Raw genomic sequence first — 72,089 nt, 5'->3', positions numbered from 1 at the left:
GATATGGCTTTGAAAATGTATTCACCACAAAAATGAAATGCCCCAGGAAATCATTCATGCATGAAGCACATACTTATTCTTATTGTAAACAGATATGGATATCATAAGCATGTTTTAGGCTAAATTGAAAGCATGAAAACAAACCAAATGTTGATGTGAACCATTTGGAGTTATTCAAAGTATGTCTACCAAATCACTTATAGAAATGCAGGTTTTTAAATTAAATCCTATTTTTTTGTTACATGGTGCATATTTAGATAATCACATTCTGAATCTATCATTGTTGGTTGAATTTAGTCTCTTAGTTCTAAAAGGTCATCCAAAAGTCAACAAATCCAAACAACTAAAGGCCTATGATAATGGAATGAAAATTTAGGAGAAAGAAAATTCGAAAAATTACTCAAAGGTGAAAGTCATTACCAACTGAAAGTAAATTTTAGTTAAGTCAAGCATACCTTTACTATTTCCTAGCCCAAGATGTTTTTGGCTTCAAAGTTCTCATTCTAGATGAAATTTGCAAATACTGCACCAACTGATTGTTAAATCTTAAAGTAAATAACAATTTGAGCTATTCTCTTAATCCTACTCCTGAATGAAAAATAATTTCTATCATTCTAAATTTATGGATTTATATAGTGACACACTAAATCTATCAAAACATCCATCAGACCTCCAACAACAACACCAGCAATTTTACAGCTACTTAAGCCTCCAGTAGCAGCACCAACATCAGTTATGCAGCAACTTAAGTTGAAAATTATTGTGGGTCTAGCCATCATAAATTTTGAAAATCAGTCTCATTCTTTAAAAAAAAAAAACCAAAACACAAAAGATCATTGCATCAAATCAAATATTTGTCAAAGTCAAGGAGAATATTATGCAATAATAAATCATGATAGATCATAGTTAACCTCTGCATCAAAACTTTCCTTGTAGCTTGCATAATCCTACTTGTACAGCTATAAGTAAACATCAATGATAGTCATTCCAGTGTGGAGAATTATTTCCAAAAACCTTGTACTTTGATTTTTTATGTTATACATAGTTGAGAATCATTTAAAACTCTAGAACTTTATTTCAACTTATTTTTCTTCATTTTCTCAGTAACCAAACAAAAGGTAAAAAAAAAAAAAAAAAAAAAAGAGGAGTAATGCATTATTTTAAAAATTAAAAACATAATAAGCTATTATATTAGTTAACAATATAGAATATGTTAAGAGTCATCAAGCAATGCCAATGATGTTGCTACTGTAGTTGACTTGATGTCATATCTGTTATTGTTGATGTTGCTTAACATAAACTTGTCCTAAGATGCTGCATTAGAGTTAGGGAATTGTTAGTCTTTTACCATAGAAGCTGTTAATATCTGTTAGTTAGTTTCTCTCCTAATCTTCTATTCTCTCTAAATTTTACTTCTCATTCTTGGAGGTTAGTTTCCTCAAATTAGGTATTTTTTTTAGAACCTATTCACTCTTGGGTGGATTCTTATCAAAATAGCTTCTATTTTGACCATGTTGTGTGTTTGAAGTTAATGGAATTCTTAAAATAATCAAATATGAATTACATATTATTTTAGAACTTTAATCATAAAAGTTTGTGAGAAGTAAAACAATGTAAAACAATGCATGAACATCATGAAATCCACCCTTAATATATGATCTTTTTACCACAAGGGACCAACATCCAAATCAAATCATCAAAAGAAACCAATCCCATACCAAAATTTGACAAAAAATAAGTCTCTCCAACCCCTTTGATGAAAATCTCAACCAAGAGCACAAAAACTCTCCAAAACATAATCTAAAGATCAAAATCAAATAAAAGAGTTTAGAATTACCTTAGAGATGTTAATGGAATGAAAAACCATCCAAATTGATTGGGTTTTGATGTGAAAGTATTGAAAGAGGGGTTTAAGAGAGGATGGGAGAGGTTTAAAACAAGTTTCGCACAAAAAGCCCTTTAAAAAACTGTTTTTAGGCGTTTTGCAATTGGTGAGTTGCGAGATGAGTTGCAAGTGAGTCACGAAACCATTTTGTGTAAACTCACTACTGGGTCTCGCGATTGGGCAAGTCGCCAAAACGAGTAGCCAAAACTCGCTACTCATGAGAGTAGCTAGAATAAGTAGCCAAAAATTATGACACCTGTTTTTCAATACAAAACATGCTCAAACAATGAAAAACAAAGTAAGCACTAAACATGAACACAAAGAGTAATAAAAATCACTTCAAAAAACATATAAAATGATAAAAAAAATAAAAATAAAAATAAAAACTTTTTGGATTGATCCATATAAAATTGAGCACACACACATCACATTTAAACAAGTATAATCGAACAAATGAATAAAGCATTCATTGAACATTAGACATGTGTGTTTTGTGTGTGTATCAAGTGTGGAATAGTCCTTAGTCTAGAATGAAACTTCAATGATCAATTCAATCAAGTCATACACAGCTAGTACTAAGTCAAGTGGTCTATCTCAATTATAGAAATGAACATATATGACCTCCCACAAGAAAATGATTACATATCTTTGAAGCTTTTCGTTTGACTTCTTTACAATTCATAACATTTAATCATTTTGAATCAATACATCTCATTTTGAGATTGATGCCTGAAATTTTTGATATTTCAATTTGATAAACAAGTCTTTGGCTTTTGGGCATCATACATTTTCAATACAAGTCGCTTTCCCTTTTTCCTAGTCAAATACTAGTATGTGCGATGGCTTTTGCAGGTCATTATCTCTTTTCATTTTGAGATTTACATTTGTTGAGCCCTTTAAGCAAAAATATAAAAGAGTGGAAAGATATATAGGTACAAGTCTACGCATGTATCAAAACCAACATGAAGATTGATTTACAACAATCACACATAGATGTCAAGATTTTTCCCATAGAGATATAAGTGCATAAAGAACAAGCTAAGCTCGTAAATGCACAAAACCATTTATATAGAGGTACAAAGCAAAACTCACATGTGATATGTGCTCAAACATATATGATCAAATTTTTTGAAATTTTCACTTTTTATGTGGTTTTGGATTTTTACTCACATAAAACTAAAATATAAAAGGAAGATCAAAAAAGAAACAATGCAAAAAAAGAAATGTGAGATGCACAAAATGCATGAAGATATGACATTTAATGCATGAAGAGTCCTACAAAGATTGAAAGAATTAGATCAAGGTCCAAAAAAGCAAAAGCTCAACCATAGGAACTCTTCCTCATGCAAACGGAACGATTGTCTGGAATGAGTGTCTTATGAAAAGTGAGACAAGGGTTGGAAGAATGAGAACCGGAGATGCACATAGACAAGGAGTTAAAAGCATTAAACACTTTCTTTAACAACATGCTATTTTCACTCAAATCCGGTTTACCCTTTTTAGCACAACTTCCATGAAGCTTAAGTTTCTCTTTTCTTTTGATTCTTTTAAGAGCATGAAACTTAGAGCAGTGAAATCTTAGATGACCAGAAGCACCACAATGGTGACACATAATGTGTTTAGGGCCACTAGGCTTTTTGGGAAAGGATATAGCAATATGGTTTTGTTCCCTCTTTAACTTATGACATTGAAGTCTTATATGACCAATCATACCATAATTGTGACAAGTTGGAACAAACTTAGATCCATCCAAAGCCTTATGTTGAGACCTAAACGGAGGCTTTGACTTAAGAGCCTTTCTTTCCACCTTTTGATTTCTTTTGTGTGAAGGAATGTACACCGATTTGCCCTTACAGGTAGAACACACATTAGGCACAAAATCGAGTACCACAACATGATTGCAACATATATTATCATCATTTTTATCAATAGGTTCAACAATCAAACACTTGGTATGCATCTTAATAGATTCATTTTCACATTTGAGCTCATCAACAAGTTTGTTAAACAAAAAAAGTTGAGCATCCAAGTCCATATTTAAACAGTCAAACTTTTTTAGCTTTTCAAGAGAATTTTCGGCAAGTTTCTTATATTTCTCAACCAATTTGTTGGATTCATTGAGCTTAGCAATCAAATCATCCTTTTCACAAAATAACTTGCTCAAATTCTTTTGAAACTTCTTAGCCTTTTTTTGCAAGAGTTTGTCATTTGGAATATCAACAACAACAAATAATTCAAGTAACATAGCATCACAATCATGAGAATTATCACTCATATAGGCATTTTCACAAACACGTTGCATGTTACATTTATCAACATCCAAAACATGCATAGAGGCATACAAAGCATTATCCATGGCAATTAAACACAAGGGATCAAGGATCACATTTAGGTATTTAAACCATAACAAGTGTATCCGCTTTGATACTAATTGAATGTTCAAATAGTGTGTAAAACACCTTCAACGTTTAGACCCCCAAATTACAAATTACCAATTCAAGCTTAGTATCAAACAATGTATGTGCAGAATACGAAAATAAGCTAAACCAGAATTGATAAAACAATCTAAACCAAATAAAATCACAACCGTAGCAGAAATTAAATAGCAAAGATTAAGAGAAGAGAGATGCAAACACAAAGACAACACAGCGATGTGTTATCGAAGAGGAAATCGAAATCCTTAGCGTAAAACATCTTCGCCGCCCTTTAAGCGGTCAATAATCTACTAGAGAATGAAGTTGGGATACATGAACAGTAGAAGACCCTCCAAGCCTAATCTACCCAGTGTACCTAAACCCTCCAAGCTTCTTGCTCCAACGAGGTTATGCCGAACCTTTGTCTTCTCTAACTTACTGGATCCTGTTATAGCCCATAGTATCAACCAATATCAATTGGCACCTTCCTAATTGCTTTCCAAGCACCAAATAGCCTACTCACAAATATGGGTATGGTGAGAAAAGGTTTTGGCTAATGTACCTTTCAAGGATGTATCAATAGAAAGGGTGGGAGTAGAGGAATTTGGAGAATCAAAGGATGAAGATTGTGGATGAGTCAATCTTGTTTTCCTTTAGGGTTTCTCTATTAAAATTCTCTCTGGAAGCTCTCTACAATACGTGGATATAAGGGGTATTTATACTGGTGTGTGTTTGGAATACGAAAGGTTAGTTTTTCTCAAACAGAGTGGTCTGGCGACTTAACCTCGCGACTTGACTGAGTCGTGAGTCTAAGTCGCGAGCTAACTGCCTGGCCAGACTGGAAGTTTTGTCCTGTAGTGCTCCAGCTGGTGTGACTCTTCAGCTTCTTTGCATGCTACACACGTGTGCCAGCTTTGGCGACTTGCCAACCGCGAGCCAGTCGCGAGATCCAGTCGTGAGGCCCTGCTGAGTGCACACTCTTGAGCTTTTCTTCACACTTTCTCACACACTACCCTTACATGAATCCTACCTAAATACAGGATTTCTAAATGCTAAATTATAAGCAAATTTGGCACGGAATAAGGCCAACAAGATGGTTGATTAAATTCAACCTTACAGTAGCAAATATTTATTTGCACATAGGCTACTATCAGACATTACAATAAACATTTGGCATTCAAATATGCTTCAAAATACAATTCTTATACATGGACAGGAGATGTTAGTAAAGAACTCAACCATGGATACCATTATTTGATTTTTTGTGAACACGTGGAAGAAGAACAATTGAATGTGTGAGGAGGGGACTCCATTTTTCGTGATACTGACTTATATGTATATATAATAAGTGGTTGGGATTTACTATAATGCTCTATGCTCACTGTAAAACAGGTTACTCATTACAAATCTGATGAGCCAGGAGAGAGGTACCAGTCTCCAAAGTTGTGAGAATGTCCCTGCAATATCAAACCAGATTATTTTAAATATGTTAATAGTACTATAGAACGTGAAATATATTATTAAAAAAAAAAAAAACAGCGATTATTGCAAAAAAAAACACAAATTTTCCAATTCCTACGTCTAAAGGCAACCAAAGGAAAAATACACACAAATACAAATCCACCAAAATTTAAACACTTAAAAGCATATCAAGTAGAAAGACCTATGTGAGATAATGTGTGGAGCTAAAGTGTGTCTAATCAATTATTGGGCAACCATTGCAGGAGTGAAAGAGAAAGGGTTTAAAGGAGGGGTAGAGGGAGGAGTTCAAGAGATTCAAGTATAAGGAAAATAGAATTTATTATTATTATTTTTTAAATGAAAGGAACAGAGTTGTAAATAAAAAGGAAAGAACCCAAATTGATTGAAACAATACAAGTTTGGCCTTTGTGGCATGTGCAGCTGAGAAAGACCAATAGAGAAAACCTACCCTTTCAATTCTTTTCATATAATTCTCCTCCTTTTTCACATCTTCTCCAACTAGAATTCAATCATGACCTTCTTTTCTTCATCTCTCTCCCTCTCTCTCTCTCTCTCAAGACTTAGCGGTGGAGAAGACACGAAATAGTGTCATATATGAGGATGAAGAATTGAAGAATCTGTGAGTTAACAAATTCCATAGTAGATAACTCAACAGACTCCATAGTAGATAAACACAATCACCTTGAGAAAAAAAAATTATACATTAATCATTAGCAATTATGGGCTACTTTAAATAAATAAATAAAAGGTTACATATCAAAATCCAAACTAAGTATTAAAACAATAAAACCCTCCAATTCAACTAATTTGAACATTTTCCTCTGTAGATAGATACCCAAAGAACCAATCCGTAAACAGGAACCCACCTTGTAACAGCTCTGGCAGAGCGATGGAAGAGGAAATAAAGTTTTCCTATGGTTGGAAACTAATGGTAATGTCGGCCCTAAGATGTCTCTCTTTTTCCCTTGTGCCTTATCAATCTCAAACAGTTTGTGTTTCTTAATAGTGATACATTATTTAACGTTCCACACCAAACGGTACTCACAAATTGATGTTTATTCACAGCCCCTAATAATACTATTTTCTCAATCTGATTGCAAGCATACAAACTTGATTTTCATATTCAATTTTTCAAAGTTAGGTATTTTAAAATCAGTTTTAATTTCTTTGCTTAAACAAATGAGGTTTTTTTTTTTTTTTTTCCTCTCTTTTGGGTAGCTTTTTTGTTTTTCTTGGGTTTCTTTTTATCTTTTGTTGTGAATATGTTGGCTTAACCACCTAAATGTTATAAAGGCCAAACTGCATACATTGAGTACTTTTTTTGAAAGAAAAAAGAAAAGAAGAGGAAAATTGCATTAGAAAATAAAATCAAGAAAAAGTAAAACAATTAGGCTATGCAAACCTTTCAACTTGTTTGGGTAGTTGTTCTAGTGCAAAACAATGTCAAAACAGGGCTCTTAAAATTGAATTATAATGTAATATTAGACACACTTGTCAATATATATTAAAAAGGGAATTGATGATACAAACCTTGAAACTTTTTTTAGTCATTCAAAGCAACAAACATACTGCCAACAGAAGCCAATAATTGGTTGGAATTTTCAAAACCCACTACGTCTCCAACCCCATCAATCTATGAATTCAATTTCTAATTCAGCCATCATCCAAGTCTATGCATAATGAATTAAAATTAACAATAGCCAATACAATAGAATTAGAAGAAGACAAAAATTATTAAATGATCACCAACAACGTTGTCGAGACATTGAAAAAAAAATTGGAACCTTAACTATTTTAATTAATATCTATTATTTGTTAATCATGCTAAAAAATAACTTATACAAACCTACACCTCAATCATAAGCAAATTCATAATAGAAAACTTTACTGGAATACTTAAAATGAATTTAACCCAAATATCCAAAAGAAACACAGATAACTGATATTAAAAACCATTCTAAACCAAATTTCTTACTCAAAACCGATCAAAGCCAAAACATGAATGCAATCCAATCCTATTTAATCAAAATACCCAGACCTAAATCATATTTAAACCAAATTTAAAGAACCTAAACCAAAACACAATACAATTTCACAATAGTACACTCACCAATTAGCACCATTTTTGGTAGGGATAGAACCCAAAACTATGTCGTATTTCATTCCCAGATCTAAGAAGAAAAAAAATTAAAATAAAAAAAACCTACTTTACTAGTGGTAGTTTCAACAGTTTGATGGTAAGTGCTTGTATATCTATGTGCCTGCAGTTTCGATGGTCGGAGTATGGCAAGGGAACAAGTGGTGGTAAGAAAACTGATGGTGATGGTTGGCCTTTAGTTATTTCTATCTTGATGTGGCTTACGATTATAATATCTTTTCTCTCGATCTATCTTTCTCCTTTGATCTCTCTTTCTCCTTCTCCATATAGCAATCCTTTTGATTGTAATTTATTGATTTAAGCAATTAGTTTTCTTTTTATACTGAGATGCTCTCAAACAGTTTTTTTAATTGTAGTGAAACACTATAATTTATCACTTTTTAATTGTGAATGTGGCAGAATTTAAAGTAGGCATTTTTTCCTATATGACAGCATCTCCTTAATTGCAAGAAAAACCTTCTGCTTTTATATATAGTATTTGATAAAACTAAGTCTAGTATAACTTATGCTTTTGGTTTGTAACTTATTACTACTTCTAATATAATGATTGACATGATTTATAATACAGTGTATTTTCTACTAATACCTCATTTGTCATGATGTCACTTTCATTACTTTCTTCTCTTCACATGATAATGCTTACATTACAAAATATTGGATTACTTGCTTGTGACACGATATCCCTTACAAGGGCAATCAATTGGAGGAAATACAAAGAAAGGTAAAATTACATACTACTACTTAAGCATAATACTGTTTGAGCCATTTGCCATTGATGGGATACATCAAGTCATTCCCATTCACCCATTTGCATTGGCCTCCCTTATCATAAAGGATCCTTCCCATTTGGGCACAAACTTGGATGGTCTCGCCAATCTTCTTTTGACATGTTTTGCCATTCTCAACATTAGTTGTCTTTCTGCAAACAACCTCTCTTTCATGGCCTTTCCATAGGCTTCCACCATCCTCTGCCTGTGCCTGTGGCTATGCTCCTAAGCTTCTTCCCTCTTCTCATCTAATCCTTCCAAGTTTTTGCATCCTTTGGCCAGGAACACATCTTTCTCATTTCCCTTCTTTTGTGCATGGAGGACTCTCAAAGAAGATATCATCAATTCTCTAGGGCTGACAACTTCTATTCCATATTCTTGTGAGAAAGGGGAGAAACTGCAGTAAGCCCATAACGTGTTTGCCAGGTGTGACACCCATCCTCCACTATATTCTTAACTCATTTTGCTAATGATCTTGATGAGGGTTTTTTTTGTTGCCTCAGCTTACCCATTCCCCTATGGGTAGTATGGTAAAGATTGATGGTGCTTCACTTGATAGTGTTCTAACATTCTCCTAACTTCCCTATTTACAAAGGGTGTGCCATTGTCGCTTATAATCCTGTGGGGTATCCTAAATCTTGCAATTATATTTTCTTCAATGAAGTTTGCCACGACTCCTCATGTGGCTTTGCAAAGTGGGATAACTTCTACTCATTTAGTGAAATACTTCATGGCCACCAAGATCCAAATGTTTCCGTTTGAGGGAGGATTAACTGCTCCCACCAAATCCAGCCCCCAAGTGTGGAACGGCCACGACGTTACCATACTCCATAGGCTTTGGGGATGGGTGTTCATAAGATTTGCCTGCACCTGACACCCATGGCGCTTCTTTACAAATTCTACTGTATCCCTCTTCATACATGGGTAGTAATACCCCATCTATAGAATGTACCTATACAACTTCTTCCTTCCTTGGTGTTCTTTGCACTCGCCAGAGTGCACTTCCTTCAACATCTCCTTGGCTTCCTTTCGACCCCAGCATCGTAATGGGTCTCCACCAAATCCTTTCCTGAATGGTATCCCCTCATGTAGGAAATAATGGGTCACCAATCTTTTAAGCTTGTACTTGCCTTCATGTTTCCGCGGTAAGATGCCACCGGCCAAATATTCAACAAAAGGGTTTCTCCAATCTTCTTCAGTAAACACAGCATAAGTTTCCTTCCGATCTATGGCCATATGGTAGGCTTCACATTGACTTTGAGTCTGATCTGCCTCTTTTCTCATATTAGGCCAATAGAAACCTACTCTCTGCAACCTGTGATATAAGCTAACTTCCCTGCAAAATCCACAAGTTCTATTGTGTACTTTTTTCCAGTTTCTTTTGGGCCTCTCTATGCCCAGCACACCTCGCCAGAATTCCACCAGGCATTCTCCGGTAGAGCTACCCTTTCACAAGGGCATAATCCTTCACGCTCTTCAATCATTCAATAGTCCTTTCACTTAACAAAGCTTCTTTTATGGGAATCCTCCAGTCTTCCCCACATTCCTCTTCTTTAGCAAACTTTTCCTTGAGTGTTTCGATAATGGGCTCCTTTCTCTTCCTAATCTCTGTCGTGGTGCTATTCCCTTCTATTAATACCGTATTTTGTCTAGCCCCAATTCACGTGATGAAACAAAGACCATAAAAACCAAAAAAATTAGAAAATGTGCAAAATAATGGATTTCAAAGGAAAAGAGGGAAAAAATAAATACAACATGTTTGAAGGGTAAATCGAAAGGTCACAACATTTGAAAAACCCGTTTTTACAGAAAATCTTACTAAAACCTTAACTTAGTATGGTCAAAAAGTTGAGTTTTTGATCCGACCATTGGATCATTTTTAATTTTGGACCATCTCGTAGGGAATATTTTCCCTTCAAAACGATAGTTTACTGACCAAAATCAGAGTTAAAACAGATGAGATATCACAAAAATACCAAAATACTAATAAAGTCTTCACTAAATTTTTTAGGAAAACTGGTAGTTTTTTACCTGGCTTCGTGCAATAAACTGTATCGATTGGGCAAGAACTGAAATGAACGGGCTGGACCATCTTGAATAACAAGGTCTTAGCTAATTTTCACCAAAAGGGCTCAACGATATCAGATCCAGATTAAAAGATATGAATTTTTCAAGGAAAGACGTTCAAAATTTTTCAACTTTGCATCACCTCCCTTCTGAGCGTAATATCTCGACGACTGTAGCTCTAAATCAAACAAAGCTAAAACCATTGGAAGCTAGATAGCTAGAGCTTTCCATGCATATAAAATTCAAAGAAACCAGAGCTTGAAAAGGTCTCTAAACAGACATGCGAATTTCAGACTAGAAATAAGGAAAAAGATGAAAAATGCTGACGAGGCGATGACGTGGCAAATAAGGATGGAGTTGGCATTGGTGTACCAAGTGTCATGCTTCAAACCCAAAAGAATCCAAAGCACGAGAAAAACATCTAAAAGGTACTTGTAAATTTTTCCTTTTTGACAATTCAATTCAAATAATTCATATCAAGTACCAATATCAAGAATTATCATAATAATTCTATTAAAGATACTCCCAAAGTAAGTTGAAGCTCTATACAAAAATTACAAGGACCATTGGCCACAAAAGTGTGGAGGTTTAAATATTACATATCATTAACTTGTCCCATCGGTAGAAATAAAGTCATAACCACTATTAGATACAAAAGAATGATCGTCAAGCCTACTCTAGGATGTACATCATCTAAATATCTCCATCACAAAAGTCCAACCCCCATTAGTAGTTAGTCTAACTATTGCTAGCTACAAAAACCTGTCTCAAAATGATTGTTGCCTACTCTGAAAAGGTTTGTAAAAGAATGGGATGAGATAGAGCCCTCTAAGTAGCATAATCAATGAGGGGTGGGGGAAATGCAAGTTTCATGATGATAAACAATTTACAAAGCATGTTTTAATTAGGGAAATTTCTAACTGAATAATGCAAGATCATTTTCAATAATAATATGACAAAAATGATCAAATAATGAAAGACAGCTTCTCAAAGTAAATACCATGAAACTATATACTATAATCTATGAGCACTAACAACATAATTCTCAAGCCATGAAATCTAATATAAGGTAAATTATCACAAAGATAACACACTACCACATAGACCGGTCAGGGGATTCACTCATTCACAATTGGCATGATATTGTCCTCTGTGGTATGCAGTCTCTTGGCCCCATAGGCAGCAGCCTCTCCCATACTCTCAAAGTTTTGTCTCTCCCATGGGCAGCAGGGAGAACACGTTAAATAGGACTTCTTTTGCATGTGGTCTTTTGGCCTCATGGTAGCAACCTCACCTACACACAATCAAGGGACCTCTTCCCCCCATGGGCAGCAAGGAAGAATGCGTTATCCAAAGTGAAAGGGCACTAATCTAGATCTGATTCCATTGTGTAAGGTTGAATTTATTCAACCATCTAATTGGCTTTATTCCGTGCCAAATTTGCTTGTAATTCAGCATTTAGTAACCCTGTATTTAGGTGGGATTGTTGTAAGGGTAGTGAGTGAGATAGAGTGAAGATTGCTCAAGAGTGTGCAAGAAAACAGAGTGTCGCGGCTGGGACTCGCGGGTGGACTCGCGGCTGCAAGCCGCCAGAAGATGCACACGTGCCAAGCATGCTGGAAGATGAACAGTCATGCTAGCTGGAGCACTACAGGACAAAACAGGACAACTGGCCATACGGTTAACTCGCGACTGGATCTCGCGACTTAGTCAAGCCGCGAGCCACCCCTGTTTTGGAAAAACCTGACGTTTCACATTCCTCTTCACTCCAGTATAAATACCCTTTTAACCCACGATTGAAAGAGAGCTTCCAGAGAGAATTTTGAGAGAGAAATCCTAAAGAAAAACAAGATTGTTTCACACACAATCCCTACCTTAGAGTCTCATCAAAATCCCTCACTCTCTTCCTCTCCATTGTCAAAACCTTGAGAGGCATTATACCAACCTGGTTCTCACCATTATCATCTCTGTGAGACAGTTGTTTGGAGTTCTGGGAAGCAGTTAGGAAGGAGCCAATCTTCATTGGTTGATGCTACGGTGTAGTAGCGGAATCCGGAAAGCTAGAAAAGAAAAAGGTTCGGCGCAACCTCGTTGGAGCAAGAAGCTTGGAGGGCTTAGGTGCACTGGGTAGATTAGGCTTGGAGGGTCTATTGCTGTCCTTGTATCCCAACTGTATTTTCTAGTGGATTGATTACCGCTTGGAGGGCGGCGGAGAGGTTTTTCGCCGAGGTCTTCGGTTTCCTCTTCGATAACACATCGGGTGTTATCTCTGTGTTTGCATCTTCCTTCCTCTCTATCTCTGCCTTTACATTATCTGCTGTGGTTTATTTTGTTATGGCTTAGATAGTTGTTTAACCAATTTCATATTATAACATATGTTAAGTTTCCGCACACTTGTTGTTTGACATATTGCTTGTGTTGGTTAAGTTGGTTTTTGGGGGTCTAAACGGTCAAAAGTGTTTTTGTACACGTTTTTGAACTTTGACATTGTCACAAACACTACGAAAACCAAATCAGGTGATTACTGGGAAATCACACATGGCATAGAGTTAAAACACCATAAAGCTCACACGTTACATTTCCTTTCAAATACATAGCTTATATCCAGGTGGTTTTAGATACATAACAATCAAAACTTCCATAAAATTTGTAAGGTTTTCAATTCATTCTTTGTCCAAAAAGGTTTTCTATCTATTTCCCAAATAATACAAGACAAGATAAATAACCACCTTTAAATTTTCCAATATACCATAATATCCATGAAAGTCATCATCAAAGGTTAAATCAAAGATGCTTATATTTTCCATGCCAACAATTCATGCATTTCCCCATATGCAATAACAAATATGATGCACTTTTCATGTATAATCATATATAATAGGGTCACAACACAACACTTTTTAAGAAAACATAATCCACAAATAATTTTCCAAAATGTGTTTGACCCAAAAATAATTTTCCCATTAAAAAGCTACTTACCTTGCAATCCGCAAAAAACCTAATTATCCGAGCTCCAAAGGAGATTAACTAAAGCCTAAACAATATCAAGCAAACCTATTACAATAAGCATAAATTTTAAAATTGTATCTAGATACAAATTAGGAATTGTCAAATCAGCAATTAATTAGGTAAGCCTAGTATTTAACCTCACTAATAATATATTCCACTTCCAAGGTTTCTCAAAAAATTAATTTACAAGGCATAGACTCCCATTATTCTCATAAATCATTCAAGGTATTATCTCTAACATCAAAACCTCCACACTTAATAAGTAGTTCCCACAAGATTTATATAATATCATCAAGAGACCTATGATACCAAAATCATAATATTCTCCAAGACAAACAATTTAGAACTTCAACTAACTCCAAATAATCAATAAAAATTATATTCACCATTGATTTCACATTAAAAAGCCAAAACCCCCAAATCTTCCCCGCTTAGATAGTCACCATTGTAAAAACTATAAACCACTCATCAAATAAATCCACTAAGACAAAATCAATACATGTAAACACATCTATATCTATATATCTAAAAGCTGAAGCGTAACATTTATTATTGCTATGCTCTTATTGAGCCACATCAATGGCAACATCATCTACCTATTTCTCATTTCTCTCCACTACATCCAATCGTAATATCTCTTTTACATTTTCATCTCTCCACTGCTCTTAACCTTAATGTCACTCTTGATTTATCTCTTCCTTTTCCTTTTATTTTGACTCTTCTTATCCCTCTTATATTACTATAAATATGACATTCTTTATCTCATTCTATACATATTTTCTCACATGAAAAAGGTTATTACTCTCTCTCTCTCTCACTCATGTTTTATTTTTGTGTGAATTTTTTATTTTTTGTATCTCTACTTTAGATTGATGTACTTATACGTTCTTTAGAATTTTACTTTGGGTTGCAATTTGGTTTTGTGTTTTTAAGTTATTATCTTTTTTTATTTTCTATAATTGTTAAATGTTATTTTATTGCATATAAATATAGTTTGCAAGAATATAATGTTATTCTATTATATATCATGGCTTGGACAATTTGGTGTTTGACTTATGACTATATTTTTTATTTGATACTTCATTTTCTCATTTTATTTTCTATTTTTCTCTCAAAAAATGTGATTACTCTCTCTCTCTCTCTCTCTCTCTCTCTCTCTCTCTCTCTCTCTATATATATATATATATATATTCTTTTTTGCAACTTTACTTTAGGTTGCTGAATCATTGTATTTTTTATATAATACTATTTTTGGTTAATAGGATTTGATAGTGTGTTTGATTTTTTAAGTTTTCTGTCACAAGTCTTCTCTCTCCCTCTTTTAGCTTTTGTTTGATTTTTTTTATTTTTTATTTATTGACATAATAATTAGTTATTTTGGAAATGAGATTTTGAATTTATATCAAAATAAAATGTTGGCTATGTATTTGACTGTGTCTATCAACTATTAAAATTAAACAGCCCAAGATGAATATGTATAGACAATATTTTTATTTTTTTTCATTGATTTATTATTTATTTATATATCAAAATTAAAGTAAATGAATATGTAAAATTAAAATGGCCTAAGATGAATTTCTGAAGCCAATATATTTATATATTTAATATTTTCAAAAAATTAAAAGTAAAAAATAAATACTAAAAGGAATAATGATGTGACCAATAATGTGACAAATGAGAAGGCTCAACAGTAGCGTAGTAACAAAAATGCGATATGAAGATCTAGTCAAAGGCAATAAAATCTTAATAAATAAAAGTGTATGTAATAAAAAAAAATTAGATCATGTTCTCTTAATGTTATACTGATTATTTTCTTTCATTTCGATAGTTGAAGTGTCCAATTTTAGACATAAAGTCTTTTTTTTTCCTACATATTATTTTAAATATTAAATTTATGGATTCAGATCCTCTAGATTTCCTAGGGTACTCTACCAGATAGATTTTTTTAAATCTTAATCATTCCTTAATGATTTAATGGTCTAGATTCTGCCATGTCAGCATTCCACTAACAATAATCTTAATTGTTTTGTTTGCAACATTATTTTATTATTTTAAGAATATTGTTAGTGGAATGCTGACATGACAGAATCTAGACCATTAAATCATTAAAAAGTGGTTAGGATTTAAGGAAATCTACCGGTAGAGTTTCCTAGGAAATCTAGAGGATCTGAATCCAATATGGACCGTCTAAAAAATAAATAATATCAATCAAATAAATCCAAATAATAAAATGATGATATATTTTTTGGGATAAATAAATGAAAAATAATTTTAGAAAGTGTTTAAGTTTTTGGGAGAACAAATTATTTTCCACAAAATTTAGAAAACAAATTTTATTCTCACGCATCGCATGGGTATGTGACTAGTGAATATAACTTCCAAAGCTCATAAATCATGTAAAGTTGTGATTTACAACTATGTTTTATGTTGGCTTTATTCCATGACAAAAAGTGTTGTAATTGATTTAATTTTGTTCCTTGTATTTTATGGGATTTTATTGTATTGTGTTTAGTATTAAATTGGTGAAGAATCGAGCATGTATTGGATGAACAAGTGGATTTCATGAGTGTCTCGCGAGAAACTACTCGCGAAAAAGCCACGTGAGAAGCATATGCTAGAAGCTGAAGAGTCGTGTCAAGCTGTCAATTTCGCGAGTGACTCGCGAGAAGGGCCAACCCACGAGATATCCGCGAAATTTTCTGCCTGGAGGATTTTAAGTGTGACTTTCTTACCCTTCACCCATACTATATATACCTTCATTACCAACAAAAATATGAGAAACCATTTAGAGAGAAAAACCCTAGATAGGTTTTCTACAACACAACACACCCATCTTTTAGAAAGAGAGAGCTACTCATCCTTAGTGAGAAATCATTGTAGCCTCTTCTCCTTCCCTCTCCCATTGCCATACCTTGAGAGGAGATTAGTACCCAAATACAACCCACATCTTTTCAGAGTGTAGAGAGTGTTTTGGAACTTGGGAAGTTTTGGGGATTTGCCAAAAGAAGCTAGTAAGGCTTGACGGATGCAATCAGGTGTATTATGGGATCCAGAAAGCTAGAGAAGACATGACTCCGAGAAATCCGTTGGTAGCAGGAGCTTGGAGGGCTCAAATATATTGGGTAGACTAGGCTTGGAGGTTCTTTTGTTATTCGTGTACTCCAACTTTATTCTCTAGTGGAACGATTTCGACTTGGAGGGTCACGGGGTGGTTTTTCGCCGAGTTCTTCGGTTTCCTCTTCAATAATATGTCTTGGTGTTATCTTGTATTTGCATCTCTCTTCCCTTACTCTTGTGCTTTACTTTTATTGTTTGTTGTTCATGTTTATGCACTAGAGTAGTATCGGTTCATTGCGCACATTTACTCTTGTTCCGCACTTTGATTAAATAAGAGTAAAAGTAATTTAGCCGTAATTTTTTTTTTTTTGGGGTCTAAATAAGCTCTTGTGTTTTCACACAAATATGAGCTTTCAAATCACATGAGTATCATTATCAAAGCTTAGAATAGAAAGCCTCTAGCAAAAGCATATAAACCCATCAAAAAGCTTAGAAATGTTTACCTCAAATAAAAGATGTGAAGATGCAAAGGTTCCTAAGAAGTTTTTCTGGTGCTTGTCAGAAAGATGATGGTGGAGATGGTGGTGTGGAGTGGGTACCGTGGGAGAGTGTGAGGGAGTGATAGAGATGAGTGTTGAATGAAAAATAAAAAGTGGAGGATCCTATGTTGACCGGCCAAAAGAGTGAGATATGAGATGAAATTGTGTGGTGGGGAAGTAAAAGGGGTAGGTGGGTCACGTGGGAGTCTCAAAAATATATGACCATACTTTTTTTATTATTATTAAACTTAGGACGTTAAACCAAGGTACACCAATGCTGGCCTCTCCTTTCCCTCACTTTCCCTCTAAATACCCTCCCTTTTTTTTTGAAAAATCATGTAGAAATTAGTGTAAGGTTGGATGCAAAATTTTTGTGAGGAAAGAATAGAGAAAAAGTGAGAAAGAAAAAAAAGAAAAAAAAATCGAGAAGTCAGAAAAAGAAAGGGAAAAATCAAGAGAAAAACCCTGATAAAAAAAAAAAAAAAAAAATCTCTCTCTTTCTCTTTAGGAAACCCCACACCAAAAACTCCATCATTTCTCCGTTCTTATAACCTTTTGTGGGTAAGGATTTAGGGGTGGGTTTAGTTCATTAATAACTAAACCCATCCTACCCCTTTTGTATATTGTACTCATCTTTTCATATATATATATATATATATATATATATATATCTTTCCTTTACTTTGTTGTGTAAATAGTTGTTTTATTTGACTAAGTTCTTGCATATATTGTGTTTGTTTCTAACCCCTTTCTTTTAATGCTTTTAATATTAATGTTGGATATTATATTTGTATTGTTCATCCTAGATGGGTATTGGACCATCATCCTAGTTCATGAACGGAAAGTACCCTTAGGGGATCCCATACCACCTAGGCATCTAGGACTTTATATATTTGCCTTTACATTATTTGTCATCCCTTTTATTTTCTTGCAACATCCCCATCCCCCTTTACATTTCTTGTAATCTCTTTTATTTTCTTGCAACATCCCTATCCCCCTTTACATTTCTTGCAATCCTTTTTTTTTTTTTTGCAACATCCCCATTCCGTTTTACTTTTATTGCTTATATATATATATATATATGTATGTATGTATGTGTGTGTATATATGTATATATGTATGTCTGTACGTCTGTACGTATGTATGTCTATACATATGTATGTATGTCTATATCTAGACACCTAAAAAGAAATGATTTTCTATTATGTGTATTTGTCACAAGAGTGGTGATGGCTTAAGAACTCCCACTTCTTTATGTTGATGGACGCATAAGGCTTGAAAGGGATTAAATCCTATTTAATGGGAAAAAAAAACATTTTAATCAACTTTACAATAGAAAAGAAAGAGGCAAAACATGAAGAAAAAAAATAAAGAAGAAAGAGGCAGCAGCAGTAAGCCAGTAAGATTTCCAAAAAAAAAGAAAAGAAAAAAAGAAGCAATATTAAGAAATGAATGGGAGGGTAGATGGGTAATTTCACATCAAACCCACTCCCTCCCCACTTTTCTTTCTAGTTTTTTCTCCAAATTGGAGAGAAAAATTTTTCCTCTTAAATGAAAACTCCACCATCCCTATTCCCCCCCCCCCCCCCCCCCCCCCCCACCCCCCCAAAAAAAAAAAAAACCAAACGCCCTCCTCTCCCATTTTCTTTCCTACTTTCTCTCCCCCTCTATCATTTCACCCCACCCAAACATACCAATAGGGATTAGCATCTTGAGCTTTCTCATGCCTTATAGGGACATCACATGTCTATTCGTACTACCGTCAGAGCTAGCCCATATTTTTTCATACAAAATGTGGCAACATCCTTATTTGGTGCAATGGAATTTAAATGGGATAACACTATATACATTCTCAAATCTATGGAAACTAAATTTGACCCTAATTAAATTGAGTTGGATTCTTCATTTGAAATAGAGAGGATCATGATCAAGCTCTCCTAGTATTCAAGGAACCAAGATCTCAATATAAAAGGACACCTTCTGTCTCTTCAGCTGATCGAGAAGCCTAATGACCCCATTGTTCACTCCTTCAAGTGAAGTGCTTTTATTTCTATATGAAGAAGTGAAATTGGACATCCAAACACTAATATTTGACAACCCAATGAATTTCACGGTTTTCTGATATTTCGTTACATTTCATAAATATAGGATTTTAATCATCATAAGTGCAGGATTTATTTGAAAGGATGGTTCTATTGTTCGGCCCAAAATAAAACCAAGAATACCATGAATAACAGCTTTGGAGATTCTTAGTTTGACAATCCATGGGGACTACAACCTACCAGTGTAATTGTGAGTCTAATTCCCTCCCATATTCCTCTCTCTTGGACTGTTGAGAAAACTTTCCACTATTGAAAAAGAAGTTACCAACGGTATTTGGTGAATCTCAATATAAATGAATAAGAAAAATACTAAAATTATAAACAAATTTTTTGCAATTTTTTTTACAAACTACTAATGTAAGAAGTGATTATTGCTAATGAATAATAGCATTTAGCAAGAACTCATTGCAGCCAATACTTTCCTATCATTTGTGACACCTGACCTCAAGTAGTAAATTACCGCAAAATTACTAAAAAATAATGGATTAATGGTTATTATCACTTACTTTCAACCAATATCAGGTTATTGGTGAAACAGATATATGGATGAGCCCAACCCACTGAAAACCCCAACATAAGTGCAATGGGCCTGCAATTTTAAGAAGACCACTATACTGGGCCTTAAACAATGAAGAAAATTAAAAAAAAAAAAAATGAAAAAAGGATTGAAGATCACAAGGGACCTGTAGCAGCTGTTTCTAACCAATCAAGATATGACACCTGTAGCAGTAGTCAGCTTATGAGAAAGTTAGAAACTGTAGCTGTCCTCGGCAAACAACAGCTATACATCACAGCCTGAAAACAGAGTCAAAACTCTCCCACTTGTGAAAACCTACAAAATATGAAGTTGTAAGACATTCTTACACACACGCAAATTGGTTATCATGTGACCTATTGTTGACTTTAGAAGTGTAAGAAGAAAAGCCAAGCCAGAGATCTGGCTTTTTTTCAAAACAGAAAGCCTAAATTTAGAAAACAATCCCAACCAAAATAACCTATTTGATCATTTTGAAGCCAACCTTTCCAACCCTTTAGAGGCAAAGGCAAACAAGACCCACATATCAAATCATAGTCCCACATCACTATTTCTGTTTTTGATGGTCATAATAAACAATGTAACAAAAGGTAAAAAAACTAGCGCACATGGTGTGTTTTATATCTACAAAAAATATTCACTTAAAATATAATTTAAAGTTAATCAGTTTTTGGTGTAGACGGAAATTAAATCCTAGATTTTTTATATAACCATTAAAATTTTTTTCAGTTGAGCTAACTGAAACCTACTGAGCTGTGTAGATTTAATACACTAAGTGCGCAATAAACATTACCTATATATCATAAAATACAAGGAGAAGAAATGGTTTTAGATGAAGAGAAGGATTATAAGGGAACATTTAGTATTACTTTTTTTTTTTAAGTATAATTTTTTAACACTATTTTTTAGTATGTATAATACTTTTAAATAATCCCATTTTCAAAATAAATAAATAATTAATTAAACCCAATATACAAAAGTTATGCCAATTGGAAGCCCGCCCCACATGCCAAAAAAGAAGCATAAAATAGGCGGTGAGACTTGTCATTTGTATCATGGTTCTCACTGGAGAAAGTCAAGCTATATCTAGCAGAACCCATTATGAAAATCAGAAAACTAACCCACATCATCATACCCTAATTATCAATTTCATCATGAATAATATCATTAGCTGCATAACCCTTATGATTTATTGTAATTTTCAAATGGTTTTATGCAGCCTGCCAAAAAAGAAGCATAAACACGTGCTAAGCAATGAGGTTGGAGTGATTTCCAAGGGCACGCTTTGGGTTGAATCAAGGAGACAGGACCACTGACTGGGGCTCACAAGTCTTAGAGAATGTCCCTTGCTTTGGTTAGCTAAACAAATTACATTAAAAAAGCCATAAAGATAACTAAGAAAGTGAGCTTTAACTACATAGATCACATTTAACAACAATATAACAAAGTGCCAATCACTTTCTTGGCATCCATCTTAATCATAAGTGTTATAATTGCTAAGCCTTTTTGTACAGAAAAGGTTCACGAATAGCTTAGCAAATTCCACCCCTTACTACCACTTCCACTATAATCATCTTCCTTCATTGAACAAAACACATTGATGGTAGAAGCAGCAAAAGCAAAACTAATAAAGGGTAACATACAGTGAAGCCAAAAAACTCTGCTTGCTGTTGGGCGGTGGGTCTCATGATGGTGATAATTAGGAAAAAGCCATTCTCATCAGTTAAAGAGTTTAGAACATAGTAGACCACATAGACATATAATAATGAAAATTCTGATATGGGCCGGGCCACAATAGATTTTTCAAACTTTTTTTTTTGGGGCTAGAAAATGGGATTTGGGATGTTAATGATTGGTACTGAAATGATGTTGAATATGATTAGGGGATCTTTGGTTAAAGTATCTTAATGCAGCTTAAGGGACTTGATAGTACAATGGAATTTTTTTTTTTTTTTTTTTTTTTGGGGGGGTTGGTCACTGTTTTCAACTCTGTGAATGGTGGATATGGTTAGGGTTTTGGAGTGGTAGATGGGTTTGCATGGGAAAAGAAGGGTTAAAAGAAAAGGCAAAGTCTGCAGGAGGACAATAATTCATTGTGTCAAGTTTGTGGCCAAGAATTTCTAGTGTTTTGACTTGTGACCTGAGAAACTTGAGGTAGTTTGCAGCCTCATCAAGCATTGACGCAGTGTCCATCTTGCTTCCACCAGGAACCAGCCTCTGCAAAACCCTAATTCTCTCACTGATTCTCTCCCTCCTTTGCCTTGCAGCCACAGTTTGTGGATCTGTGGATATTTTAACATTCTTCCTCTTTGGCTTTTCCATCACCTCCAAACCCAAGTTCACTGGCCTAAAAGCTGCAGCCCTATAAATCATTTCCTTCATTTGTGCAATGGCCTCTGGATCAGGTTCTTCAATGGAAGATGATACTGATGAAGTTGACTGTTGAAAGTTGATGTTGGATGAGCTTGGTTGCTTCTCTGATCTGGGTTTTTTGGATTTTGGTGGATTCTCAGAGATGAGTTTAAAACCACCTTCTGAATTATCAGAATGATCATTTTGAAGAAGATCCAAACAATGATAGTTTGGAACAGCTGCCTTGAGCTCAGTTTGATCATTGCTTCTCTTTGTAGAAACAGGCTTGCATTCTTGAACTTTTTTTCCATGATTGACATAGAGATCCGAGGAATTTTGAGACACAGTCTCATCAATCTCATTTACAGGGCAGTGTTGCATGTCATTGTTTCTTGCATTATTGGAGGCATTATTCTCGGACTCACCTGATGAAGCTGCACTGCCAGAACCAAAGCTCCATAAGTTTCTGCAGTCAGAGAATAACATGGAAATCCCATCATCTTCGGCCGATGTGTCTGTATTGCTATTGGTAGCTGAGAGCAGGCAATCCAATGACTCAAGTGAGCATGTTGTTGCTTGAGCCTGGCCCTTTTGTAAGCCGTTAATGACTTGTGATTGGAGTGGCAACCTAAAACCCCCCATGACACATCTCGGTGGGTTCATGCTGTAAGGCCTATTGATCAAAGAAGAAGGATATAATTGATCAGATGTTAAACTTGTCCCAGCTCCTAATTTTGCAACCATTGTTTCTCCACGTAACATCATAGCTTCTTGCTGGTGGGATAAGTTGTTCATGTTTGACTCAGCTCTCATTGAATCCAATAGGACAGCTGGTGGCTGAATCATGTCACTCACTCTTTCAGAATTTGTATAATTATGAGATGTTTGAGCGTGTTGGAGCACCTGAATTGGATTGAACAAACTGGAATTTGAGTTGGACAGAACCAAGCTTTCTTCAAGACCATGATGGTGATTACTCCACAAGGATGGTGTGTTTGTGCCTTGTAAGCCATCCCAACCCAAACCATCCATTGATAATTACTAATATTCAATATGACAAAGTAGGTAACTCAGTCAAAGAAATATCATCAAGAAAGAGAGGAGGACGTGAATATGAGATAAATCAAATAAACCATCAGATTCATGGGAGATATGTCATAGTAATATATGCCAAATATCTTTGCAAAAGAAATGCATTTATATGAACAAAAAAAGAATAAGTGTTGTACATAGGACTTACCAATTCCAGGATTAGCTGCCTTCTAAAGAGGAATACCCAAGAACAAGTCAAGTCACTTGTTTGAGTCTTTTTATGCCAATAAGAGAAGGAAAATGATCAAATTAGCCTCAGCTTTATAGCAACTTGTGCCCAATCTGGTATTGGCCAACCAACCTCTTAAATCCTATATCATGAAAACTGTGATCATAGAAACGGAAAAACCAATGCAAACGTCAGTTTGAGCAAACAAATTTTGTCCACTATTATAATGAAGACAACCCCAAAGAAACTCAAAAGAAACCGCTTCAAGAATTCACACTAGCTAGTAAACATGAAAATAAAAGCATCCCAAGAAAGAGAGAGGACAGAACAAGTATATAACAGAAAGTTGGCTTTCTTTGATTTAAATTGCATTCCAAATTAAATACGCAAAAGAAAGATAACAAAGAAGTTTTTTTTTTTTTTTACCTTGAGCTGCCATGGAGAGCCAAAATTGATACAGTGTTTTGTTTGTTGAAAGGTATGCTTATATAGATGGGAAGAACAAATGGTTCAAGTTTATAATGCAACAAATATTGGTAAGAGTACTTGAGCATGTATGATATGAGAAAGGGAGAAACCTAATAAAATATACTGTTAATAGTTGAATGAAGTATAATGGGGTTTGAAAAAGATAAGGCTTTTTAGTCAGTTTGGTGGGGTGTGAGAGTATAATATATATTTGCAGATGGGGAGCATGAGATTTCAGAGAAGCATTTTAAATCTTAACTAGTTTAATTGTTTAATACATACTATGTGGATTTATGTATTTCTTTAAGTGGGGAAAGTCTGACCTCCTTTTGTTGCTTATGTTATGCTATTCCATGCGCACTGTAAAGTTTCAATAAAACTGCAGTGAGAATGAAAATAAAGGCATCTTTAACAGTACCACTTTCTTCTTAAAAGGATTTCCTTTAATCATAGTTTTAATCATAACCTTTACTGCTTCACTTTCTACTACAGTACTTTTTACTTTGGTGAGAAGATGTACCTGGTACCACTCTTTTTCTTAAAAGATTTCAATTACTCATAACTTTGAGCAATCTGTCATTTTTATAACCGTCCATAGGATGGAAACAAAAGTCTAAAGCTTTATTGCAAAATTTGTCCTATTGAACTATTTGTGGTTTGTGACGGTATGTATGTAGACAATTTTATGAGTTCAAATCTTATTATTAGACTTCACTTTAAAACAAACAAAAACAGAAACAAAAACAAATGCATTATGATGGGATGTAAAGTTGGACATTTTTTGTTTTACTAGTTATAGGTCTGTGACAAAAGGTTACCATTAATAGGGGGATTTACTTGTTTTTATGTGTACCTTTCATCCGTGCAATAGAACGATGTCAAATCATTAGCTTCATGATACACGAGGTGTAACGGTTACAGACAATTAAACTCTTAACAAGCAAGGACAATAATCACCTGTCAATTTTAGCTTGTGAGTTCCACATGTACATGTAATAATTGGACAAAATAAATGCTTATGTTTCCTTCAGCAACATTATACCTAGGTAGATTAAATTTGTACCTTTGTTGATGTAAATAGTGAAAGAAGTACATTTCACAAACACTATAGTACATGAAAAACCTGAAAAAAGATATGTGGGTATGAATCTTAGGATTACCATTTTGAACAAAAAAAAAAACTGGCAGTGGGACTGGGATGTTTAGAGCATAAAAGATATTGCCAGGCAAGTAGAGGTAGGCAATAGCAGAGAGAAGATATAGCAGAAGCAACTTGCAAAATGTTAACAGAAATCTGTCTCTTCAAAACCTTGATTTTTTACTTTATTTTTATCAAAAGAGAGAGAAACAGAAAGGTATCATCTGGGTTCTGAAACCTACCCACATGCGCTCCATGATTACAGCTCGATGAATGGGTTCCCATAGTATTTGCTTATAACATCTCTAATTGTCAACTTTCATGTATTTCTTCACTTCTCTGCAGATCAACATACAAATAAGTAAAATTTAGATTTCCTGAAAAAAATTTAAGGAAAACCCAAGAGAAAGGGTGAGAGAATTTAAAGACTAAAAACATACCTAACAAGTCATATTCCTTTGCAGTATTGAATTGACAAGTAATTATTCAATTTTTCAAGATTTATTTTCACTCTATTCAATTTTTTCGAGATGAGTTTTCACTCCTCTCCTATAATAACAGGTTTTATTAATTAAATTTATGACGAGAGGAATCCACTATTTATGAAAGATGGGATCCATCATTTATAAGAGAGAATAAACATTAGTCCCTTGATTTGACACCACTTTTTGTTTCTTTCTTACCAAATTTGAAACCCTATTGATATATCACACAATGACATAAAAATTTGAGAGAGAATAAATAAAACCAATTTATGCCACGCAAACTGGAAGTTATAGGGACAACATGTTCAAGAGTTTTGTAAGCTGACTTAATGATGAACTATGTGTCACCAAATTTGGCCCTACTCGTTTGTAGTTTGAATAAAGATGTCAATTATGAGCTCACATTGAACATAGCCTAGTATTACTAATACATGTACCTAAAGGTAATCAATGTGAACCCTCCAAAGTTCTAAGGTTTCGATTGACTTAATGCTTTTCCATTACTAAAACTTTTATGTCGAAGTCATATATAGTGTCATCCTTTGTTCCTCCCCTCACTATCTTTATAGTAGCATATACTTAAAATGTCAGTTCTAAAATAATGACTCTTTACTATCATGTCAAAATAGTAATGGATTTTTATTTTTATTTTTCATTACCAAGGGAATTTGAATACATGTTCACTATTTAACTATGAAATATTTTACCAATCATGAATAGACTAAGTTAGACACTTAACAATACTCCTATGGTTAGCCAAAAGAAAAGATATAGTACTATTTCAATCTTTCTTCTTCTGTTTTGTCCCCCATTTTCTTAACATAATTTCATAAGAAATTCCATCTTGCTAATTGAAACAATACCGAAATAATAATAATAATAATAGCCGATGTTCAAGATCATAAGTAATAGTTTCATGATCTTCTTGTAATTCTAAACTGAAAATTACATGGGAAGTAATAAACATAAACCATAGTAATTTCATTCACAAATCATTTTGGTTGTCGAACATTCACATGTCTTATTATAAATATTGCAAGTAGCCACATTAAACCTTTAAGACTCAAGAGTAGCATCATATAGGCTTCCAAAATATTCCAGTCTTTCTCACACAAAATTTGTCTCTAAATTAATTTGGAATAATTTCTTTCAATTTATTATGTGGTAATTTAAAATACTATCCATATATATTATTTAAACATGTCATAGGATTCGTTAACTAAGTCATTAAACTAAAACAACACATGATGATCATTTTAATTGTCATATAGTAGGTAAAGGTATTAGATACCTCTTGACGTGTCCCACTGCAATTTACTAATGGAAACGAACATATAAATTAACCCAAAGATTATTGGTAACTTAATTGTTTTTAAAATTTTTTATATATATATATATATATATATATTATTAGTAACTATTAATCTTTTTATTTTTAAATTTTTTTATCATTCTTATTGTGTTTTTACTACCATCTTTATCTGGTCTTTCATAAATTATATATCTTGCCAATGCAACGAGTTAAAATTATTTTTGAATTACTAATTCTGCCAACCATTCTATAATGTAGAATCACCATTTAAATTGGTTTAACAATTATTTTTTTTACCACCCGCTTGTTAGGCAGGAGCAGGATGAGCTTAGGAGTTGAGGGGAGGAGGTGTTGGGTTCTATTCTAGCTCGAGGGGAGTTCTTTAGAATATATTAGGATAAATCATTTTTTTTATTAAAAAAAATCAATCTAAATAGCTATTTTCTACCAAAAAAAAAATAATAATCTATCAATTTTTTAGATTTTTTTTTATTTAAAATAGAGAAATTTGGAAAAAAGTAAATTTTAAAAATAAAGGAGGGAAAAATAATTTTAAAAAATGATTTGGTTTATTTCTAATATTTTTTCAACTTGACATTTCCTTTTATTTGAAATATACAATAAAAAGTGATAGTTGATTTTAATTTTCACTTTTTATTTAGTTAGTGGATGATATAACAATTTATCATTAAAACAAAAAGAAATTACAGTTTAAAAAGCACTGAAAGTAAGTCAAATCCTAAAAAAAAAAATCCATTTTTTATGCACTTTCTCCTCCTTTTTCCATCCAAATTTTTCTTTACCTAAAACACAAACGTCAAACCTTCCTGAAGGATACATGTGAATTGAGAAGTCTCTCTCTCCCTCGGTAGAGAATGTCAAAATTGCAATTAATGCCTTCTGTTCCCTCCCGCGTTATTTCTGGCTTTAGTTCTTATATCAGCTTTACGTAAATTCTTATCGGCTCGGCTAATAATGGTCCCCGCCGAGCGAAGCCCAAGCTAAAGAAACATAAAGGGCCCACGGCTTAGTCCAATTTTTATTCCTCCTAAAATTCTATTATTACGGCTGGGCTGGGCTGGGCTGGGCTAACACGTGAACTACAGGCTCCCATTCACACGTGGTCTTCTGTCATTGGCAGCACCCCTGATGGGATAGCACTCTCCCACTTGGGAAAATCCCAAACACCTTGCCAATTGGGATTTTTGGGACCATCCCTATTCTCTCATTCATTCCCATCACAACAACAACATCTCCAAACAAATCTCCATTCAATTTTAACATTATCTCCATCCAAGCAAATCTTCATTCTCATTTTTATGATGTAGATGTGTATTACATTATTTTTCTTTTCACCCTTTTTTAAAAAAAAAATATAAAAGATTGTGCCTTCTTTTCTTAGTAATTTTTTTTTTTTTTTTGAATTTAATGGTGGTATTATTATAATGGATCATTGACATTTTAAATGTGTAGAGGTATTATTTTTCACCAAGATAGTGTGAGCAAGAAAATTTATAATATGAATATATGATAAGTAAGATTTTCAAATTTTTGACACGAAATCTAAGATTTGTTGGAAACTTGGAAATAGATAATATTTTTATTTTATTCATTTGGGAAATAGTTAACATTAATAGCCCAATAAATATCGTCATGCATCTATATGATTTCTTAAAATTTTTTAAAGAGTTTTAAATTTTTAATAGGATTATATTTATTGGCTCTCTTTTATGTAAAAAGATGAGATTTTGATTCTTAGAAAAAAACAAAAAAAAAAAAGATTAGATTTTTATTGGTAGCACTTGAAGTTTTCAATGGAAACATCCAGAATTTGAATCTTCTCACAGTTATCAAATTATTAAAAAGGAAAATAGAAAAAAAAAAAAATAGAGTGATTTTAACTATAAGTTGTATTTTCGGTTTTACAAGTATCAAATGAAAAGTATAACCAAGACTGAGCTACCTTCACATAAAAATGACAAAGTATTTAAATATATATATATATATATATATATATATATATATATAACAGGATTAGATATTATCTACAACAATTCTGTGTATTAATATTGTTTACAATACGTCAGACCAGACAGCAAACTTGAATTTTAGATGGACTCGTGGCAAAGTTCATTCTAATAAACTCATTAGAGTCCTTGCCAAAAAATATTAATAAATAATAAATAAATCACTCTCACGTTTTTCAAGTTATTATTATGAGATTCAGCTAAACCTCATTATCGAAGTTGTGGAGAATATTTTGTTTTGATTCATTGTCAAAATTTTCACCTTGCTATTATTAAAAGAAATACAATTTCAACTAAAGTCCATTGACAAAGAATATATTATTATGATAAGTTATTAACACACATAAATCAAATTTTTGTTAATCACATTTTACACATTATTATAGGTTTTATTTTTTCTTACACATTATTATAGGTTGAGATCATCATTACAGGAAAATATATTGTTATTGTCAATGATATTACCCTATTGGACGGTGGCCTAATAGTACAAAGTTCTTGTGAGCTATTACACTTGCGAAATCAAGAATTGTGAATTTGAGTAGTGGAAAGCGCCATTAGTGCCTAGGTGGTCCCTCACCTGCAAGCCCCTTTATTTTATTAAAAACAAAACAAAAATAAGAAACAAGCTGAGTGATAATTCTTTATACTTCTATCATCTTCATCATAATAAGAAGAACATTAAGGCAACACAAAATAATGGTCCGTGGACAAAAATATTATATACCCAAGGAAGCACATTAAAAATCAGTATGGCCCAATTGTCGGGAAATGCCTACCAAAACATGGCACATTACCATCTACATCTACTGGCATTGCTCTTGAGAATTTTTTTTCAATGGTTGTGCAGCTCCTAGCTAGTAGAAATGTCAAACGGCATGTCGGGCATAGAAGAGATAAGAGAGGGATGTGAACTGTGACAACTGACCACCACCACAATCAAAGAAGAGGCGGAGGAATTACAGCGACCGGACAACTTGTCGTGGTCGATGAAGACCATCTCTTCCACAATTCCACTATGTGGTAACTGGGTTTTCAATTTCATGCGTATAAATGTACGTACTGAAGTTTGTCAATTGTCACATTCTCTCAATGGTCTTTTGCTCAACAAGCCATATGGGGCCAAAGGCCCATGGGATGGGGGGTCCTTATCTCTTTGGAAATCAACCATCATTTTCTTCATTTATTTTTTTAGAACTAACTAGTATAATCCTAGAATTCTCAAGCAGGCTGGATATTGATGCTGACCCCCATGTGCATTACACGCTAGGCCCACATGATAACATTTAAAAAATTTTAAGTCCGGACAAAATTTGGTAAAAATTGGGCTCATACCCAACTTTGTTTAGCAATCTGATGGGATTTTGGCTTATGGGTCAAAAAAGGTATCCTATACTTGTTCATTTTAACTATATCAAAATAATTGAGCAGATTTTCACTCATTTAATGATTGGGTCATGTTCAAGTTATCCCGATTCTTATCAAGTAAAAAAAAATCTTCAAATGCTTTCTTCTTTTACCCAAGTTTAGGTGGGTTGATAGATGTGGATTATAATTTTCCAGTCTATAAACATATACTTCTTAAGGGATGGTCTTGAACTTACTAGAGATTTAGAAATCACCCATTTTTTGGAGGAATTGGATGCTAAAGAACTTGTTATGCTTCTTAATAATGAACACTCACCTAATTTGCTGATCCGAAGTATTGTATCATATTACAGGAATATCAGCCAAGCTTTCCATAGCTTCAAAACAAACACAACTTCAGAGAAGCACATAAGGGAACTAATGCCTTAGCTAAAAGAGTGTATTCCCAAATGGCTGATTTTAGTTTGCATGAGGCTTGCCCTCCCGATATTTTATTTTTTATAGATTTTGATAACTCTGACTTCGTAGTGTTGTAGAGTGTGCTTATTATCTTTGGACCTTTTCCTCTTCAAGCAAAAGCTTGCCAAATGTCATAACAAAATGACTAGCTGTTCTATTAAACTCATAAAGAACTTGGAGTTGGCTCGGCCAGAAAGCTAGTCATATCCATACATGATTGAGAATGCGGACAAAGCAATAAGTTTAATGCAGTTATGACTTGCACAAGTATAAAAAATATAGAAAATCTTGTGGATGTTGGTGATACTTCTCAAAGTCACAAATTCGTTCAATGTTTTCCAATCATGGCTGGCTTATAACAATCATGTTAAATAGGAGCAAGTGCAATTTGTGTATCAACAATACTACACCAAGACATCTTTTGGTGATTGTATTGAGTTGGTATATAAGAACTATGCAGATTCATGTTCATAATTCTGTCAAAAATTATTAAATAAAAGGCTTGATGAACGTTTTCTTACATCCTACCCCTTAATATGGCTTCTGCCTTCCTCACCTGCTTAACTGGTCCAATAATGAACACCTACAAGAAGATCCATGAATTGGCAACAATTGAAGTATATGGAGGGCAGGAGGTGATTTTTCATGAATAATAAAGCTCCATAAATATTGTAGCAAGTAATTAAAAAGTAAGAAGTCATAAATGTGAACTTGTTGAACGAAGATTGTGAACTGACCTTGTCAGGTGGTCCCTTCTCACCTCCAATAAGAATTTCAGCACTGCAATAATATGCATGCCAAATCAATAAACCAGTACACACAAACAAACAACAACCTCCCCCACCAACACATACAGAATGAGGACTTACTTGCAAGAGTTTTTGATTGACAAGATGGATGCTCCTTTTCTACCAATTACAAGTCCCATTTTTCCAGGAGGAATGTTAAGCACTGATAAAATCTCTTGTTCAGGAGCAGACTCTTCCACAGTGATGTAATCTAACAAGACAAATAATAGTATTCGGTTGATGCTTTCATTAAAGCTGAACAACTTGCATTACTATGTCATGATAAATATTCCAGGTGCATGAGAAATGTGTCTAACTTCAAAATAGTCATAACAATTATCAAAAAAAGAAAGTGAGAGAGAGTGAAAGGGGGGGGGGGGGGGGGGGGGTGGGGGGTGGCAGCACAAGTATGAAAGACAGGAGTCCCCTGAGGCAGAACAACCTTATTTTCTATTGTGTTTTAATTTTTTCTTTGAAAAACATTGATGTTTTCACCCATATTCTATCACCACTCTGTCTCAAGTGGTGCAGAAAATAGCTTCTCTCTGGAACTTCCATCCTTCTAAGTTTTAAGCCGCATATATGGTACCCAAAATCTAGACTATACAGAAATCTATAAACTGTTATCAATTGTATTCCATGAATATGAAACCATCTGAATTGTATACAGATGACAATGTACTCTAGAGAGGAAATCTTCAATATTTTGTCTTGCTTAAATCATCTCAACATGCTCTTGAAATTAAGTTTAATCTCTCCATAGGAATTGTTTCCAGGATTTTGTATCACCTTGAGCTCAGCCCAGACAATAGCAGCATTTGCTCAGCTCACCCAAGTTTCAGTCTGACTGACCAGCCAGACTAAAGACGCAACCAATGGACATTTATAAACTACTAGGATATCTATATGATTGAACAATTGTATGATTCAAACATCACAAATTGAAATTCGAATTTAGCTGAGACAGGAAAGACTTGGAAATGAAGCTGTTGAGGTCTGCTTCTTGACGCATACCTTATGGAAACTTTCAAACTGCAAGCCTTATAGGCTTATCAATACAAGTATATTCATTTTTAAATGAATATTCAGCTCTCCTCTTAAAGCGATTAATCCTCATGTACATCCATCCTAGTCTATAACTGATGCCAAGATAATGAGGTGGGATCACTTAAGTATTTCTTCACTAAAATCTTTAACTGTATGATTTTGTTTCTAGAATTGCCTTGCTTATGATCAATCTTGGTCCAACGTCCAACTGATATTTGAACCTGTTGAATTCAAAAGCACCATTCCTGAATACATTAGCATTTTCCTAATCTAGCCTCATTAATGGACATCAAATAATCTGTAAACTGTATATGACATAGTATGACAGTATCTTATGCCTGTACATATTATTGATCCATCCTTAACCTGTGCAAAATAATTATGGCTCATGTTAATATTTGGTCCAGACTGGATTTAACTCGGACCCATTTCTCTCCACTACTTGTTTTGCGCCAATGTATATACCCCTATACATTCATTCGTGTCATCAATACATTCATGAATGATCATGCCTGGTTATATATTATAACAACCATCTCAGAGAGTAGAACAATTCAATAGGCATCAGACAAACATTCCATCATTATTATAGATTTCCACAAGTCTAAAGATAGCCTCCATAGACAATGCCTTGAATACACAGTTGACTTCCTTGTTATTTACTGAAAACTTTGCTTAGTGACCTACTCACTCTCTTCCAGTTTATTCTGCAACTTAACTCTTGACCTTTTCTTCTATTCCAGGAAACTCTTAATGAGCTGTATAACCCTTTTCAGAATCATTAGACATGGTCACCAATATAAACTTGCTTCCAAAACACTCAATAGCCAATTGCAATCGTTTTCTTACATATCTAATGTAAACAATCTATAGTTCCTCCACTGCTCCCTAGGACCTGAATGAGCACTTTTCTCATCTTCTCTCATTCCTAGCTTACTGTATAGTATGTTAACTTAAGACTCTTCTCTACTTGCTTCCTTAATTTCCCATGTATTTAAGGATGCAGTGAACTTACAACGTACTGTCCAAAGGAACATCCAGGTAAAACTGTGGCCAGCTTAAACATCAACATGTTAAATGTGTTCCTATGCAGAGTATCTTGGTTTTAATCTTACATATCAAGAATAGCAATAAATTTGAGGTACTAAATATTTAGGAAAAACCCTCAGTCAAGATTCAAAATGATATTACTGCAGCACAAAGAGCTTTTAAATCCATTTTAATGGAATTTAAAATCTTAAAATCATGTATTGCTCAGGAAAAATAAAATGCCTCTAAGAGGCTGATATCCTAACTTCCAATAAAGAAATAAGAGTATACATTCTCTATGTTCTACAATAAATGATGACCCCAGAGTAACAGGTAGAAAAAAAAAACCTGGAATAGTGGGAATTGAAGGCCAATCTGCATATTCATTATCAGTGTAGCAAAAACATCGGCAATAAAGCGCACCACGAACAGCAAGTTGCCATAAAGATCTTTCATTCAACTTTTCCATCATCTTGTAGAAGATATAGAGGAGGAAGCGGACATCATCAGTAGCTGCGCGGACCATTGATTCAGATAGGGGTCTCCGTGTCCAAAATTTTGGATCCTGGATATGAAAGTTAAGATAGATATTATCAGTCTCCAAACCTACCAGACTAAGGTTACAGAGGCTTCTGTCCAACAAAAATAAATATAAATAAAATAATTATTTATTAATGTATGTACTAAAATAAACTAATTCTTTGTCCAGTTGTACCTGGCTTTAAATGACAGACAGGTTAAGTAATACAGCAGACAATATTATGCATATAATGTTGCAAAGGGATTTCAGGAATCTATCAAAGAATTTTTTCGGATATGGAGAGATCAACGGCCTACCCATCATTTCTAAAGAAGTAATACGCACAATTAGAGTAACAGAAAAGATCTCATATGTATTGATGAATTTACAATGACCTTTGGGTGTTGATTTGAGGATTGAATAGGGACAAAGTGTGCCAAAACATGCAAAGCAGAGGGAAAATATATGCATGAGCTGAGTGACTCTTCACCTTTAGTGGAGAACATTATCATGATTTTATTTTTGCTAAATGAAAAGTTACCATTAAAAAATAAAAAAAAATAAAAAAAGACAGAGTGAATCAAAACTAGCATTCCTCCCCAACAATTCAATGATTGAGTAATATACCATTATTACTCCAAGATATGAAAATATGCTGCAACTGACCTGCTTTAGAAGGACACGAACCTCTTTCTTCTCCGTATATGATATACCTATATTTACATGCCCGTAAGTAAGATAATCAATGACTACAAACAGGACCAAAAAAATCTGAGAAGAAAGAAACTCTCCACTTCAGATTTTTGGAGATATTTGTAGATCAAAATAATGTCACAATAATAACATCTATGAATAACTAGTGAAGCATGGAAAAGGTTCAAATCATAAGTTCGTAAATTGCACCTCACAATCCAATTGCATCCCATAAGGGGTTATTTATTAGACATAAGATTAGGAAATCAGGACAAAACCAGCATACTCTAGATTCCTCCATAGATATGCACATTACATAGTTCTCTTAGTTATGCAAGTGACAAAAAATATGCTGGTTCAAGTTACATGGTTGCAGACTTCAAAAATGAATTCATCTAGTGGTGGCCAAAATGGAATGTGCGTCTGTTGCCTGCCTGTGTCAGTGTGCATCATACAAGATATAGCAAGAAAAAGTCATTTCTGTCTAGGTGGTAAAAAAGCTGGCAGTCAAAAATTAGTTCCTGTTTCTTAATTTACATAATTTCATCTAAGCTGGTCAGGTTAGAATCTGAAAAAAAATCCTTACTGCATCATCTTCAAATTATTGTCCCTAGCAAAATAATGTTCAATACAGTAGAAACTAAAAAGTGCAACTATGATGTACAACACATTATGAACTGGTAAGTTAGCAAAACAATAACAGAATAGGAGCATTAGAAAGTTAAACATAATTCAAGCTTAAAATCAAATAATAATGCAGAAAAGATAACATTGATCAATAATGTTGTCAGACCAATAATGAATTTTCCTCAATTAGAGAGAGAGAGAGACAAGACAAAAGAGAACACTAAAAGAAATGAAAAATTCTGTAAGAACATTATACCACAATAGCGTGGATCAGCAAGGAGTCCAACAAAAGAAATGTAGTCATCTGGCGTTCTTGTCCGTCCCTGTTGTTCCTCTATTAGGTAATATGCAATCTGTATGGACATGGATGTATAGACATCGGAACAAAAGCAATCTCCTATCAAGCACTCATGATGTAAGTGCACCCAATCAGGACTATATACTTTAAATTAAGCAATTGGAAGCAACACCAGCGTAGTATCAAATTTTCAATACAGACAAATTTTTCCTTTGAAGTGGGTTGAAGGATATCTCGTCATAGTTCAAATGACCATCAACATATATTTGATTTGGATGACTCATCATGTCATCCAAATAAGTCACGTGACTATTAAATGGGCCATTGGTGGTCATTTGACTAAAATCACACATGAATGCTCACATAATTGCCACATAGTGGGTTTGAAGGAAATTCTGTCCTTTCAGTAATGTAAGGCAGCCAATGTAGCCCTTTGACAAAGTATTAAAGGTGTGAACTCCATAAGTTGTATGAATAAATGATAAAAGGTTTAATGATGGATTGCAAACTTAAATTAGATTGTGCTCTCACATTACTCAATGACTGATGGTAAAGATTTGGGGTAAATTGGAACAGAAAATGCCCTCTCATGGACACTAGACAAAAGTTCAAGATAGAAGTCAAGTTAGAACTCATTCTTGAAGCTCATCACAGCCACCCAAGAATAATTACATTAAATTACAAGCTTTTGATTTATAAGCTCATTTGCATTCAAGTGCAGCAGTATTGAATGTTATTGCTAAAAGGGCTCTCTGAATTGAGTTGTCTAATAGCAACAAGCCCTTCAGACATTAGCATAAAAGATCCAATGGGCAGACATAAGCAGGATGATCAATGTTAATAGATTAGTATCCATTGACCCATTTATGTCAAGCCTAACAACCTACCCTATGTCTTCACTTTTTCAGATTTTGGAACCCCAGCTGCCTCATCACTGCAACCACCCCAATTTCTCCCCTTAAAAATGAAAAGAAAATATAGAAACTCACCAATAGAAAACAAATAAAAGAGGAGTTTCTTCCTCAACTTTTTCTGTTTTACTTAATTTTTTAAGAAAAAAGGAAAGAAAAAAATATGCTTAAGTCATGATGAGTTGCCAATGCAGTCTTCTCTGTTTCAACAGCCAGGCCAGACTGGGTGGATTGACCATAACTAAATAGTTCCCAAGGTTCCCATGTTTCTAGGAACGCAGTTAATTAGAGTAGAAGAAATATATGAAACAATTTTCCCCAAAAGCGTGAGGGTAATAATTGAACCCACCTGAGTATCTACCACATTATGCAACTTGATTCCATACTGAAAGTACAATGCCTACAAAATATGAATCATAATCAAGGTTGAGCTTAACATGTAATGGCATGTTCCACAAAAGCCATCAAAAAGTAATTAATCAGACCTCACTATCTCGCTTGCAGTCATGAATAACTTTTGTGATGAAATTAGATTCAAGAGCTCGCTTACAGGCTTTCATCAGCTTCTCTCCTCCCTGAACGGCATCAACCAAATATATGGCATCTGAAAATGCAAGCTGCCCCGGATAACACATTGGTCAGATGTCAATCAATAAATTTATATCCCTCATGATTAACAAAGAAAGATAACAAATTATGAAATTGAAGAGAAAATTTATTGATAACGAAAGAACTCATATGGTTTTTACAAAGAAAATGGCTAATAACCTTTTACGAGAACTTTTTCTCCCAGGCTTAACTAATTAGTTTGCAAAATAATCCTCCCAAGATATATTCATACGGTAATAATCTACAACAGGTTACCACCATTAACCATTTGCAACAAAATATAAACTCGCTCTTGCTTAGTTGTTAAAACAGTATAGATTTACATTCAAATTAGTTGATTTATTTAGCCACTTAACATTACCACCCTTTTTTTTCAGGCTCCTAGGCTAATACATGTTCATTGTACTAGAACATGCATGCATGTGTATATTTATACAAATCATGATATGAAATGGCCTATGAACCTAGATAATATATAGAATGAACTCGTGTTTTAACAGTTGAGTTTGTGTACATAATTGAGAAGAGATTAAGTTAGTTAAGCAAAAAAAATCACCTGCATGATGCAAAGAGCTCCATAACGGCACAGGTCAACACCCTCACAATCAAATCCAACAACCAATTGCTTTTCAGGAGAAGGAGAAAGAAACTCAATTGGAAGTTGAGAAGCATGAGTTACTATGTGAATTGGAACCAGTGACAAATGTGCTTCATGGCCATCATCTTCGCCACCTATAGAAATACAGTAACAAACAATCATGCAGCAATGAGAAGACCATCAGCTAACCTCTACCTTCAAGAAAGAGAATAATCAAAGGGAATATAACAGGTTATAGAATAGAAGATACTGTCTGATCTTATTGAGAAGTATCTTTGATTTCACTAATGTAGCAACTGTCCCAAATATGCATAAACACACTTTCATTCTAAGTAATATTCATGGGAAAATATAATATAAGATAAATTTCAGTTAAATAATAAAATTAATAAAAATATCCTCTTTTATCAGGGAAAAAATAAATAGAATATAAATATTTACCTCTGTATTTTTACCAAGAGAAATAAAAGAAAGAGAGACTAAATAAATAAATACGTATTTCCTACTACTTTATCTCAGATAAAATGAAGAACTCAGGACAGCCAAGAACTCTGCATTTGCACTTGATTCCCCCTTTTTGATAAGTAACATTTGAAAAGTACTTGAGTTAAATTCCTTCATTTCTTTTCCTCTCTTTTCATATTTCAGGGGAACCAAAGTAATAAAGGATTTAAAATTTCCTTCATTTCTTTTCTTTTGCTTTCCTTATTTTTCCACAACCAAGAGGAAGAATTTTGGACATTAACACAGTTTCTAATTGGTACTGAAATTATTTTCCCTACTTTCTCACAAATGAAAAATGGGAAACATTCAAGCTGAAAACAAGTTTTAGTTCTTGTAAAATCCATATCACACATTAAAATTTTTTTTAAAAAAAGAACCAAAAAAGAACACCAGTTACGAGCAAAAAAAAAAAATGGATATAGTAAAATAACTACATAAGTATGAAAAAGAAAAATGAATACACCCACATAGCAACATCAATAGAAGCAATATACAAAACACAATTAAAAGTAATACCAGCACAAGGTCGACCCAAAAAAAAAGAGGAAAACCCCCAAAATAATAAGTCAAAGTAACACCCAAAAGTTGCTAATAATCAAAATCCACAAAGCAATAAGCTTTAAAATATTTGAAAATAGCCCCAAAATTACATGCAACACCCTCATTTAGAACCTACTAATAATCAAAACCCAGAAATCAACACTCCCAAAAAAACATACTAAAAAAAACATAGTTTGAACTAAGCCGAGCTTAAAAACAAACAGGTAATCATCATAACAACACTGAAAAAAATGTACAAAATTTTTTTTATAGAAAATGTCCACATTTAGAAACCAAACCCACATTCCTAAGCTGCCAATAATCAAATCTTAGAAAGCAAAGCACCCAAGAAAGAAAAGTCATATCTTTTCACATCAGTTGGAAACCAAACATAAAGCTCAAGTATATATAATACCTGAGTCAGAAGGCAAAGGTATGTATGTCTGGTAGGGTGAAGCAAAAGCCATGTGTGACCACCAAAGTCCAAAACCCAACTCTCAGATTTGCCAAGTGTTTATTTTTGCTGAATGAAATTATGAAACACAAGAAATGATCCATTTTTACAAAAACATTATTGAGCTTTATAAGAAACATGCATGCACATGATAAACATGCATGCACATGTTAATGCAGGAGATCACAAATAGTAAAGCTTGACTGACAGGGCAGAGCATATATACCGCATTAAATTTTCGTACATTATGATGACTATTTGCCTTTGTGTAATGATAGCTATCGGATTCATAGACATTATGTGGGAGTCTTGAGACAACAAGACTAGTGTGAGTATGGTTCATGCTTTAAGTTTAGGTTGGGCTCTATGTTTTGTATTGAAATTTTATTTTTTTGGGCTCGATGCTGGTTCTCTCATGTGTTATTTGGACTCTATCTAGTAAGATTAGGGTCAAATTATGATTGAATTTACTTAGTTTCTTCTGTATGTTTTTTTTTTTTTTTTTTTTTGGATATAATTAAATCCGCTTTTATTATATACTAGCCACAAATTCATATGACATGTGGGAATATATATATATATATATATAATATAAAAAGTAACACATTAAGTACTGTCAATTTTTTAAAAAGATTTCTACAAGTATTTTTTTTATTTCATTTATCTCTACAAATATATTATTTTATCCTGTGTGTTAGATTAATATATATATTTTTTTAAGGTGAATCATATCATTCTAACTTATGGTGTAGTGTGTTATATTTGCCTAATATACAGCTAAACTAGATAAGTTTCAAATTTATTATTCAAAATTCTCATCTCTTAAGGAATAAGGAAATTATTATGATAATTAAAACTCATCACAAAATTACAATGTTATCTTGACCAAAATTAAAATAAAACCAAAGTAGTAAAAGATAGACTTTATCATAATTTATTATTCAAACAATTGGTAGGCATATTAAAATCCGCACCGCGCACCCTTAGCGCAATGGTCACTCCACAAGTATAAACGTTTGTGGGGTGTGGGGGTTCAAGTCTCCAAAAAGGAACTTCACACACATATACACTTAAATTAGGTTATAGTAAAATTTCTATCTTATATATATATATATATCCATAGTCATAAAAGGGGGAGAGCGTAGAGAGAGAAAAGACTTTATGATGGGAAATTTAAAAAACACAATACCAAAACACATATTAATAATAAAAAATAATAATAATAAATAATAATAAATAATAAAAATAAAAAAAACTATCAGCCTTAATTAGATTTATAAGAAAGAACAAAAATTCACCCAAAAAAAGTAGAGAGAGAGAGAGTACTCATAATTTTTGTGTGGGAAAAATATGGATTGAATGTGAGAAATGATATCAAATTTATACAAAATAAAATGGAAAGAAGAAGAATCAAATTATAAGAAAATGAAAAAGATGAAGGAAGTGTAATGGTGATGCAAATAGTAGTGGGGAAGGTAAAGAGGCAAAGAGGGAAGAGAAAGGTTTGAGAGAGTTTAATTGTAGGTGTGAACTAATAAGGAGAAGAAGATGTTTTTGTTTTTGTTTTTGTTTTTTATTATTATTTTTTTGTCAAGACTCGAGAGCAATGAGAAGAAAATTTTAAAAGAGAGGGAAAAAAAAAACAAAATAAAAGAGGTAGAAAATAAGTAAATGATATGGCTCAATGATTGAGTAGCAAAATTTATTGCATATATTAATGTATAGAAGAATGGAAAGAAAATGACACTCAATGTTGAAAGGAACTTATAATATAGACAATATTTGTGATGGCATGTAGTGCATCATATTGGCCACAAAAAATTAATTTTGCAATAGATATGGCAAAAGAGGTCAGAATTTTCTAACCTGACCTGACCCGACCCGACCTGAAAAATACTTGACCCAAACCCAATTTTTTTGGCCCAAAACAAAAACGAGTTAACCGGTGACCCGACCTTTTTTTTTCTTGTGGGTCAACCCGACTAGACCTACAACTCGACCTGAACCATTTTTTAAAACTTTTTTTTTGTAAAAAAAATAAATAAAATTAAGACAATATTAGTTTAATTGTTTGTTGTGAGCTTCAAGGAAACAATTGAAACATTTACATAACTGCATGCAAATTAATTGAAAGATGAATAGTTAAACATTCTGTAATGAGTAAAAAAATTTAGATATCAAATAACAAAGTACATGCCAAGATAATCTGGTTACAGTAGAGTTAAAAACATAAATGTAAAATTATAGACATGTGTGAGAAACATTCACAAGTGTGAAAATAGTGAAGCCAAAGTATCAAATTAGCATAAATTATGAATTTTTAGACCTAATTTTTTAATAATTTATGTCCAAAATAAACGGATTTTCAAAATAAATTATGATATTTCATAGAGTGTGTGTTATTTAACAATGATATGATATTCATAAAAGAGACCATGTATAAATAAGTAAACAATCAAACTTTAATGTATATCTCAAATTGAAATAAAATACCAACCGCAATTGATAATAAATTATAAAATTTATTTTCAAAATTGTAAATTTCTTATATGTTTTTCTTCTTTGTCAAATGAGTTATCCATCTAATAAGTCATTCGTAATTTTGTTTTATATTTTGGGATGTTGATATTGTGTAGAAATAAAACTTGTGTATTTGTTTTATTTATCTTTGTGTTATTTTGTTTTAGATAGCAATGTTAGGATTTGTATAATTTTAAAATTATTGAATAAGTATTAATAAGTTTAACTGAGTTCATTCTTGATATAACTGGTGAATTCAAAGTAATGCATTCTACATCAAATAATTTGTTGCATGACTTTCCAAATAGCAAACACATGATTTTTTCTTTAAAAAAAAAAAAAAAAAAAATCATGTGAAAAATATGGGTCAACCCGACCTAACATGCAACCCGATTGACCCGAACCCATTTTTAATCTGCTTAAAATGGTCTGTTTTTGACCTGTAACCCATTTGACCCACAACCTGATTGACCCAGCTCAAACTGACTTGCCCATTTTGTCGTGTCTATTTTGCAATAGACAATCAATAAAGATGGAAAACCAAAAAAAGAAATATATATATATATATATATATATATATATAATTATGTGGCCACTGATGTAGCTCTATAGGAATATAGCAACAATAAATAAAAGGAACTTTGAATATAAACAATAAATAATTAGAGTTATGATGTGTGTAGTGTATCACTTTGGGTGTAGTGCAATAGACGATTCTAAAGGTTCTTCTCTCTAGGTCTTCTACGAAGCCTAGAGGTGAAAAATAGGCTTACCGCACGGCAAAGATTTTCTCTCCGTTTCTAGCAGTGGAAACTGGTTTCTCGGTATTAATCAGGGCGATATGGAGGACATAACAAAGAAGTGCATAGGGTTACATCTATCAAGAAGAGAAGGGAGTGAGGTGGACCTTAGTCCACCAGAGAATGGAGCGGGTTTTGTCCTTGTAAGAAAGTTTTGCATGAAGAGGAGGGTGAACTTAGAATCAGTGGTGAGGGTTTTCGTACAGTATGGAGGACAGAGAAGAATTTTGAAGTTAGCGATGTGGGTGAAAATAAGGTCTTGTTCCTATTTCAGCAGGAGGAGGACTTGGACAGAGTTCTCATGCTTAGTCCATGGTCTTTTGACAAATACCTCCTAGTACTACACAAGCTAGAAGCTAGGGAAGTGGTGAGCCAACTCAAATTTAACAAAGCATCCTTCTGGGTCCAAATCCATGGCCTACCCACCATGAGCCAAACAAAAGAGGTTGGTCTACGCATCGGTGAGTCTTTGGGAAGAGTGGAGAAGGTGGACGTGGAAAACAAAGGTTTTTGTCTAGGGAATTATCTCTGGATTCGGGTGTCAATAGATATATCCATGCCGCTATGTCGAGGTCGACTGGTTCGAATGGGTGGCTCGTTACCGTCATGGGTGGATTTTAGATATGAACGATTACCCATCTTCTGCTATTGGTGTGGAATGACTGATCACGATGAAAAAGATTGCATGCAATGGATGCGTAGTAAAGAATCACTCAAGGCAGAAGACAAGCAATATGGACCATGGCTACGGGCAATGTCGTAGCGTGTTCAGCGGCCTCAACTGGTGGTTCCATCAAAGAATGAAGGGAGGAAGGAACACAAGACAGCGGCGGATGGGGTGTCCACAAGGGTGGAGCAGGTGGTTAACACGGGGAGGGAGTTGACGGCGGCTGCCATACAAAGTGCACATGGAGATGATGACGTGGCAACACGTAGGGCAGAGGTGGCTTCATCCAATGAGCCAAAAAGGCAGGAGATAATGAGGATTCCATGTAATCCGCAATGCCCAGGATTTGAGGAGCAGTTAAAGGAGATTGATGAAGCAATATTTGGAGAAGTTTTAACAAAGGAAACAAGTACGAAAAGGATGGCCGAAGAGAAGGAAGCATTGAAGGAGATAAGCCAGCTAGAAGTTACAAATGCTAGCCATAATGTGGGTAAGGCAAACGGGAGTGGGCTACTTTTAAAGCACAATCGTAATGAGGGCCAACATGAGGAGTCTTCGGACCAAACAAACCAAGCGCCTAGGAAGGGAGGATTGGACTGGGCTTCCATGAAGTCTGGCGATATATTTACTATGGGCTTGTGTACACAAAGGCCCAAAAGGGAAATTAAAACAAGAAAAAGCAAAGGTTCGGCTCAGAAACAAATTAAACTAGACAAGGAAAATAATAAGAAGGAGGGTGGCAACGTTATACAAGGAGAGGTAACGGAAATGGAGGTCGTGATGGGGATTGAAGATGATGGAGTGGGAATGAAAAGAAGGGTAAGGACACCGTTGAACAAAATACTAGACAATGGGATGACAGGGAAACGGTCAAAGGTAGAAGGAGAGGTTTTGACTCTCAGCAAGCTAATGGCACAGCAACTTGGAGCGGCGGAGGCTGTTGGACAGCCCCGTCGTGAGCCATGAGTTCGATATGTTGGAACTGTCGGGGGCTTGGGAACCCCTGTACAGTTAACACTCTCCAGAAAAAAGTTTTGGAGGAAGATCCCATTTTGGTCTTTATAATTGAGACCAAGTTTGAAGTATCGGAGATGGCAAGTATCAAAAGGAAATTGGAGCAGCAACAAGGCTTTATGGTGCCGAGTGTTCGACGCGGGGGTGGCTTGGCACTTTTATGGAAAAGCTCTACAAGAGTGGATGTTCAGACATACTCTCCATGCCATATTGACGCCATTGTAACTGAAGAACAAGGAAATAAGAAGTGGTGGTTCACGGGGTTCTATGGCAATCCGAAAACAAGCAAAAGAGAGGAGTCATGGAAACTATTGGAACAACTAAGCAGGTCTTGTGATCTTCCATGGGTATGCATGGGGGATTTTAATGAAATAATGCACTCTGGTGAAAAAGAAGGTGGCGGTGCATGTCCAGAGGGGCAGATGAGAAACTTTCGTGAGGCAGTAGATAGGTGTAACTTGAGGGATATGGGATATATTGGTCTAGATTTTACGTGGAGCAGGCGATTGGGATCGCGAGGTTAGGTTAGGGAGAGGTTAGATAGAGCTTTTGTGTCCACAAACTAGGCTTCGTGTTTTCCACAGACAAGGCTTCTCCACGTGGCGATGTCGACATCAGACCATTGCATGCTAGTCCTCAAGACAAACAGTACTGGTCGGCGCAATGTCAGGCGGCCAAAACTCTTCAGGTTTGAATCTATGTGGCTGAGGGATGATAGGTGTGATGAGATAGTAACAATGGCTTGGGAGAGAGGGATGCATGAGGAATTGGAATGGCCGTTTTCAAACTGCATAGAGGAGTGCCGCACTTCCTTAGTGTCTTGGAACAAAAACACATTTGGGCATGTGGGGAGGAAAATATCCTCTTTACAGAAAAAGCTTCAATACCTGAAGGAAAGGAGAAGCAACAATGCGGTCATGGAGGAAATTCAAGAAACCAAGATGGAGTTGAACAAAATGCTAATGGCAGAGGAGGACATGTGGCACCAAAGGTCAAGAAATTGTTGGCTGAAGTCAGGGGACCATCATACATCTTTTTTTCATACAAAAGCATCGAATAGAAATCAAAGAAACATGATCTCAAAAATCATGGACTCTAATGGTGCTTGGCAAGATGAAGAAAGGAGGATAGACAGCATTTTTGTGGAGTATTTTGAGAAGCTCTTCACATCATCGCAACCGGTCATAAGCAATGAGATGCTTGATGCTTTACATACTAAGGTGACTGATAGAATGAACTCCATGCTCATCCAAGACTTTCAAACCCACAAAGTAGAGAAAGCATTAAAACAAATGCATCCAATGAAGGCACCGGGACCCGACGGTTTGCCTCCATTATTTTATCAGCATTTTTGGCCTACTGTAAACTCTATTGTTATTCAAACTGTTCTTGGTTTCCTTAACCATGGAATAGCACCTCCTAGATTTCATGAAACGCACATTGTGCTCATACCAAAGACTAAGGACCCAGCAAGTGTTACTGACTATAGACCAATAAGATTGTGTAACGTGGTCTATAAGTTAGCATCCAAGGCAATGGCCAATAGGCTAAAGGTGGTCTTACAGAACATTGTAGGTGAGAACCAGAGTGCCTTCGTTATGGAGAGACTTATCACGGACAATGTGTTGGTAGCTCATGAACTAATGAACCATGTCAACAGGAAAAGGAAAGGGAAGACAGGTGAGATGGCGCTGAAAACTAGACATGAGTAAAGCATATGATTGAGTGGAGTCGGAGTGCCTGCAACAAATAATGAGGAAGCTTGGTTTTCATGAGAAATGGACTAGGCTGGTTATGAGCTGTGTGTCTTCAGTAACATATGCGGTGCGGATCAATGGAGTTCCCTATGGACAGATTTCACCTACACGTGGACTGCGTCAAGGGGATCCATTGTCACCCTACTTGTTTCTTATTGTTGCCGAAGGTCTGTCTATCTTACTACACAAAGCCGTCCAAGAAAAGAAGCTGAGGGGTGTTGCAGCTTCGACAAGGGGCCCAAGAATATCACACTTATTCTTCGCCGACAATAGCCTCATCTTTGGAAGAGCCACTACAATGGAGTGTAATGAGATACAGAGGATACTACAAGTTTACGAGACATCATCTGGACAACAACTGAATCGAAGTAAGACATCGTTGTTTTTCAGCCCCAACACGGAAATGAGCACGAAGGAATCAATTCAAGCCATGTTTGGCGCACAGGTTATTCGAGCACATGAATCCTACCTAGGTCTCCCGTCATTGGTAGGCAAGTCGAAAAGAAATACATTTGCTCAGTTGAAACAAAGGGTTGTAAATAAGGTCTCGAGCTGGAAAGAAAAACTTCTATCTAGTGCCGGGAAGGAAGTACTGATCAAGGCAGTGGCTTAAGCAGTGCCATCATACACCATGAGCTGTTTTAAACTCCCAAATAAGCTGTGTGATGAACTGACAGGTCTGGTGAGACAATTCTGGTAGGGACAGGTGAGGGATGAAAAGAAGCTAGCTTGGATGAGCTGGGAAAAGATGTGCTTACCAAAGGAGAGAGGTGGGCTGGGGTTTAGAGATCTTAGAATGTTTAATCTTTCTCTCTTAGCAAAGCAAGGGTGGCAGTTGCAGAAAAACTCATCTTCATTGTTTTACCATGTGTATAAAGCCAAGTATTTTCCTAGGTGTGATTTTGTGGATGCAGAATTGGGTGGACAACCATTTTATGCCTGGAGGAGTATTCATGCAGCCCAAGCACTAGTGCAAAGGGGCCTGAGGTGGCAGGTGGGTAATGGGGAAAATATCAGAATTTGGAGGGATAAATGGCTTCCTACACCAAAAACGTACAAAGTAGTAACACCTGAGAGAGGCAATACGCGGTTAACAATGGTTTGTGATCTCATAGACAATGAAAGCAAGGAGTGGAAGGACGACGTGGTGCGCCAGAATTTCATAGCTCAAGATGCTGAGGCGATTTTAAGCATTCCGTTAAGTGTTAATGGCGCTCGGGATAAAATAGTGTGGGCAGAGAATAGGAATGGGAGTTTCTCAGTAAGGAGCGCATACAAGGTGGCCAGGGAAGACGGTTTGGATGGTGCGGTAGCGAGTTGTTCTAGTCCATCCGAGTTGAGGAGAGTGTGGAAAGGTTTATGGGGAATGAATATACCAAACAAAGTAAAACACTTTGCATGGAGGGCGTGTAGAAACATTTTGGCTACTAAAGAAAATTTACGTAAGAGAAATATCACAAAAGATGGTCTTTGTGACTACTGTAGGGCCCATGCGGAGACAGTCAACCACCTTTTCTGGCACTGTGTACACGCCAAAGATATTTGGTCTTCAAGTAAATTGTCCTTACCTTTTGAGGTGCTGCCATTGTGGGATTTCATGGAGTTAATGTGTCAGGCGCAGAAATGGAGTGACTTTTTGCCGGGTTTGGTGGAGCGGATTGTAATGATTTGTTGGGGTATAGGAAAGATCGAAATGAGATATGTCATGGAGGTAAGGGTAGGCCTGGGAAAGTTGTGGTGCATAGTGCTTTAATGCTCCTGGATGAATATCAGAGTGTAAATGAAAGTCCCGAAGCTGCTCAGGAGAGTACACTTGTGACAGTAAAGTGGAGCCCATCGCCACAGGGATGGTACAAGGTCAACGTTGATGGCGCCGTGTTCACCAAACGGAAGCAAACAGGGATCGGAGTTATTATTAGAGATGACACAAGGGCGGTGGTTGCTGCGATGAGCAAGAAGATGGCAGCCTCGTTAGGAGCGCTGGAGACAGAAGCGAAAGCGATGGAGACAGGAGTCCGTTTCCCTGCGGAAGTGGGAATACAGGATGCGATCTTTGAAGGAGATTCAATCTTGGTGTACAATGCAGTGCATGGCTCAGGCTCGGTGTCAATGGCGATCCAGAATATCGTCACCAGTATACTCCGTCAAGCTCAAGGCTTTAGAACGTTCGCTTTCTCACATGTTAAACGGCAGGGGAATGTCCTAGCCCATGTACTAGCCCAGTATGCAGGCAACGTTGACGACTATGTCACCTGGCTAGAAGAATGTCCTAACCATATTGAATCTGTTTGTGCCCAGGATGTATGTGGTGTCTAATTTTCTGAAATAAAAGTTTTAGTCTTCTTATCAAAAATAAATAAATAAATAAATAGACGATTCTAAAATAAAATAAAAAAAAAATGCAACAAACAATCAATAAAGATGGAAAACTAGAAAAAAAAATAAATAGTGACGTAGCCGCTGATATGACTCAATAAAAGCATAACAACAGTAAATAATACGCTTCAACATACATATATAGAAGCTACTATGATTATGTCAAAATAAAAAATAAAAAATAAAAAAAAAACAAAAAAATTAGAAATATGAGGGAAAAAAAGTGTTGGTTTGATAGTGCCTTTACCTCTTTGTATATATCTTTGTAGTGTGAATATTTATTCAACTTATTTCTTTAAAAACAAAAAAAAACAAAAACAAAAACAAAAAAGTATACTAGATTTTTCAATTAAATTTAAATATAATTATTGTACTATGCAATATGCATCAATCTAATGATTTCAATTAGAAATTACAAAATATTTTCACAGACTCACGAAGAGTGAAAGAGATTAAGGGTTTAATTTTCTTATAAGAATATTAAGATTGAACATTAATTATGGGATATAATTTCTTCTACAAGAAATATTACTACTTTTACCAAATCATCTACAAATTAAAGGTTTTACGCTGGTTAATTCATTGTTTGATATGACAATTAATTAATAACTAATAATTTGGTAGAGTTTATATATACAGTTGCATACTTAAATTTGTAAGTTGGTTCTAATTAACTTAATTGGTAAAGTCTCTGATAGTTATATAAGAGATTTGGGGTTCAATCTTCGCCTACACCAAAAATTGATTAGTGTCTTGATCTAAGGAGAAAGAGCTATCATTAGGAGTGGATGTCATAATTTGAAATTCTCTAAAAAAAAATTGTAAAATTAAGTTTAGATTTAAGAAAAAAAAAAATACACATACACACTCACACAACTAGACTTTGTATTTATTTCTAAGGAAAAAAATTATGTACCATTATTTTGGTGTTGTATATCTGGTCTTTTAATTAAATTTAAATATATTCTTATATTAACCAATAAAACATGTTATTATTATTTTTAAATAATTAAATTTAATGTAGTTATGTATTTGAATTTAATCCAACTACCTAATCTATTGGTCTTAAAAAAAAAACAATTTTCATTTAATTTAATGAAAATTGTGTGTTTATTGCAATGCATTGTTATGTGCTACTAATACGATGTGTTTAATATATTCAGGATAGCGCTGTATCACAATGAGGAATCTTCGTCGATATTTTGTGATTGTATGTTATATTACTTTTTGGCTGTTCATGAATAAATATTGTACACATGAATATTATTCTGATATTATAGACAAGTTGATATGTAGACAGGTCAATCACGCCATTTAAAGATTGACAATCTTTTTTGTGAACAAAAAACTTTTTAGTTGAATCTCTTCTAGAAGAACAACCAAGAAGATTAAATAGTGAAGTCATGCATTGTTCTCACTGTAAGTTTGAAATAAATAAATTTTACCGTTTCATAATTTTAAGTACTTTTTGATGGTTCCACATTTGTGTACTTTTGTTGGATAAGAATTTTTCCATTATCACTCATGTTGATCATGGCAAGTCTACCCTTGCTGACAAGCTTTTGGAGCACGTTGGGACCATTAAGAGAGGACATGGTCAACCTCAATACCTTGAGAAGTTGCAGATATATTAGCACTTTTAAAAAATTTGTTTTTGTTGTTGTTTAGGAAAAACATAAATTGGGTATTTAATGGAATTTGTATTGTTTTTGAGTGGGCTTGTTTATACTTGCTGACTAGGAAGAGACATGCATTGCTTTTGAGTGTATGATGTTTTTCATGGGTTTGTTTTTGAGTGAAGAGTGAAGTATATGCTTGCTAAATTGTTTAGGGAGATACATGAATTGGGTATTCTATGGAATTTGTATTGCTTTTGATGAGTTTGTTTCCGAGTGAAGTTATAGACTCTTCCTACTTGGTTAGAATTATAACAAAAGAAAAGACGAGTTTGTGGTGCTTTTGAGTTTCTGTGGAATTTGCATTGCTATTGAGTTTGTGGTGCTTTTGAAGAGTTTGTTTCCTAGTGAAGTTCGAGTGTTCTTAGGTGATTAGAATGAAGTTATGGCTTTAGGGTGATATATGATACAAGTACCACAAGCAACTTGATCTGAGCCCAAGGTGAATTCTGTATTGATAAACAAAACATGGGTTTGGAAGGAAGCCTACAAGATTTGATTAGCTTTAGTCACGTTCTAAAAACAAACAAACTTTACTATCACTACCTCCATTAATGTTGTTTTGGTTACTTAGTTTGGGCAAGCCATAATTGTTCATGTTGCTATGTTGGCCTGTGGAAACTTTTTTTTGTATAGTTTGGTTTTGTAAATGAAGTTTACTAATTCATTAAGAGAATAAAAAATAAAAAGTTCAGTGATATATATATATATATATATATATATATATATATATATATATATGGAATTTGTATTGCTTTTGATGAGTTTGTTTCCAAGTGAAGTTATAGACTCTTCCTAATTGGTTAGAATTATTAAAAAAGAAAAGACGAGTATGCTTAGTTGTTTAGGAAGAAGCATGAATTAGGTATTCTATGGAATTTGCATTGCTTTTGAGTTTGTAGTGCCTTTGATGAGTTTGTTTCCTAGTGTTCTTAAGATCAGATTTAGTAGTGCTAAAAAGTTGTCTAACTTCACTAATTTTGTTTTTAAGAGCGTCTCTAGCTGCAGTATATTCTGATTGTAGCATTCAATATTGGAAAAGTTAAGGTTTTCTTTATATGAAGTAACTTATGTTCTTCTTAGTTCTTTGCTTGGCTTGAAATAGCTGATTGCTGCCTTTATATTTTTGCAGTGCCATTATAGACATAAACTGTGTTCTACTTGTAAATCAAGGGTACAAAACCGATGCCCCACTTGTAGACAAGGCACTCCTAGAAGCATCCGGGATAGCTATAGGAAGTTAGAGACAGTCATGTGCGTAATGTTTGCAGTTGAGGTATAACCATAATCATGTGTGATGCTTGCTGCATTTTTTTTTGTGTCAAATGGACCCTAAATTTTCCTCCATTTTGTTGTTGTATTGAACTGCATATTCCTTGAAGATTGATAATTTTCTTGTATTCCTTAAAGATTGATTGAAATTGTGACAGGTTTGAGAAAATTTCAGCTTGATATTCCTTTGAAATTCTGGCTTGTTATTCCTTTGAAATTCCGGCTTGTTATTTTGTTGCATGCAACAAGCCAGAATTTTGCAGGAATAACAAGCTGGAATTGTGTGTGTGATAGGTTTTTTATAGTAGTGTTTGTAAAACTTATAGCAACATTTGTAAATGCATTCGCCATCTGGCCTAGAAAGGGAAAAAAAAAAAAAAAAAACACTATAGCCGCGTTTTTAAAACGCAGCTGTAGAGAAATTCAAAAAATATTCAGGGGGTTGTAGCCGTGTTTAAAACGCGACTATAGGTGACAGATATAGCCACATTTAAAAAACACGGCTATAGTTGTGGCCTATAGCCGTGTTTTAAACGCATCTAAAATATGCCTTTGAAGCTATCAACAAGTGTCTTATGGCCGCACTTTTTCAAACGCGGCCTAAGGTGAAAGCTATAACCATGTTTTAAACGTGGCCATTAGTCCAATCCTATAGCCACGTTTTAAACGCGGCTATAGCTTTCACCTTAGGCCACGTTTTAAACACGGCCATAGGTCCGGGTCTTAGGCTACGTTTGGAAAAGTGTGGTCATAGACCCCTCAGGCCTATAGTCATGGGGTTTAGGCCACATTTGAAAATGCGGCCTAAAAAAACACGGCTATAGGCCAAATCGTCCTATAGCCACGTTTTTTTGACCTATAACCACGTTTTAAAAACGTGGCTACAAAACCTTTTTTTGTAGTGCTAATCTATTGCATCTAAAATATATATCAAAGTTTTTTTTCCTATTTCTAATTAACATGCGAAGCCCACAGAGGAATTTTAGACTCAGTTAACAGGAAAAACAGCTTCATGCTTATTATATGCAATCAGTGCAAGACAACAATAAATTGACTGTTTTTTTTTTTTTTTTTTTGAGAAACAAATTGACAGTTTAATATAGTCCCCTTTATTTATTTATTTGTTTATTTTGAGAGCAGTGTCTATTGTAATTGAAATGGTGAATGAGTTTTCAATTAGCATTTGCACTTATTTTTTAGGCATACATGGTCAGACACAGACTTTGAAACTGGCATATACCAATGGACTCAATGCTAAGAGAGAGTAGGTTGCAACTATATATGGTCATGTACACCACCTTATATATATGGTTTATTCTTCTTCATTTGTTATGAATGACGGATGAGCTACCATAAATGGATTTCTTATGTGATTATAAGAAGATTTGTAAACCAAAACAAAAGGAAAAGAAAAAGGTAGACAAATAGTATTGTATGAATTAAAGGCGTAATAATAGACACAATTCACGTGAATTCTCTGTTCGTGCTTCAAAGTTAGGGCAAAATCACACCGTGCATGTGTATTCACAAACTGAAATCGTGGGTTAAATTCACGATTTCAGTTATTGAAACACAGTAATAAATGTTTTTTTTTTGTTGAGAAAACAGTAATAAATGCTATTAGATTAATTGTCCAATAATTGAAATGTTTGGGGTATTTTATGGGTGGTCCTTGTCAAGTTTGCACGTATAAATTTTGTTGGTCAATCGGATTCATGCTTTAAGTATGCCTTGGCTTGTAAAAAAAAAAAAAAAAACCTTATTAAGTCATGCATTTATGACCTATTTACTAGTATGAAAGTTGCATAAAATAAAAAGATGATATTCAGGCAATCGATGAGTTGTTAAGAAAAAAATGTATTTCCTACCACCGCACACCCTTGGTGCGTTGATCACTTTTCAAGTATAAGTGCTTGTGGGGTGTGGGGGGCAAGACCGGGATTCAAGTCTCCAGGAGGGAGTTTCACATACATATACATTTAGATTATTCTAAAGTAGAATTTCTATCTTGTATAAAAAAAAAATGTATTTCCTTTTAATATGTCTCAATAACTATATATAATCTTAAAATGCTTTAACTTCTCAAGAGCCTTGATTAGTCTATTGACTACTCTCGTTTACAAGGAAAATTAAAATTAAAATCTCCTCTCTTCTAACTATAAAAGTATTTTTTTAATTAAAAAAAATTTAACCTGCATTGGCTATCTAGACATATGCAGCATTAGTTCAAATTGGACTTTCCCTTTATAAATAACTCAATATTTTATAGTGAATTTGAAACTTACACCTTAATTAAGATATTCATATATTCTTCTAGTTCTCTTTAATTATATATAAAAAAAAAAAAAAAAAAATTACACAAGTTGCACCTAATGGGAGGGAAATCTGGCCAAAGTTTTTGACATGCGAAATTTGGATATTCATGTCGTTGAGTTTTCACAAGCATGAATTGGTTGTGCTCAAGAGCCTTAGAGCTTAATTGACACTTCTTGAAATTTCTAATAAAAATGTTCAAAGTTCAAATCCTTCCTCCACTCTTACTTATAATTATCAAATTAATATATATATATATATATATATAAAGAATTGGTTTTGTGACTTTATTTACAAATTAAAATCACAAAGTCATTAGTATTTTATTTTATTTTATTTTTAATTTTGGAAAAACAACTTAAAATCAAGGTATCACATTTCTTTTTTGTTGCAAAAATATTATTTTAGTCCCTACATTTTGGGGTCATTGTCAATTTGGAAGTAATTAATTTGTTCCTTAATATTTTCAACTTATAATTAATTTGGTCCCTATTGTCAACTTACTAATGAAATTTGACTATAAGTTTATTGCATATTGAAAATATCATGAATCAAATTGACTACTACCTAAATGGTACTTTTGCATTTTTTTTTTTTTTTTTTGTGTGCTTATATCAGTGTGACACATCTTGTCTTATTGCACCAGATAGACATGCAAAAACCTTGCTCAATACTAATGGATTTATATGAACAACAATATAGTCAAATTCTTTCTATTAAGAATTTTTTTCAAAATAATTTGATAGTTGGAGGGGAAGGAAGATTTGAACTTTGAATGTATCTGTTAGACCTACCAAGAGTTGCAAACCCGTTGAACCACGAGGTTCTTAACATTAAGAAAACCTATTTTGAATATCTCTATTCTCATTTATTATATGGGGAAAATATGGGCTCGTATCCTAGATTGGCCTCATTTCAGCCTTTCCCAATTCTATTTGATGTATGCGGGTGAAACTCATGCATGCACAATTAATATACCATAATAGATGTTATTACTTTTGGGTTATCACTTGAACACTTAGTATGTACTTAAATATACTACTGCGCACCCTTGGTGCAGTGGTCACTCTACAAGTATAAATGCTTGAGGGTGTTGGGGGCAAGGGCCGAGATTCAAGTCTCCAAGAGGGAACTTCACACACATATATACTTAGATTAGGCTAAATGAGAAATTCTATCTTGTATAAAAAAAAAAAAAATCTACAATAATGTACTTTTTAATACAATAATAATACCATAGATAAACCAATTTTGATATTTTTTATAGGGTAGATATTCAACAATTACTTTTGATTCAAAGAAATTGTTAGAGCGACGACTTTATTAATGTTCTTTATATTGTGTTTTATTTATTTTTTATTGATGGGTTAATATTGTGTTCTTAATAATACTTTATAACTGAAGGGTTCTTGATCTAGACCAACCCATTTTGGTCGTCTCCCAGTCCCAACTATTTATTAACACAAGTGGCTGGACCCTCTACCAGCACCAATGGGCCTATCCACATCAATGATGTCTAGTCTCTAGAGCAATGAGATCAACAAACCAACCCTCCATTTCTAGCCCAAAAAGAAAAATTCCAGCCATCTAGACTATATGCCACACGCACCTTTTACAAGAATGTCCCACTTAAGTCCCTATTGTTATTATTATTATCCAAACCCACCACCATGCAAATCGCATATTAGATTCACTAAACACGGGTGATTAAGATATTAATAGCTTCATGCAACAAAAAACAAATCGAATCTATTTCCTTAAAAAACTGTAAAATAAGTCCCATGCAATGCAACTACGCAAAGGTCACATATACTTGAAATAGAAAGTTTAAACCACGCCCCCAATTAGCGCGTGTCAACATTTCTATTACCCAAAAAAAAAAAAAAAGTTACTGCTGCTTATTATTTATTTATTTATTTATTTTTTGAGAAAAAGGTGCTTATTAAAATTGATTTAATATGAGTTTCACTTAATAAAAAAATTAGATAAATAAAAGAAAAAAAAAACATAAAAGTGGTCTCACAACTTATTTTAATATATTATTTTCTCTTTATAAAACTGACCCCATTACCTATAATGCTAAAAAAAAAAAAATAATAAAGTTGCAAAAAAAGAAAAAAGAAAAAAGAAAAAAAAATGTAACACTTGTTGCTCATTGAAACACAATCTTTAACGGATTTTTCGTTACGAAAAAGATTGGCCAAAAATCTGAGAGAGAGAGAGAGAAACCAACATGTGGTTACAAAAAAGTACACAACCCTTCACCATGTGAGAAATTGGAAAGATTCAGGACCCATTTGATAGAGAAGTTTAAATGATATTGTTTGTAATTTTTTAAAATATATGTATGTGAAAAAGTACGTAAAAATGTGTGTAATATTTTTTAAAAACTAAAAATGAGATGTTTAATAACTCTACCAAACAGAGCCTCGGTCTCTTCCACTAACAAAGGTAGCAATGTCTTGGATTTGTAGCAGCTTTTCTATAAGGAACTATCCAACCATGTTCCACCACATCAGCATATGGTGCAATGCCATTGTGGGTCCTAGCTGAGCTGGCAGGATCTTGTAGTGAGAGCCACAAAGGAAGGAAGGAAGGAGGGGAAGGGAATTTTTTTCTTTTTTTTTGAGAAACCGAGGGGAAAGGAATTTTGTTAGTTGGTTTGGACATGGACATGGACATGGGGGCATTTCTCTTTTCTTTTTCTTTCTAAAAAGGAGTTAGAGTCCTATCCACTTGGGTCCCACATTGCCCACAACTTCTTTTGTTGGTTCTCCACCTTTTTTGTTGGTCAGATCCTCTTTGGTGGAACCATCATCTCTTTGCAGAATCTATCTTTTCCCACGTTTATCTTTCTCCACTCTCCTCTCTCTCTCTCTCTCTAACTGTTAGTCCTTTCTAGTTTTTACCTCGCGCATTCTTATGTTGGGTCAACAATTTTCATGTGTTTCTTGCTGTTTTTATGTGATTTTCAGTTTAAGTTTTGGTTTTTTTTGGAGGTGGGTTGGTTTTGCTTACTTTAAAAGTACTTTTGTGTTTTTTTAGCTAACTTTCTGTGTTAACGTTTGTTTATTTTTGGTTTTCAGTAAAAATTGGTGATTTTGTGAAGTGGGGTTGGTTTTAAGTACTTGTTAATTTGTGTTTTATAATGTATTGTTACTGTTTGTTTATATTATTCAATTGAGGTGGGTTGATATTGGGGACCAGTGAAGAAGTGAATTTTTCAATAAGTGACTGATTTTGCTGCTTGGGTACCTGAATTTTTTGGTTTATACGTTTGAATTTTTCCCGAAAGTTGTCTTTTTGAAGTAGGTTGTTCTTGGGTAATTGTGGAGTTGTATTTGTTTGATGAAACAGTTAAAATTTTGCTTTGTGGGTAGGCAGGTCTTTTGGTTTATGATTGTGGGTTTTGTATAAAAGAATGGAAATGGTATTTTTTTGTGAAGTTGGTGAACATATTAGGATTTGTCAGTGGGCATAGTGGTGAAGGAAGAGAAGGATGAGAGGAGGAAAAGATGAGCAAAAGGTGTTAAGTCCTATGTTTCCTAGGCTTCATGTAAATGATACAGAGAAAAGAGGGCCAAAAGCACCTCCAAGGAACAAAATGGCTCTGTATGAACAGCTCAGTGTTCCATCTCAAAGGTTCACTCCTGGTTCAGCGTCCATGTTGCCAATTCGGTCCAAAAACAGCAGTAGCTTGGTTCCTTTGGTATCCTCGAGCCAAGTGAGTAAACAATTTATGGCTTTATGTTCATTAGTCATTGATTTATAGTTCACATAGACAATAATTTTGGTGTTAATAACTGTTTAAATTTACTGTTTCTGTTTGGTATGTAAGCAGTGACATATTGACATGCCTTGTCTGTGCACTATCCTGTCATAGGTAGATACTGTTGAATAAATTTATACTGTTTGATTGAACAATGACTTTGTTATTTGAGTTAATCATGCTGGGAAGAACCTGTCTTGTTTGAGATTTCTAGTGGCTCTAGGAGGCTTATGGATTTATTGTCCCCCACCCCATCATCCCCAATTTCTGCTTCTGGTGCTGCAAGGTGGCTTTGGTTGCCTTGTATTAAAATGGGTTTTACTAAACATATGGAAAGGTTTTCGGAATGAATATGAATGCTTTTACTTCTGTGGTATTTTATCTTGTCTGATCATGTGAAGTCATCCGTTGTTGTAGGCTGGTGGCCACCAAAAGAGTATCTTTACTCAGCTCTGCAACTCCTCTTCTTCTCATCGAGCAGAGAATCTCCACTCTTATTCTTCCATTGGGGTTAAGTTGAACAATAAGGTGGCAAGTCATGAACAGAATTCCAAGAAGCCTACAACTTGTCAAAGTTTGAATGCAACAAGGCTATTGTCATCATCTGCTAAATGCAAATCATTTCAATCATGCAAATTTTCCAAATTTAAGAGCTACTCTTCAAAGAAGCTCGGAGATGAGGATGATAGAGTTCCTATCCCTGGCCAAGGAATAATTCCACATCGTAGCAACAGTCAGTGCAGCAGAGATAGGGAAAAATCCCCTTGCTTGAGCTTAAACACTTCAGTTAAACTTCAAAATGCTTCTGATGGGCAGTCAATTAGAAATGCAACCATTGACCTAAAGTCAACAGAATTTGTGACGCAGCAAGCTGAAGAGGACTCAAGAGTGTCTCGGAGTAATCAGGACCCTGGGGAAAGCTCAGATTCAATCACATCAACTAGATATAAGAATTTGGTGGATATGTCTTTAACCCTGTCAAATAAAGTTAAAAATTCTGAATCATTAAAGAGAATACATGCAACTTCTGATCAAGAAAAAAGAAGCAGTTTGGTGGATAAGTTGAACAGATTACAAGATTCTAATACACAGTTGCAACAAGTGTTTGTGGCTGTGCAAGACAGAACAGCCCTCAGAGATGACATCATAAAATGCAGAATAGGCATAGGCAAGGAAAACACTTCAAAGTTGAGAAATGAATCATGCTCGAGGCCATCAATTGGAGACCATTATCAAAGTCTTAATGGGCTTACAAATGGCACTGAGTGTGAAGAAAAGAAATGTGGATCTATGTCGGCTTTGGATATCTCCCCTGATGATGTTGTTGGAGTGATAGGTGAGAAACTATTCTGGAAAGCGAGAAGAGCTATTATCAAGTAAGTATTTCTTGCCTGGTGATTGCCGTGCACATTTACTTCTGCTTAGCTATTTAGAAAAAAGAAAAAAAAGAAAAAAAAAAAAGAACCTGTTGTAATTTTTTTATAGCGTTTTTAGCATCCATATCTAGATAAGATCTGCCCATAAATATAACTTCATATGCATTGATTGGTGTAGCTGCACTAAATCATTTTATTATCAAATGAGTTCTTAATTTAAGATCTGTATCCATTCATTTGTGGTCTGGTTTGAAGAATCTGATTTATGGTTGCACATGCTTGTGCAAGTTGTAGAAAGTTTTGATAATTGATTTATCATTGTCATTCTAATGTATTCTTGGTTATGGTAACAGTTTAAAGTTCTCTCTCTCTCTCTCTCTCTCTCTCTCAGCACTAACCATTGACCCTTTTTGTGTGTATGTTTTGGTTGTGGGAAGTAAATCATTGACGAATAGAACTAGTAATGGCAATTGTTCTCATTTTTTCTACTAGAAACCCTACAATTAAGAATTTTGGACGTCTCTCAACATGCGACCATTAGACTCTGTTCATACTGCTCTGATGTCTTTGCTCATGCATTTACTTAAAATTTAAATTATATAGTATCATTTTTTATAGGTGAATTTGTCAGGCCACCAATATTTTTTGTCTTTACACACATAAACACAATTGCTCAATACATCTAAAGTTCACAATGGAAAGATTTTAAGGATATATACTTTTAGTACAATCATTTGATTGATAGACATTTTAAAGGAAATTATGATACGATGACAAGATCAATGAAATAGAAAGGTACAATGATAACACAAAGGGAGAAACAAATGATAAAGACATAAAATTAGTACTATTAGGAAAACCATCTATTCTTTAATGAAATTTCCCATCTACACTTTAATCGTCTTTCTATTGCTGGGTTCTTCAGAACTGTTGCTATTGAGACAAATTTTTGTTTCTTGTGTGTGTTTGTGTGAGTGTGTTTTCTTGTGTACTCCAGCCCTTGTACCAGGTTACTAATAGAAAACGTATCAGTTGACTAAAGGGCTCAGTTTTCAGGGGATGACTGACTCTGTAGCTAACTTGGAAGGTGTGTCTTCCATGGTTACATTGCATTTCTTCCTCTGTCTTATAATGGTTACACCGGATATAACATTTTGCAAGTTTGCAAGACTGGATCTATCCCCAGCTTACTTCATTTATATTCTATCACATGCATTATTCTTAAAAGGGTCATTACTTACTGTAAAGACTAAAAACCTTTTGGACTGTAATTATAAAACGATTATTAGTGCAAACTGACCAACATTAAATCCTTAAGCCACTGACAAATGGAGAAAAGACCCCTTTTTTTTAAATAAAAAAAAAGGAAAATTGATCAATTGGGATCAGGAAAATGTGTTACAGATTTTTTTAAAGAAAAATGTGTTCAAATCCATTTGGAATCATTACACATTTCAGTATTGTAAAGCTTAATATATATATATTTTTTTTGCTTAACTTTGAATTGATGAGTGTTGAAATTATCAACATTACTTAACCAAAATAGTCATCTATCAATATCAATATTCACTATTATTTAAGGCTTGGTAGAAATTAATTTTCTGATTGAGCTTGGAAGGGAAGTTTCTATATGTTTTAATGTTTTGCTTGATCGAAAATGTTGTTCTTCAAAATCTTTAATCAGCTTTTTGACAGTTTTTGTTTTTTTTTGGCATGTCCTAATCTATCTTAAATACATTATATTGCTTGATCGAAAATGTTGTTCTTTCAAAATAATCAGCATTTTGACAGTTTCTTTTTGTTTTTTTGGGGGCATGTCCAAACCTATCCTAAATACATTATATTACAAGCTTAAGACATGGATTGTCAAATGGAATTTGCCAATATAAAAAATGTAACACATATATAGATGTGTGTGTCCAAATCTGGGAATCAACCTCCCCAAAATTTGGGATAAGGCCACCTACTAGCTGCCTTTCTCAGATCCTGTGGAAGCCCTGTGTTCTAGACTTCTAGGTACCATGTCAAATTTTCAGATCATTACAGTCTTTCTTAAACCATAGACGGTATTCAAGAGTTTGGGGAATGGGGATTGAAGGAGGTCAGAAACTTTTTTAGAGTGGTCTTTTCAGAGTTTTCAATGTAATATTCAAATCTGATGCCACATTTTTGGGATTTTTGGTTTACAGATTCTTACATCTTTACCAAGTAAGTGCATTTCTATTTTCGGGAATTTGTCAATCAAGAACACCTTATCTGTTTATAAGTGAAGTTCTTTTGCCTTTCTTGTTCTGGATGAACAATGTTTTCTTTATGGGTTTTTCTAGACTAATCTCTTCCTTTTGGTTTTATTGTCATTTACCCATGTCTCTTAACCCACACCGTATGTGTTGAATTTGTTTGGTCTAACTTCTTACATGGACAATTTTTTAATAAATTATATGTTTACTTTCCAAATTTTTTATGATTGGGTTTTTTAGCTTTTGATCCAACTTTTTTATGTTATTATTTTCAAGTCAACAAAGATTGTTCGCGGTGCAAGTGTTTGAGTTGCATAGACTGATAAAGGTAAGCTGGTCGTTGCTTGGTTAAACTGCCAATCTGCTTCTTCCATTAGATTTGTTATGTGTTTCCTGGTTTTTGCAATCCAGTTTATGGAGAAAGCAGTTACATTACTCTTCATATTGGAACAGGTACAAAGATTGATTGCTGGCTCGCCGCATATTTTACTTGAAGATAACTTTTATTTGGGCAAGCCTTCAGTAAAAATATCTCCACTGAAGAAATTGCAGTCTGAATATGTTTCAGAACCAACATTTCCCCCGATTGTTAAAGCAAAAGATAATATTCCAAGATCAATTCCTATCACTGAATATCAAGATGAAAATGTGGTTAGAAAGTTCCCACTCCCTTCTGTCAATTATGACACCAGCAAAGGATTGAATACCGAGGAATCAAATTTTGGGCTTTATTCTGCAAATACTTCTTTAGCTCCTGGGAATACCTATACGAAACCAGCCCCGTGGTATTTCCAACCACCACCAGGAAATCATTGGTTAGTTCCTGAAATGTCTCCATCTGAAGGACTTGTGTACAAGCCCTCTGCAGGGTCATGTCCAACTGCAGGTTTCATGGCACCAGTATACAGCAACTGTGGGGCTATGAACCTGAGTCCAGGAAGCGGAGACTTTTTAAACACTGCTTACGGTGTTCCTGCTACTCCCCAGTGGATTGGAATTTTTCCGAACGCAACTCCTTTAGGCCAGACATACTTTCCTCCATATGGCCCGTCAGTCATGCATCAATCTCTATCCGATTCAGCTATTGAGCAAACAAGCCCATTTACAGGAGTTCAGTTAGATGGGCAGGAAAATCAATTATCAGTTGGAGACATCAATCTTACATTACCTCAGCAAAGCTCATGTAACATATCCAGCCCGGTAAATCAAGTAATACCATGTCATGTTGGGAAATTCCCTGCATCAAAAGAGAGTGAATTACAGGGAAGTACAGCAAGCAGTCCCTTTGAGAGGGCCAAAGGAGATGCACTTCCTCTTTTTCCCACATCACCGACAATTAAGGCATTGGATCAAAATGTGCCAAGTAGTGAGCATCGGACACAAGTGATTAAGGTTGTACCTCACAATCCAAGATCAGCAACTGAATCAGCAGTACGGATATTTCAGTCAATACAGGAAGAAAGGAAACAATTATGAGACATACTGAGCAGGGAATGAAGATATGCATATTCGCTATAAACGTGTTTGATTATTTTGTATCTATAATCATCCTGTATCTATCATATGTTAATAAATTTGTAAATATATTTTTGAAAGATTGAAAAAGCTTTCAGTTTTTGCTTTGTACTTCCATGAATGTATTGAACAGAATTTTTGTTGGGAGTCATTCTTTGCCATATAGATGAAATTTGATAAAAAGGCACTGAACCTATTGGCAATGGTTGATAGTAACAGATATGCTTAAACAAGAAGAAAGGGCAATTTATATCAAATTATCAATGTAGACCCATTCACTGGGCAAGCTCTGGTCATTGAAATCCCAGTTTCCTCCCTCTTTCATTCATTCTTTCCTAAATATTCCAACTCTCCAAATAATTTGGGGTTTCTTTCTTTTTTCAGTTTTCTTTAGTCTTTTGCTAGTTTGGACATGTATTTGAGTACCGGGTACCCCCAAAAAAGATACGGGTTGCTTAAGTATCTCTCCCTGCAGAAAGATTTAAATCATAGCACATAGGGTTTTTCACAAATTGTTGAAATGTTGAGGGAGCGGGAGTTACAAAGATTCTATTCTCGTCAAACAAGCTCTTCCAAGATATGACAGATATTGGTTAATATGTTAAGTTGTTAATTAACTACACTTACAGGCAACAATTTATTTGTACTATTACAACATTTAGAAAATAATATTGGCAACCATGGTAGTTTGTTATTGGTAGATAATCTTTGAGAGATGCAAAGACCACATTCGAAATAAGGGAAGATGTCCGTTTTGTAATTCCAAAATTGGTGCATTTTGAAAGAGATGAAGATAAATACTTAATATATTTTACTAGGAGTTTCACAAATTCATTAATTTTTTCTTTTCAGAAAAGTGATATGAAAGTCAAATAATCAAGTGAAATATCCCCTTAAGATTGAAAAATGGTTAAATCCAATATTGAAGTTTGTCTTTCACAAATAGGATCTGCCTTCATGTGAGAGGAGGGTTGATTTTGTCTGATAGATGTGATAACCTATCCAATATTAATTTGGATTTGAAATTCAATTCTAGGCTAGAACTAGGGAGAATAGGAATTTTTTTTTTTTTTTTTTTTTTTTGTTCATAAAGTGACTCAAATTGTACAGTGGCGTGAAGAAAATGAGGATATTTCTTTAACCATAACTAGTACATGCTTTATCTTTCCGATTAAAGGAGACATAATTGAAGCATTCTAACAAGCCCATGATGTCCTCACTCAGCTAACAAACCTATCGGAGAGAGGAGATTTGTGTTTGATCAATGCCTACTCTAATGAACACTGAACTGCTGGTTGAGCTTTTATCATAATCTAACCTCATTGCACACGGTGACCTAAAAGTTTCCATAGGATGGAGAGGAATAGATTCAGTTCTGATTATGAGAACCGAGTTAACACATTTTTGCACAAGTGACAAAAAGTAGTTGGACAGGGTTCAAGCCTTTGCAATGGTAGCTATAGGAATTAAACTAATTCTAGAACACGTGAGAAGAAAAATAGAGAAGAATACACAAAGAACAATTACACAACACAAGATTTACGTGGTTCAATTCTAGGACTATATATGCCTATAAAGTTCTAGCAATTTCACCTTGTTAGGGAAAATAATACAAATGTTGCTTACAATCATCAAACCCTAATTTAGAAGCACGGACTATCAGTTTTAGTTTCCACTTCATGGACTAAGCCTCACAAAAATCTCATTAATACAGTAATACTTCCAAGTTGGTTGGTTACAAAATTGAATGGATCAATAAAGAAAAGTCTCCATATATCCCAATAGTTGGAAGATCCCCTATTGGCCTATGAGAATTCGCTTTCCTTTAGCAGGAGATATGCAAATCGAAAAATATATTCCCTATTCAAATTGCCAACTAAAATTGCACATCACTTGGGCTTCTTACACTCATAGGAATAGACTTAATCACCTTATTGGCTTCAAAATAAAGGAATACATAATCTTAATCTATTAAGTTTTCTTTCCACTGCTCTGAGATTAGGTCAATAAGTGAACTAATATTAATACGTTGAGACATTATTTTGTAAGATTAATTGATGGGTAACCATTTATCGTCTCAAACGCTTACATCCTCACTATTTCCAATTCTCCATTAGAGACCAAGGGATAAAATCAACATTATTTTGTAAGATTAATTGATGGGTAACCATTTATCGTCTCAAACGCTTACATCCTCACCATTTCCAATTCTCCATTAGAGACCAAGGGATAAAATCATAAAAACTCTCCTGCTTAAGTTATGCTCCCTTTTATGAGCAATTTTGAAAACTTGTGCATCCAAGAAAGAAGAATTTGGGAAGTATTTAGACTTCCAATGTAACGACCCCACCCCACCTGTGTAAATATTGTCCGCTTTAGGATCTCATACCCCTTACGGTTTTGTTCTCCCCCAAAGCACATAGCAATGGGGGGAAAAGACATCTACACATTGAAGGGAGGTCATTCCTTATAAACATATTCTTATATGCTTCCCTAGGTGATGTGGGATTCCATGGAATGCAAGACCCCTCTTTTTGGGTCACTACAATCCACCCCCCTTAGGGGCACACGCGTCCTCGCGTGTGGGGCCCATACTTCTAGCTAGGGCATGACTTTGATACCATCTGTAACGACCCCACCCTACCTGTGTAGATATTGTCCGCTTTGGGGTCTCATACCCCTCACAGTTTTGTTCTCCCCCAAAGCACACTGCAGTGGGGGAAAAGGCCTCTACACATTGAAGGGAGGTCATTCCTTATAAACACATTCTCATGTGCTTCCCTAGGCAATGTGGGATTCCTTGGAATGCAAGACCCCTCTTTTTGGGTCATTACAATCCACCCCCCTTACGGGCACACATGTCCTCTCATATAGGGCTTATACTTCCGGCTAGGGCATGGCTCTGATACCATCTGTAACGACCTCGCCCCACCTGTGTAGATATTGTCCGCTTTGGGGTCTCATACCCTTTACGGTTTTGCTCTCCCCCAAAGCACACAGCAGTAGGGGAAAATGCCTCTACACATTGAAGGGAGGTCATTCCTGAAATGTATTGGTAAAGTTGCCTATGAGTTGGCCTTACCGCCTACACTTGCAGGAGTGCATAATGTATTTATAAGGAATGACTTCCCTTCAATGTGTAGAGGCCTTTTCCCCCACTACTGTGTGCTTTGGGGGAGAACAAAATCGTGAGGGGTATGAGACCCCAAAGCGGACAATATCTACATAGGTGGGGTTGGGCTGTTACAGATGGTATCAGAGCTATGCCCTTACTAGAAGTGTGGGCCCCACACGTGAGGATGCGTGTGCCCGTAAGGGGGTGGATTGTAGTGACCCAAAAAGGGGGGGGGTCTTGCATTTCATGGAATCCCACATCGCCTAGGGAAATAACATGAGAATGTGTTTATAAGGAATGACCTCCCTTCAATGTGTAGAGGCCTTTTCCCCTGCTGTTGTGTGCTTTAGGGGAGAGCAAAACCATGAAGGGTATGAGACCCCAAAGCGGACAATATCTACACATGTGGGGCGGGGTCGTTACATCCAACACCATGTATAATAGAGAGTGAGGATTGTGGATCAATCTCAATCCTTGTTTCTTCCATAAGGCTAAATTGAACAATTTAATTTATTTAATCCCCATGCCCCCATCACATTTTGGTCTACATTGTTTGGCCCATTTCATCCTATGTGTCATTTCATTTCCTTGTGTTGTGTTAACCCTTCCAAATATCTATTATGTGCATTTATTTGTAACTTAGAGCTATTTCATAAATTTTTTTTTTAAAATTTTTTTTGAGAAAGAGCTATTTCATAAATTGAATACTCAATGTCACTACTTTACCGTATTATCTTAGGGTACGGTCTCATGGATCATGTTTAGGAAAGAAGTAAATTTCAAATGAATTGACATGAGTGCTTAGAGAATATCATTTAAAACACACCCCTTATTTTGTGACTTATAACTGAAACATATATGTTGGCTCCTTGTCTTGTAACATAATCAAGAACATATTACATGGTGTGGGATCGATCAAGTATTTCTTTGAGTTATGGTGTCGTGGGGGATTAACTTGATCTGGTGTGATTAAGTAGTCCTAGCCATAAGCTAGATATTGTGAGTGATGTACTATATTCGTTAAGATAGTGACATAACATCATATACCTTCTAATTAGGTTGCACACTTTATTTTATATATCAGGAGAGGAATGAACTAGAGATCGGAAGGGGTGGTGGACCCATGTGAAAGTCATATTGCTCATATTTTAAGTTGACAACACAATAGGAGATTAGGTTTATGTGTTAATTGTATATTGGCCCAAAAGGCTCAATTAAATTATATACACCTAACAATGGACGGAGCTATATATTGACTAGGAGGGCAATGGCCCCCCTAATTTTTTTTAATAAAAATATTAGTATATTAATAGATACTAATTTTAGCAATTTTGTTAAAAAAAATTAAGCCCAATTAACCTATTTTATCCAAAACAAACAACTTGGTTCTTTAAAAAGTTTTAAACAAAAATTCTTAGTGGTAAACTAGTAAAGTCAAAGGCCGAAACCGTCGCATTTGCAAGCAGCAGGGATTCCCCCCTAACTCCAAGTCCTAGCTCTGTTCCTACACCTAACCCTAACTCCGAATTCCTATATATATATATATACCATGTATAGAGTTCATTGTAAAACACAGAAATGACTTATCCCAAAAAACAAAAAGTATAACACACAATTTAGAAGATAATAAAAATGTAGCCACCAATGGTTTTTTTACAGGTACATTAGTCGTTAGGTAGAGTCACGTCGTTCTTGTTTTCTCTCTTTTCTCTATAACGCTTTCAACTACTATTTCCAAGTCCAATATGCATCTTAGAAAAGGTAGGCATTACGTTGAAACAAAATGCATATTGGATAGTCAATGGTTCGAACCATTGACTATCCAATACCAACATTTTATATTGAGGCATTCAACTAATCACCATATGTATTTAGGGAAAAATCTGTTGGGTCAAACTCAAAACTAGCAATTTATTTTCATTTCTTCTTTAGGGTGCGTTTGAATCGGCTTCAAACGAATTCCAGAAATCAATTTCCGGAAAAGAGGGCGTTTGGCTGTCACGGAAAACGTTATTTTCCGGAAAATGTTTTCCTGTTGACCGAAATTTTCAGCCTTGACCACGGAAATCCATTTCAGTACCTATTTTCACTTCAAATGATTTCCGGAACTGGGGACGCGCAAGGGAGAACTGGGGACGCGCGATCTCGCGATTGACGGTGCGCGAATCACCCTTCGCGAGATCGCGATCGACGCGAGCGGTGCTTCGCGAGATCGCACCGTCGATCGCGATCTCGCGGAGCGTAGAGCGACGCTTCGCGATCGACGCGAACGGTGGCGCGATCTCGCGGAGCGTCGAGCGACGCTTCGCGATCGACGCGAACGGTGCTTCGCGAGATCGCGCCGTCGATCGCGATCTCGCGGAGCGTCGAGCAACGCTTCGCGATCGACGCGAACGGTGGCGCGATCTCGCGGAGCGTCGAGCGACGCTTCGCGAGATCGCGAACGGTGCTTCGCTCACCGTCGATCTCGCGAACGGTGCTTCGGCGCCGTCGATCTCGCGAACGGTGCTTCGGCGCCGTCGATCTCGCGAACGGTGCTTCGCCGCCGTCGATCGCGCCGGTTCTTTTGGGTTTTGTAAGTGTTTTTCTGGGTTTTGTCTTTTCCTTCTTCTTTTCCAAACACCAGAAAATATTTTTCGGAAAATTTTTTGAAATGCAACCAAACACACATAAATATTTTCCTTTTCCGGAAATTAGCATTTCAGGAAAATATGTATTTTCCGGAAAACGTTTTACGACAACCAAACACAGCCTTAGTCTCTTACCATTTTGGACATGTATTTGAGTACCCAGGACCCCCAAAAAAGATATGGGTTTCATAGTTGTCTTTTCCAGCAGGAAGATATAAATCATAGCACAGGCTTTTTTACAAGTTGCTGAAACGCTGAGGGTTTGGGACTTACAAAGGTTCCATTTTTGTTAGAGTACCTAATATTCCGAATAAAATAAGCTCTTCCATAGCCTTCACTCGAAAAATGGCCACTCCCCATTTGTGTGGATGTGTGAATACCGCCTGGTTCTGAGTTATAAATCTTTCCACCAAAATTAATGTGTGTAGCATACTCTCCAAACTCTTTGAAGATGTTGGCAGGCCAATACCCTACTTGCTCGTCTTGATATATGAGCCACCAATTTGTGTCTGGTAACTGAAACATAAATAAAATTGTGTGCACGAAATGTCATTAGTGTCTCTCAAAAAATCATGGTAGCATTTCAGAAGGTTTATATATTTGCATCACCTTCCTAATGGACATGTATGTTTCGTACTGCTTTCCATTGTATTGGGAAACAGGCTCTATGGTGTACCGAAAGCAACTTTGAGATACTTGCACGAACCCACAAGCAGCATTAACGCAACCTGTTTTGTAACCATCTAGCTTACAGATACAACAACAAATACGAACTACATATAAGTTAAAAGAGCCTCATTAAATACATCTGACTAGCAATGGAAGGGAGAAAGTTGTTTGGTTATCGCATCATTCATTGTAAATTTAGGACAAAATATATTTAATGAAAAAAAAGGTAAATTATATATTTAGTCCTTATCCTCTAGGCTATTTATCAATTTGGTCATTGACATTTTAAATATGTCAATTTAATTCCTAACAGTAATATTAAAATATTATTTTTTATGCCATTCAGGTCGCGGCATGAGATGCCACTTGGCCTTAATTAAAAAAAAAAAAAAAATACAAATATCTAATCAAATTTTATTCGTTGGAGCAAAAGGCTAAAGACCAATTAAAACGTTTAGAAGGCTAATGAACAAATTTATAACAAACTAGCTATTGGGACCAAATATATAATTTATCTAAAAATAAAATGAAATTATCACATGAAAGAGAATATATAAATAACGTGCTTCGCGTATCACCTGGAGCAACCTGGAGGCATAAGTGCATAACATAAACTATGTGTCTACGATCATCCAAAGGATTTGATATGTAAATTACATTTTATTTTATTTTCATTGTGACATCAAGAAATATATATATATATATATATATTTGTAATTTATTCTTTGCAAGCTTAAACTTACCATCCATCCTGCTTCCATTGTGCTAGAGTTTACTATTGGAGATGATGATATCCAAACTTGAGAAGTACTAAATTCTCCAGTAGATGAGAAATTTGGATGCCATACGTTAGGATAAGCTTCTAATCCATAGTAGTGGCCAGTGGCCAACTCGCGAAGTAATTTGGGCGTACTTTTCCATATATGAAAATTAAAAACATATATTTAAACTAACATAAATTTAAATAAATTGTAGACTACAAGAGAAAAAAAAAGAAAAAAAAAAAAAAGAATTCTCTGTGTTAGAAGGATACCTCATTCTCTTTGATCATAGTTAGTTTTTTTAAATTCCGTATTATGGGGACTGTTCTTTCAGGACAATCTCCATTCTTATGCTATGTTTGGAAGTTCTCAGCTTGAAAGAAATTCGCTTTCAGTATACTTAGAGGTTGCATCTATTTTAATCACAAACGAAATTGCTAGCTCATTAGAACAATAAATTATTTATTTATTTATTAATTATTATTATTTAAAAAAAAAAAAAAAAAAATTTCAGGGCAATGAACTTTTGACCCAGTATATTTACTATTTTATTTTTACTGAACTCCACAAAAGAACCATTAATCATTGTACAAAATTAATTAAATCAGAAAAAAAAAAAGTAAAGAAAGAAAATAAAAACCTCTATGGTATGATTCTTGAGAGCTGGATGATCCAAAGAAGGTTGTTGATAAATATCGACACAGTCAATAATATCACCATCTTCACTCTGCAATGATTTGGCTAAACCAATGTAAAATTTAAAAATTCAAACTATAAGACCTCATCCTTTAGGCCATAAGGAACCAATTATATACATTACAAAGAGATGCAAAAACGAAAAAATAAAAATAAAAGAACATTTGGAATAAAAGCATAGCCATAGAAGGCAAGTATGCAGGACTAGTTATAACCTCAATGGTTTTGACTGTTCCTTTGCGCGGAACCAGTTCTCTATTTTTCATGGAAGACATCCTTCTTCCATCAACAATTTTTTCGCTTAGCATACAAAGTAAAGCTATGAAGAAAAATGTGCTGCATCCTAGTTTAGTTTGAATGTCATTAGCCATCGAAAAAAATATTTTTTGAGGGAAGCTAAATTGAGTGATTGTATATGGGAGGAATTCCAAGAACAATATTTATAGGTGTGTGAATATTGTAAGCTTACCTTTTCTGGACAGAAACAAAAAACTAAAATTAAGTTTGAATAATAATGATTACTTAAAAAAATATTTACTATAAAATATTTGGAAATTGCATAAAGTTACTACAAAGAAAAAGAGTTATTACAATGAAAATAATTTGGACATGTAATATATGACTCCATATTTTTTCGTGAGTACTGATAGACATATCTGATAAATTATCAAGTGTCTAAGTTTTCGAAAAAGTTCATATTTTTACATTATATCAGAAAAGATCCTAAACTCGATCTATGTCTTCCACAATATCTCTCATTTAAAATTTTAAAAATCTAACTTGTTGGATGAATATCATGGTATAGACTGTGAACTCTGATACACTTGTGATACGATGTAAGACCAGTACTTGTATGATTTTGTCTTAAAATAATGATTTGTTAATGTGATTAGAAAGCTTCTCGGCTCAACATAAAATGACAAAAGAAAAATAAGTATAGTAAAAAATCATTATTTATGATAATAATAAAATTACACTTAACTTGACTAGTTTTGACAAGTGCTCTAATGAATTTGACCATTATTTTTATTTATAATTCAATTATTACACAAAAATTAAATAATGAGTCATTAAAACTCTAGTTCTCCTTATAAAGGAAACCAAATAATATATACCACAAAACTACAAAACTCCATTATTGGTCATTAACTAGATAATAGGTATCTTTCTCAAAAAAAAAAAAAAAAAAAACACTAGATATTAGGCATTGGTTAATTGTTAACTTGTTAACTACACTTACATGCAGCCATTAATTTGTACTATTACAGAACTTAAAAATGACCTTTGAGGGATGCAAAGACCCCGGCCGTTTGAAATAAGGCACAGTGTTAATTTTGTAATTCCAAAATTGATGCATTTTGAAAGGGTGAAGATAAATCATTAGTATATTTTACTAGTAGGTTAACAAATTCTTTTTCTT

At 34.6% G+C, this 72,089-nt stretch overlaps 3 protein-coding genes across 3 annotated transcripts; 1 reads left to right on the top strand and 2 right to left on the bottom strand.

Moving 5' to 3' along the window:
• Nucleotides 1–21,406: 21,406 nt before the first annotated feature.
• Nucleotides 21,407–24,417, bottom strand: LOC126725242 (transcription factor bHLH87). Its single transcript, XM_050429811.1, has 3 exons — nucleotides 24,055–24,417; nucleotides 23,608–23,784; nucleotides 21,407–23,408 (listed from the first exon to the last, which is right to left on the bottom strand). Exon 3 carries the CDS (start codon nucleotides 23,397–23,399, stop codon nucleotides 21,999–22,001), a length of 1,401 nt encoding a protein of 466 aa, XP_050285768.1. The 5' UTR covers nucleotides 23,400–23,408; nucleotides 23,608–23,784; nucleotides 24,055–24,417; the 3' UTR covers nucleotides 21,407–21,998.
• A 6,779-nt stretch (nucleotides 24,418–31,196) lies between these two features.
• On the bottom strand, nucleotides 31,197–39,583 carry LOC126729020 (uncharacterized). The gene is made up of 10 exons (XM_050434782.1): nucleotides 39,465–39,583; nucleotides 37,964–38,139; nucleotides 37,284–37,415; nucleotides 37,148–37,198; nucleotides 35,846–35,942; nucleotides 34,936–34,982; nucleotides 34,098–34,314; nucleotides 31,755–31,884; nucleotides 31,623–31,665; nucleotides 31,197–31,468 (listed from the first exon to the last, which is right to left on the bottom strand). The coding sequence occupies exons 1-10, from the start codon at nucleotides 39,514–39,516 to the stop codon at nucleotides 31,403–31,405; spliced, it is 1,011 nt and encodes a 336-aa protein (XP_050290739.1). The 5' UTR covers nucleotides 39,517–39,583; the 3' UTR covers nucleotides 31,197–31,402.
• A 16,989-nt stretch (nucleotides 39,584–56,572) lies between these two features.
• Nucleotides 56,573–63,001, top strand: LOC126725241 (ELF3-like protein 2). The gene is made up of 4 exons (XM_050429810.1): nucleotides 56,573–57,622; nucleotides 58,085–59,043; nucleotides 61,560–61,611; nucleotides 61,737–63,001. The coding sequence occupies exons 1-4, from the start codon at nucleotides 57,398–57,400 to the stop codon at nucleotides 62,757–62,759; spliced, it is 2,259 nt and encodes a 752-aa protein (XP_050285767.1). The 5' UTR covers nucleotides 56,573–57,397; the 3' UTR covers nucleotides 62,760–63,001.
• Nucleotides 63,002–72,089: the final 9,088 nt, after the last annotated feature.

The sequence above is a fragment of the Quercus robur genome, chromosome 5, assembly GCF_932294415.1.
Source record: "Quercus robur chromosome 5, dhQueRobu3.1, whole genome shotgun sequence".
In the NCBI taxonomy this organism is placed as follows: Eukaryota; Viridiplantae; Streptophyta; class Magnoliopsida; order Fagales; family Fagaceae; genus Quercus; species Quercus robur.
The sequence above is the reverse complement of the archived record's forward strand: the minus strand, read 5'-3'. Positions and strand labels throughout refer to the sequence as shown.

What these genes read in the sequence shown, in the direction of transcription:
- LOC126725242 (XM_050429811.1), bottom strand. Translation starts at nt 23,399, where the DNA reads ATGGATGGTTTGGGTTGGGATGGCTTACAAGGCACAAACACACCATCC.
- LOC126729020 (XM_050434782.1), bottom strand. Translation starts at nt 39,516, where the DNA reads ATGGCTTTTGCTTCACCCTACCAGACATACATACCTTTGCCTTCTGAC. An exon ending in ACTGCAAGCGAGATAGTGAG is followed by an intron (nt 37,199 to 37,283) that starts GTCTGATTAATT and finishes CATATTTTGTAG; the next exon opens with GCATTGTACTTTCAGTATGG. An exon ending in TTCGTGTCCTTCTAAAGCAG is followed by an intron (nt 34,315 to 34,935) that starts GTCAGTTGCAGC and finishes TTTCATATCCAG; the next exon opens with GATCCAAAATTTTGGACACG.
- LOC126725241 (XM_050429810.1), top strand. Translation starts at nt 57,398, where the DNA reads ATGAGAGGAGGAAAAGATGAGCAAAAGGTGTTAAGTCCTATGTTTCCT. An exon ending in GCGAGAAGAGCTATTATCAA is followed by an intron (nt 59,044 to 61,559) that starts GTAAGTATTTCT and finishes ATTATTTTCAAG; the next exon opens with TCAACAAAGATTGTTCGCGG. An exon ending in AGTTGCATAGACTGATAAAG is followed by an intron (nt 61,612 to 61,736) that starts GTAAGCTGGTCG and finishes ATATTGGAACAG; the next exon opens with GTACAAAGATTGATTGCTGG.